This window comes from Adiantum capillus-veneris, chromosome 10 (assembly GCF_014529385.1).
Source record: "Adiantum capillus-veneris isolate H3 chromosome 10, ASM1452938v2, whole genome shotgun sequence".
Taxonomy (NCBI): Eukaryota; Viridiplantae; Streptophyta; class Polypodiopsida; order Polypodiales; family Pteridaceae; genus Adiantum; species Adiantum capillus-veneris.
In genome coordinates, this window is record NC_140940.1 from 59,595,609 (window position 1) to 59,667,697 (window position 72,089).

Sequence of the window (72,089 nt, forward strand, 5' to 3'; positions counted from 1 at the left end):
AAACATGAACGACTTTTGCAATAGGTAATGTTTGAATTGTCTGCACACATAAACCATACTGGTCATCACCATTTCGATTTCTGAGTAATCTCTGTCATGAGGAGTCTTCACCTTGTTGGTATGATGCACGGGTTTCATATACTGAGATTCCTTCCTCTTTGCAACAACATAGCCCCAATGGCATCATCTCCCACTGATGGGTTAACGTAAAACTCCTTTTCCTAATCAGCAGCTTGCATAATGGGTAGTGTACTCAAAACTTCTTTGACTCTATCAAATACATCTTCACAATCACATGTCCACTTCAATGCATCATTCTTAAACCGCTTTTGCTGCAATGGATACAATAACTATGATGCCAAAGGTATTGATAGCCGTTTTTCGGCTTTCCATAATTGCCATAGTAAGCTACCTCACCCTATTAAATCACTTAAACATTTTGGTTACCCCAACCATTTCACTGTACATAGGCGTGTGTGAGTTAGGGGACTTTCTCCATATTTTCTTAAAAACCCTCAATTAGCTAGTCATTGGGTTAGTTGAACCAAAAAAACAAAAAAAAATAAAAAATTATGAGTATATTATGGACCATATGTGTGTAAATATTTCATTGTATATAGGGCCTAAATATAAGGATTTTTCATAATTATTTTGGTATTTATTTAAATATTTCTACCTAGGGTGTGTTATTTATGCTATGTACATTGACTCACCATTACCATATTTTTTCTTACCATTTTGAATACTCTTTATTCCATATAAAAATAATTTCATGCAAGCTTCTCTTATTTTTGGTGTAACTTCATCCCAACAAAAATCCAAAAAAACTAGTTCTATTTATGTGTATATTTTTTCACTATTGTGATTTTTTCCTTCCTACATCTATTCTCTATTACTCTCATAAATTAGACCACAAAAAATATTCATCTTTTTATGGTAGACTTATAATGAGAGAGATTTATTTTGACCCCTTTATATTTTTTCCACCTATATTATTTATATTTGACATGTACATATTTTTTTAGACCCCTCAATATTTGATTTTCTTAGTTGTACTATTCACTTATATCATGATCTCAACAATATCTTCAATTATAGACCTATTAAATAAGGTCAAGGGTATGTGGCATGCATGCATGCACTATGGAGGGCTCACTCTTGGAGTTATTCAAAAGAATCATCCAAAGAAGGACCCCACAAGGACTTTGTGCAGTGGAAAAACACAATCGATTTTGCTAAATTTTTAAAGATCACTTGCTCTCTGAATTTGAAAAGGTGATACAAACAAAAGTTTTAGCTCGTGGGCTGAAATTTTGCATTAAATTGTTTCATATTTTTTGAGCTACGAGCTGTGAGCTATGATTTTATTGGTGGATCCCAGTTTGCCCATGCTATGCAGCCACACTCCTTCTTCCACTTTATCATTTTCCTCTTTCACACACACTTCTCCACTCATCATCCCCACCTCTCTCACCAATCCTCTTTGCACCCTACTCACCTTCTTCTCAACCTTGAAGAATAAGAGAAACCATGGTGAACTCATGTCTCCTACACACCCTTCCATTCCAAAATTGACCACCTAGTCTCATTTTTCCTCTTCCATATTACCCATATCTATCAAGAAAACCACAAAATTCAGCCTCTTCTCTTGAAAGATAGCATCATGGTGATTGATTACTCATGTTCAATTACCTTGGCTCTCAAGGAATGTCAAGAGTAGAAAAAAAACGTACCGTCAAAGCTAGTGGACCGTCAACAAACGTCAAAATTGACCCTACTCAAGACACTCGGAGCATCAACGTTGTAAAAAATCCATATTTTCTTACCTATTAAGAGTTTTTTCTTACTTATTTGTATCCTACTTGGATACTCCCATTGTAAATATCCAATTCCATTTGTAAATCAATAAAAATACTAACTCTACTAATTTACTAACACTAACCTACTATGAAAAGTCCTATCACCTCCACTTCTCTCCTCTGTCTCTTCTTCATCTATCCACACCAACTTCTTGATAATTCCAAGAAAAAGAAATTAGGTAAGTGCTGAAAATCTAACCCAACCATGGTTAGAGGAGTAACCCTAGCCCTCAAAATTGCTATAAAAGGAGGGTGTAGCTAACACAAAAGGGGGGAGCCATAAGCAAGAGCACTATGCTATAGCTTGAGAAGTCAAGCTCAACCTCTCTAGAAGGAGCTCTTGAGTGGAAGCTCATTGTCTTATGCATATGCATGTGTTGTATTAGGGGTGATTAGCAAGGGAACTCTATGCCATTGTAAGAGAGAGTGATCATTCTATTGAGAGTAGGAAATCTATCATTTCTCCTACTAGTGTAAGCCCAACATTTGCTGAATCAAGGAGGGTGGATTTGGACTAAGCTTGGATACTTTGTCTCTCTTCCAACATGAAGTAATGGACAACAATGATGTGTAAGTGTCTTGGTATTTTTTTTAAGTTCTTGATAGCTTGTCTCTGGGTGTTGTCGTGAATTTATCCATAAATCCCACATACTGTAAGAGGGCGACAGGGTGGAGAGGACTCCCTTGGCATTAAGACAGTGATTGGGGTGGCTTTTCTTGTGATGTGTTGTGGTGTAATTTACTCAAGCTATGTTGAACAAGTACTAATTTCACTTTGATTGGTCATGACAGATTTGTAAGAAGGCATTAATGCAACAAGCACCCCCCCCCCCCCCCCCCCCTTCTCTCTCTTTCTCACATATATAATTGTGTTTGCTTGATCACTGATGATACATTTCAAAGCAGCCCGATCTCTCTCTCTCTCTCTCTCTCTCTCTCTCTCTCTCTCTCTCTCTCTCTCTCTCTCTCTCTCTCTCTCTCTCTCTACACGTCCTAGTTTGCATCCAAAACTAGGTGGTGCCCCAAATTTGTGTAGGTTTAGGTTGCGGGTTTGTGTGTGTGTTTGTTGTTTTTTCCAACCCCAACCCAATTGAGTTGCACGGGAGCCTAGAAGGGTGCTTAGAGGCCACTCTTCTTGTTGCCCACCCCGGACCGCCTCAATATGAATCAAGATATATGCTTAACCTTCTTTACGAAAGTGGCCAACTGTCTTATATCCTTTGGAGATGACACCAATAACAAGGCTTCTACTTTCTCTAGATCTGCTTCAATCCCATTTTCTAAAATCACATGTCCAAGAAGCTTCACACTTGGCTATGCCAAATGACACTTCTTAGGGTTCAACTGACCCCCGCATTCATCGTACCTTACAAAAATCATTTCAAGCTTTTGAACACGCTCTTTTATTAAACTGTATACACAAAAATCATCTATGAACCCTTTGCCAAACTTCCCAAGGAATGGGGTAAGGACCCAATCCACTTTTCTTGCAAAAGCTCTAGGCCCATTTCTTAACCCAAAAGGAAGGCAGCAAAAGCAGAAACAACCCCATGGAGTGATAAAAGTAGTCTTTTTTTGGTCGTCTTAGGAGCAAGGATAAGTTGAAAATACCCCAGGAATAACCATCACAGACACTGCATCTTTCAAATCCAACCATGGCATCCAAAAGTTCATTAATGAAAGGTAAGGGATAAGGATCTTTCTTGGTCTCTCTATTTAACGGCTTATAATCAACACAAACTCTCCAACACCCATCTTTCTTTGGAGAGACCATTATAGGGCTCACCATTCAGCATTATCAACTGGCACAATGAACCCTACATCAAAAAGTTTATCCACTTCTTCCTTTAAAGCATTCATTTTCTCCTTACTTATCCTTCTTAATTTCTGTCTTATTGGCTTTGTCCCTTCAACTAGTTTGATCTTCATAGGATCTCCAACAAAACCCCTTATTTCTTGATATGAAGTGATGAAAATATTTGGAAACTTGACCAACATTGTCAAGTACTCCCTTCTTTCTCCTTGTGTCAAATCAGTACTCAACATGTTTTGAATCAACCCCGTCTTCATTGGCAATTCTTGTTTAGGCTGCATCAACTCCTCAAGTTTCTCTAAACGGCTCGAAGCATTTATATTCCTTGACACTTGCAATACTTCACCAATTTCTGTCTTCCCCTCATCCAACAACAAGAATGACACTTCACCCTCATCATTGGAACTAGAAGTAGTGCTACTTCCTTAATCGTTAGAACTGTCTTCACTGGTGACTTAGGATTCATCATTTTTACTCACATCTTCTAGTGTCAAAGGTTGCTTGGTAGTCATATCAAACACCCTCTTTTCACCCTTCTTGCCATACAAATCAATTGTGCCCTTGCCCCAATCTTACAAAACACCAACAGCTCTCAACCAAGGTCGCCCCAAAATGAGAGGAAAAGCTCCCAAGCTAGCTGGCATAACATGAAAGTTTAATATAATCTTCACGTAAAGAATTCAACTTCCAAATTCTAAATTAGCCCCAAACACTTAACTTTGTCATGGTTTGCTAGTCGAATCCTAAACCTAGAGCTTTTGCATGTAATGAGACCCAGTCTCTGGACACATAACTATGTAATCACACAAGCTTGAGCACCTCCATCAATGTAGGCCTCTCCCATTCCCACACCTTTGTGCCAAGCGTTCACCGCAGGACAAATGTCCGGTAACTCTCCCATATCCAACACTTTGACTTGTACATGCTTTGGCTCTTTATCTGGATTCACTAACGACTTCCACTGCCTCTTAAGTTTGGGTACCATATTCATCAACTGTCCAAAAGTATAATCTACTTTCCTCCCAATCAGGTCTTCCTTTAAACTGTAAGCTGTTTGGCCTTCTCCCAAAGGTAAATCTGCTACTTCAAACTGTCTACGAGGTCTTCTCTTCCTCTTAACTTTTGCATCTTCACCCTCTTTCGCTTTCCCCTTCTTCTTAGTGAGATCTGGAGCAGCATAGACTTCCCTCTCTCTTTTGCCTATAGGCATCATATCTGCTTCTTTCTTTTCAACTCGCACAATACCCACATGACCACCAGAGGTCGAGGCCTGATTATAACAGGTAGGGATGAACCTCCTTCGTGGATCCAAGACACCATGTCCATGACCCACATTAGCATTAGGCTAAGCTTCATATGGTTGGGCCATTCCTCTCCCACGACCATGATCACGACCACCTCCAAGAACACTTAGCTGCAATTCTTGCATCATGGTCATCATGTCTTGCATATTTTGTTGTAACTATTCAATGTTTGTAACCCTTTGATCAAGTTGGGCTTCAGCCTCTGCCTAATTTCCCTCATTTTGGCCACCATTATCTTGCACGTGGACCTCTTTCCCATACTCATTGAGTCTTTGAGCTTTCCATTCTTTCTCCCTGGAGATGGTGACTGCTTCCTTGAAAGTACCAGGCCTTTTCAGCTCAATTTTGAACTTCAGACTTTCCTTTGAATTTTCCACAAAGCGGTCCTTCTTTAACATGGATGGAGGGATTTCATTTCCTAAAGCTCGGGCCCATTGATCCCATCAATGGGTGAACTGCATGACAAAATCATCAACACTTTGATTAGCCTTCTGAGAGTACCCCAAAATTTCATGCCAAACTTCACAAGATACTTAAATGCTCTTGTATTGTGCTAAAAAATCTTGCTTCACATGATTATAGTCCAAAACCAACCTTGGAGTTTGTGCCTGCACCACCTCTTCATAATTTTGTAACCAAACTTTTGCCTCGTCCTGTAAACTATATTGCAGTAACTGCAACAATATAGCTTGATCTAGTATATTTTGCAGTAAGCAATTAACATCCAGTTTCTCAATAAAAATTTGTGCATTCTCATTAGGCAATCCATGAAACTGTGGAAACTTGTCCCGCCATGTTTGATTTCCATAAAAACACTAACATGTGATATCATAAGTTCAAGGGATGTCGATGGATCACTCTAGTACCTAATCCACCTCACACAAGGTAACTCGGCCCCTAGTGATTGGCTTCACAAAACCTCATGACCCAACAAAGGTTGCAATCCAATTACACAACTGTCTCAAGTGTTGTCCACAATTTGCACATACATAGGCGGTTGTCCATAAGGACCCACATCCCCTTTCCATTCTCTGCCTGCAAAATAGACATATTTCATAAGAATTAGATCACATGAGCACTTTCTCCTCCTTGGGGTCATCAAAATGATGTTAGCGTGCAAACGACAAGGAAAACAAGTGTCTCTATAGCCTTGCATGAGTCACACTGCCAGAAGGAATAAATATTGCACCGTCGAAACCACTTGTGATAAGCACCTATAAAGATTTATGAAGAACCCTTCTAGCATGAAGCACACTTGGAATTAGGAGAAACCAAGGACATAAAGACGTAGCGCGTCTTGAGTAGATTTCTATAGAGCATCCATAGGCTAAAAATAGATAAAAGATGAGAGAGATATTCCCACTCGAAGTCGGCAGGGGTGTACTCTCTCTTGCTAAAAAATGAGCTCTCTAGAAAGTTTGCAGGTGTTGCAGATAATTGTAGCTATAATAATGGAGGCTTTTCTTATCTTTTATCCCAAGAGATTTCTTCTTTGTCCTCAGTTGACAAGGCTTTCTTGCAAGGATCCATTCAATTGGTCCTTTTTTGGGCTCAATTTGGGTATGAAATGGGCAGTCGGTGACTTTTTGGCCAAGAGAAGGGGTGGGGTTAGTGTCCAGGGGACCAAAAATAGGGCCACGCGCATGGGTAGGCAGTTGGGAACCCAAAAAATGCACCCCCTTCTCCTCCAAGAGTCCACGAGCCCACATAGCCAAGCTCCTCTCAAGTGTTACACCCCAAATGGGCTCCCAATTTGCCTTATATACCCTTTGCTTTGAGCCCACTTTCCCCTATGTGGGATTATCACATTGCCACATGGCACATTCCTCCCACTCTTCTCCAAGCCCCTTCTCTCCCCACAAAAACTTTCCAGCTTGACCCCTTCTCAAGATCAACTTCCCGGGAGCATAGTGCACCGCTCCGGCCACCAAATGCAACGCCGTAAAGCACGGCTCGGAGCCCATTTCTTCAGCTATCTCCAAAAATTTAAAATCTCAGCATTTCTAATTTTAGATCATCAAGGTGTCCCAGTTGCCTTTGTCGCATGCATATGCAACCACTTTCTAAGTCGAGACCACTCACTTCGGATGCACATAACTCATGATGTACAAGTCCGATTCACAAGCTATAAAGCATGGCTGAAAATACTTATTGAAAACCATGTTTTGAGGACTCAAACAACCCAAAACACCTATAAATGAATTTTTACATGGTCACTCCCAAGACTCGAAGCACTATGTACACATATATACATGGGGCTAGTTAGTTAGCTTTTTGGCATGATCTACTGGCTTTATGTTCATCCAAAAAATGCCTGACAACACCTTGGCCCAAATAGCTTGAAATCCTAAAACATGCACCCGCATGTGGATTCAATCGGCCACCACGTGGGGTGCCAACTTCATCCCTTTGCCATGTTCTACCTAAAGCTCCAATTGCTGAGCTGTAAAAACCCATTCAAAAGTGCTTCTTCCCAACTCCAAACTCCCTTGCCTTGGACTCCTTCCAGCTTCTACGGCCCACCAATTGATGCAACCAAAAGACTAAAAAACCATCTGGCATTGCATTTTCGACAACTAGACCTTACTTCGACAAGTCATATGTCCCAATCCAGGCACCCGATTGATGAGTTGTCAATTCTAGTTGACTTCAATTGATGCATACCATCCTCAAGAATCTCATTGAGGCCAAAAATTTGCTAGATGGCACGTCTTCCAATGCAGTCAGGTGGGCACAAACCCATCCCTTGGCAAAAATTCATATGCTAATATCTTGACATCCGGGACTCAGACTACTGATTTGAAAAGACTAGTAGGATCCATAAATCAATCACTATGCACCTATCCACTAAAATTGGCTCGGACTACCTGGCACCACCTGCCCCATTCGTCTCAGATTTGCAATGCACTACACATTCAAACTCGAATATCTTGGACTCTGTAGCTCTGTTTGATGAGCCATATATACCTTCTCCTTTAGCAACTCAAAATCCACATTTATAGGAAAAAAGATTGCACCTTGAACCTCTTTCATTTGCCACCCAAATTAGCCCCATTTGGAGCCCTTATTAGCCTATAAACCGCATCATCCATACACATTTGTTGCTACTTGTCTGTCCAGGATCTTTGTATCTTCTCTAGCCCTTTTCCATGCATCTACAAGCCTGTGTATACTTGCCCATGCCATCTTCTATGGTCAACCAACTTTGGTTGAACCACCCTGCATTGACGAGTTGGTTGCCAACGAGGTTGAGCGTCCAATGTCATTTGCAGATAGCCCCCACTCCAAAACTTTCTCCGCAATAGATCCAAATAGAATGTATATGTGTATGCATGTGCTTTGACTGTAGTGTATTTGTGTGTGTGTGTGAGAGAGATAGATAGATTGATTTATCATCCACAGAGGTCAGATATGACCTATGGGATCAAAGCAAAAACAGTACAAGAATACCTTTCTAGTGAAGCTATGGGATACATATCAGTTAAGGTCTGAGGCACCATCAATAATATAAAAGAAGGTGAAAAAGAAAAACACAAATAGAGCCGCCCATTTACCTTGTTTGCGGGCTTCATGTATCTTCTTGAGCTCATTTGCTTTGAGTTTCAGCTGGTTGGTAGTCAATTCCTCTGCTATCCAGAACTTGGTTCCCTTAAGGAGGCGGGATTGGCACAATAGCTTCATCCACTCCTCCTTTGCCTTGAAGGTGATGATGAGTGCTCAAGTGGCACGCGTCTATTTGTGTCGTTGATCCAAGAGACTGTGCTGGGATTGATGGTGATTGATTGGAGGATGTTGTTGAGCTTGTTGATCGCATCCTCTAGTGTGTCCTTGTCAGTGCACCAAGGTGATAGAAGTCCTTGTGGCATACTCTACCCTTCTCTTCTCTGCCATTGTACCTACTTCTTTGCTCACCCTCCCTACTCTACCTCCCACACCCTCTACCTCTATCTCCCTTGTCCATCTCTCCCCTCCTTCTCCCTCTCTCCCTTGTCCATACCTCCCCTCCTTCGTACGAGCTCCCCACCAGGCTGCAAGGTAGCACTTGGCTAGGGGGCTAAGCTACAACCCTACCTCCCTTGCCAAGCACGATAAGGGCACTATTTACCTTCTGTCCATTGTAAGAGGGTATTGTGGTGAGAGGTCTACCACACACTAAGACAAAATGTGTGTGTGTGTGTGTTGGCAATGTTTAGCTTTTGCTACACGTTGGGTTAGGTTTGTACAAGCTCTATGGTAGCATTGTAATGAACCATCTCCATTTGCAAGTTACAAATGAGGTATTATGCAAGTTCCATTTCTCTCTCTCTTCCCTTTGCTTTATCTCTCTCTTGCTCCATTTGTTGTTGATCTTGGTGTGAGATGTTTGTGTGTGTTTTGTTGCACCTATTCTTGGTTGTGACAAAATCTTTGTTGCATCCTAGTTCGCATCCCATAACTAGGTGGTGCCCCTTTAGTTGTTTGGCTATGGGTTTGTTGTTACTTTTATTGCTTTTGGTTGCCCCAGCCAAATTGAGAAGCACAGAAGCCTTGAGGGGTGTTTAGAGGTCGCCTCTCTTGTTGCCTCCCTGGACCGCCTCAATTTTGCTGCCCCCATTGAGGACCGTTTGTGTATATTTTTGTGTGGCTTCAACCTTTAGAATAGTCAAGTAGTTTGCATGAATCATGACAGTTTGTATGATCCTTTCATTCACATTGCAAGGTAAAAGATGCATATCATTGTTAGCACTAAATTACAATTTCACCAGGTAATTCGTAAAATTTTGGGCCCTCTTAGGTTAGCCGAGATAAATGTTTCAATAAATCCTTCTATTTTGCCTCTCATTAGGTACGACCTTAGTTTGGACGTCTATATTTTTGTTTTGATTTAAACATAGGTCATGCAAAGGCCATGGATAATGGCCTAAGAATAGCAGTTTTTCCCTTCCATTTCACTCCACACATAAGAATAAAAATTGCAATTAGTAGAAAGATCCATTTTCAGTAGCATATGGTGTTCATTTTTGGTGCTCAAAGAGTAGGATAAATTCTCGCGTCACCAAACCCTGTCATCCTGCCTCTTGCTAATTATCATAGATTATGTGATGTGCATTTTTTTTGCTCTGTAGAATAGATTGCAATTTTGAAAAAAAATATTGTGTAAATCTTTTTAAGAAAGAAAAAAAAGAAATGTGTTGTCACTTTGAAATTGATTCAATGGAGGCCCAACGAAAAATATCAGGATATCCTCACTTTTTTGGAGAGCCTGACAAGAGTTTTGAGCTATTTATAGCAAATTTCAAAAAGGCTTGTCGCATAAAAAGAGTGATAGGAGATGAGGAATGCTTAGAAATGTTTGAGGTAGTTCTGAGGAAGAATGCTAGCACTTGGTTTGACTCTCTATCTCAAGAAGTTAAGGGAAACTATAAGGAGGTCATTGATCATTTCAAGTGATACTTCTTTGACTCCAAAAATGCTCAAAAGCTATGACAAGACATCATTTCTCACAAGCAAAAAGACTTAGAGGACTAATACATGTATACACAAGAGTTTCTACATTTTTGGGCTGTATGGGTGAGAAATGTTGCTAGCCCTGGGTGATGGCGTAGAGTTCCAAAAGAAGGAGAGGTTCATAGCCAATCATGGCCTTAGTTTCTTGAACTATGTCCACAAGTTAGGAGGGATTTAACAAAGGAAATTAGCACTAGGAGAAAGGTAAAAGAGAGTGTTCCTGTTGTACAAATGGCACAAGCTGAAATGAACGAGGATATTACACATGTGCTAGATTGTTATATCAAAGGGAGGTTGGATAGGAAAGGTCTAGTGGATGAGGGTGCACAAATTTGTACCATGATGGAGGGACTCATGCAAAGACTACGCATGCACATCCATGAGACACTTAAAAATCAAAGTGAAAATGGCAAACAATAGCAAGGCTAGGTGCATAGGCATTTGTAAAAATGTTTTTGTGGAGGCCTTTGGCATTAACAAGGCAGTGGAGTTTTATGTTCTGTTGACCAAAGGAAGTGGCTATCCATTTATCCTAAGGAGACCATGGCTAATGAAAATACAAGCTTTGGAGGATTGGGAAAGTGGAAAGTTGATTTGTAGGAATGAAAATCATAAGAAGGTTGTCTTTGACATGAAACAGCACGTCAAGAGGAGCTCCATGAAGAATCATCTTAGAGTGAGCCGGAGGAAGAGTGGACCAATAGCACTCCAGAAGAAGAAAGGAGTGGTAGTATTATTGAAGAGGATTCTTCCATCGACGTCATGAAGTCAAGGGGTTAAGGTTTAAGCCAAGCAACCAAGAGACCTCTTGTCAAGGCTTGGAAGAGTTAGTTCCTTAAGAGAACCAAGGTGTGGAAGATGAAGGAATGTTAGAAGGTGTGTTGTCTACAACACTTACAAAGGACAAAAGAAGGAGTTCAAATGTGTGCTAAGGAAGTTTCCTAGGCTTTTTGCGAAAGACTACACAGAAGTGCGTGGAGTAGATGTTGTTCAATACAAGATCAATTTAAAGCTAGAGGCCACACCTAAGGCTCAGAAGCCACAAAGGCTAGGATTCATCAAGAAGCAGGCTTTACTCAAGGAGGCTTTTAGCAACAGGTTTTATTCTTTTGTCACAAAGTTTCTTACAAAAGCATCAAGGTGGATCCTTCAAAATCAAAGGCTCTTATTGAGTTACCATCACCAAGAGTCTTAAGGAGGCCATCTCATTCATTCAAAAGGTGAAGTATATGTCACGCTTCATTCACATAGCCTCAAAGTTACTTTACCCCTTGCAGAAATTGACACAACAAGTAGAGTTTGTTTGGTCTGATGAGCTTGAAGAATATTTTTGTAACATTAAAGTCATTCTGTCATAACTACCAACACTTATGCCTCCTTGTTGGGAGTACACATTCTTTGTTGTCTCTAATGTTGTAAAAGAAACAATTGGTGCTATTTTTCTACAACAAGATCCCCACAATATCATGATGCGACCCATCTACTTTGCTAGTAGAGTCATGAATGCTTTGGAGAAAGGCTACATGGAAGCAAACTTCATGATGTTTTGTCTCGTGTTTGTAGTGAGAAAATTTAGAGCCTACATGTTACCAAAACCTTTTGTAATTCTCACTGCAAAAAATTGTTTCCTTGGGTGTCATCTCAAATTAACCTTAGGACTAGGATTTCAAAGTGGATTATGGAATTGCAAGAGTTTCAATACTCTTTCAAGGTAGAAGATAGTGTGTGCACAATTGGCAGGGATTCTCACTTATAGGGTGCATGAAAAGGAGATAAATGTGCCTGAAGTAAAGACCCTACCATTGCCACCACCTGAAAGTATTCCTAATGCTTTTACCTTGTTATTTGATGGATCTTTTTGACGAGTCATAGCTAAAGCAGTGGGATGGCTAGTGTTGATCAACCCAAGTGAAGAGGTAGTCATGAAAGAGAAGGTCAATCTACCAGGTTCAACTAGCAACAATGAAGCAAAGTACGACATACTACTTCATGGTTTGAAGGTGTGCATAAGACAAGGTATACAACGTCTCATGGTAAAGGGGGATGCACTTCTTATTGTGAAGCAGATTTTAGGCATTTGGGCATGCAAGAATGAAAGCCTAAGGACAAAAGTTCATGCCATCCATAGGTTGTTTAATCGGTTTGAAGAAGTGCAACTGTATCATATTCCTAGGAAACAAAATGAAGATACTAATTTACTTGCACAACAAGCAGTTACATGTGTCGAGAGAGAACTGCAGGTCATCATGGTGGTAGCAATTGTCAATCAAGCAATGAAGATACCAGGGATTGGAGTCATTGGCTGTCATTATTAGCTACGTTTTGGATACTGCATTTCCACAAGACTTTACAAAAGCTTAGAAGAGGAACTCGTGAAGAAGGCAAGTTTCTATCTCTTCCTAGAATGCTCCCTCTATAAAAGACGGAAGGATCAAGTGTGCAGAAGAGTACCAACTATCAAGGAAATTCTAGCCATTCTAGAAGGTTTGCATGAGGAAGCATGTGGTTGCTATTTTTTCCAAAGAGTTAATTGTGAAAAAGATATAAATTCTTGCAGGGTATGTTTGGCCAAGCCTACATGTGGATGAGTCAGCATTGATGCAAAAGCTATCCCAATTGTCAAGTTAATGGAAACAGAAGTTTGGTGCATGGTCCAAGGAAAGTTGTACTCGCAAATGGACCCTTTCAAAGTGAGGCATTGATGCTATGGATCCTCTGCGTAGAACAAAAAATGGTAAACTCTACATTCTAGTGGATGTAGATTACATGACTAGGTGGGTAGAGGCTCACAGTGTGGCAAGGGTAAATGGGAAAACAATGAGCAAGTTTGTCTACACAAACATTTGTTGCACATTTGGCACACCTTTGGAGATTGTTTCTGATAATGGTCCAGGGTTCAGGAAGGGTTTACTCACGGAAGTTTGTGAAGATCTTCACATTTTACATTATCATAACACACCCTACTACCCACAATCAAATGGTTTGGTGGACAAGGCTAATGGTGTCATTGCAGGCATCATTAGAAAGATGGTGCAAAACAATAAAAAGTTGTGGGATGACTTCTTGGATGGTGCCTTGTGGGCGTACCGAACCACATATAGGGAAGCCACAGACTATACACCATTTCACTCAGTCTATGGTCAAGAGGCCTTGCAGCCTATTGAGCTTAACATTCCAACCATGCGGCTTCACCGAAAAGGGGCACAAAATGACCAAGAAACATGGGTAGATCGACTTCTTACCTTAGTCAAACTTGAGTGGAAGAGAGAAGCGGCTTATGAGTGCGATAAGAGGAAAGCTATACAAGAAAAAAAAAAGCTCGACAAGAAACTAAACAATAAAGGCATCAAGGAAGGAGATCTTGTGCTAAGATATGACAATCGCTTGATAATTGTTTTGATGCCAAGTTTGAGACTAGATGCCAGGGACCATACATTGTCAAGAAAGATTTCCGTTCAAGTCACTACTAGCTCATGGAGTTGAATGGTAAAGAGCACTCCAAGAAGATAAATGGGTATTGACTAAAGCCATATTTGAGTTTCCTTCTACCAAAGGATCTACCAAAGAGATGTCAAACAACAAATATCTCAAATACCAACTATCCCGGAGGACTCAAAACCACTCTCTTTGGAAATAATTCTTTATGATGGTACATGAATGTACCATCATTTTGGGGGAAGGCTAATGATAGCCATTTTTTTGGCTATCCAGAATTGCCATGTTGAGCTACCTCATCCTATCAAAATCACTCAAACACTGTGGCCATCCTCACACTTTCACTGTACATAGGTGTGTGTGAGTTAGGGGACTTTTCCCATATCTCCTTAAAATCCTTAGCTAGCTAGTCATTGGGCTAGTTGAGCCAGAATATATATATATATATATATATATATATATATATATATATATATATATATATATATATATATATATATATATATATATATATATATATATATATACATATATATATATTATGGCCCCATATGTGTGTAAATAATTCATTGTAGATAGTGCTTAAATATAAGGATTTTTATTATAAGTATTTTGATATTTATTTAAATATTTTTACTTAGGTGTGCATTATTTACCTAAGTATGTTATTCTACATAGACTATTACCATAATTTTTCTTACCATTTTGCATACTCTTTATTCCATATAGAAATATTTACATCCAAGCCTCTCTAAATTTTCATGTGAATCCACTCCAAGAAACAATCACAAAATACCTTTCACTTAGTCATTCTTTTTTACTTAATTACCATTTTTCTACATGCATTTTTCCTTACTTCTTGTAAATATCTCTTCATCAATAAAAAAATGAGGGCCCCCTCATTTGATCCCCTATATTTTTATATATTTCCTTTTTTCATTTTAAATTTATATACAGTTCTAAATTTCACAAATTGTTTATATACTAACCTGTTTTTTTCCATCATATCCATATATCACATTTGTGAATAATCATAATCCATGCATATTTTCAAACCCTCAAAAATTTATTAGGTCATGCTCTCATGCAAGGACAGGCTCACTCTTGGAGGATTATGCAAATTCAACAAAAGGGGGGCCATTGAAGACTTTTGTAGAAGGAAAAACATGCATTTTGGTGGGATTTTTTGTGTCCAACTCCACTCCAAATTTGAGGAAGTGATCAAAAGAAAAAAATTAGCTCACAAGCTTCACAACTTTTCATGATTTTTTGAGCTGCCACCAATGAGATATGAATTTTTTTGGTGGATCCCAATCTGCCCACTTTTTCTCACAAGTCACCCTAGTCTTCTCTCACCTCCATTCACTTCCACACACCAAACACACACACACATTCCTCTACATCCCTCACTCAAACCTGAACCTTCCATGGTTTCTCTCACTCTCCTCACCATTAACCTCCCCTCTCACCTCCATAGCTCTCGTATGAACTCTACAAGTATATGCACCATCTCTATGCCTCTCTCTATTACCTCTAAATTACCATTCATTTTTGCCTCCCCTCTATATACATAAAATTCAGCATGTAAAACCATGCTTAATCCTTGCTAATTGGGTATTGTCATCAACCAACATTGGCATTTTCATCATGGTGTTCAACCTTTACGGCGACAACGTAAGAAGAGAAAAAGAAGAAGACGATCGGTAGTCATTTTTTAGAACCTACACAAGTAAGTTTAAAACCTCTTCAAGCTTCAGCATCACAAGATTCCCTCACTTTAGTCAAACATCCACCTCATTATATCCATTGTAAATATATCATTAACGTTTTAGTGATTACTAACACTAACCACTAACATACTAATACAAAATAGCCATTGACCTAACCATAAAAGGCCCCTCATCTGAAGACATGTGCATAGTTCTCTAACACTATACTTTCACCCTATCTACCATTATATTCAAAAGAGATTTTAATCTTGATTTGATTAGCGTGTAAATAAGTTTATCAATAACCTTAATAAGGGCTCTCCAACTTTTAAATAGGTATCTCTCCTTCTTGTAAATTATCTCCAACATATTACAAAGCACCCCAACGCTCTATACACGAGGAGAGATTTAGATGTAGTCACCACTTTGTGAGCTTCACATTTGGTGTGAGAGAAACTTTGATGCTACACATTGCAAAGTGAGAGAATGTGAGTAACATATCTCAAATGACTATTGTACATGCTCTTCTTTATCAACAATTAAGGTTTGGTGCTTCAAAGGAGTGTTTTGCTTCAGGATCTTTGTCGTTCCACTTGTGTAAAGTTCTTCGACAAATGCAAGGTGACTTGTGTCTTTTAAGTTCATTTGAGCTTGTTTGAGAAAGTGCTTAGTATGTTTTCATTGCCAAATTTGTGTCCATTGTAAGAGGGTATTGTGGTGAGGGGTCTCCCACACCCTTAGGCAGTGTGTGTGTGTGTGTGTTGGCAATGTTTATCATTTACTACACATTGGGTTAAGTTTTGTATAATTTCTATGGTAGTGTTTTAACGAACCATCTCAGTTTGCAAGTTACAAACAAGGTATTATGCAAGTTCCATTTCTCTCTTTCTTTCCTTTGCTCTAGCTCTCTCTTGCTCCATTGTTGTTGGTCTTGGTGTGAGTTGCTTGTGTGTGAGTTTCTTGTGTGTGTTTTGCTGCACCTTTTCTTGGTTGTGACAAACTCTCTGTTGCGTCCTAGTTTGCATCCCATAGCTAGGTGGTGTCCCTTCACTTGTTTGGTTGTGGGTTTGTAGCTACTTTTCTTCCTTATGGTTGCCCCAACCCAATTGAGCATCATGGGAGACTTGAGGGGTGTTTAGAGGTCGCCTCTCTTGAGCCCGGGCGGAACCGCCTCAATATGAGACCACTAACATGGTCTCCACATGGGTATCACCTCGAACATGCTCTGAGAGCATAGATCTGGTGCACCTTCTCTTGGCTAGATCTAGATCTGGATTTGGATCCCAGATGAGAAACCCTACCACTGCATGATCACAAGGCCTATAAGAGGCCATCTTGAGGAGATGATGCATGTGGAGATGATCTCTGAGCACTACACTTGTTGCCCATAAAAAACTATTGGGCTGATCTATTGAGAAAAAACTTTGGCTGATCTCAAGCCAAAAACACTGATGATTTGTAAAAAAACTCTAGCTGAATTGTTAAGCACTTGAACATTGGAAGAACAAGTTCCTCTACCATACAAAAACATAGTGCCACCAATAATATATTTCTATGATTGCAATAAAAATGGTGGCATCTTCTAGAAGATTGTCCTTAGAATCCTAGCAATAAGAGTAAGTTTGTTATCAATATGGTGAGATTAATCCACGAACTTATTCAGATAGTGAAGTGAGTGTACTAGTGAAAGTCAAAATGAGAGTGTTTTTAACACTAGGTTGGTAATGGGACACTTTTATGTCCTGTTAAGTGACCATTTTCCTTGAATTATGTCAAGAGTTTCAAAATGGATTTTGAGATGCCATCTATCTAGAAAGTTGTCTCATGAGCTGAAAAAAACTTGACATTTTTTTGAAATGCCAATTCCATCTTTAACCTTGTCCTTGCACAACATTCACAACCTAACCTGTGTGAAAAAACTGTTACCATATACATGTGGTAGTGATGTGTGTGAACACACTAGGACCACCGGGGCATTTTTTCCCTCTTTAGGAGGTTTTTTCCCCCGTGCATTGTATATATGCCCATCACTCTAGGGCTATCTATCTTTCCATTGCACACTAAGTAACACACTCTCTATTGTGTGCCTTGAGCTTCCTTTGTCTTCTCCAAGCTGTGTGTGTTTCTCTGCAACCCTAATTCAACAATTGGTATCAGAGCAGGTCACGTCCTCCCGGGCTTAGTCGCCAGCTTCTCCAGCACACGCCTGTTCACTTTCTCCGATTTCAGTGAGCTTTGGCGAGCGTTCACAGGTCAAAAAATATTTTGGGAAGACTCGAAGAGCTTGGTCTGCTCAGAATTTTGATTTGGGCTCATTTCAGCCTTCGTTTCCACTACAGGCAGTACTGCACAGGCTATTTCGTCATTTTGTGCAGAATTTCTGTCAGTGCCAATTTCTTCGTAACAGGTGTCTTATAGTCTTCTACGGTTTGTGCTATATAGCACAGGTTGTTCCCGCTCCATTTCTCCTATTTTCGGGTAGTTTTCACATCAGGTGCAGCATTTACCATGGCTGACAACAACAACACAGATGTGTTCAAGATGTTTGCTGCTGAGGAAAGGTTGGATGGGGACAACTACCCTATGTGGGCTTATATGATGCAACATGTTCTTGTGTCAAAAGGTGTCTGGAACATTGTGCAGGGCATTGATGTACGTCCTGGTTCTGACGATGTAGGCGATGTTGAGGATGTTGCAAGTCTTGCTGCAAGGATTGCAGCTGTTAGAGTTGTTTTGCCTATGGCAGAACAAGCTCGTTGGGATGTTAAGGATACGCAGGCTCATGCATTGATTGCTTTGTCTGTGAAGCACACCATTGTTCCTCACATCCGTTCAGCAAAATCTGCAAAACAGGCTTGGGATATTCTAGCAGGTCTTTATGCAAGCCGCAATGAGGCTAAAATTGCTTTGCTGTGTAAAGAGCTGGAGTCAAAGATTATGCATGAGGAAGATGATATGGCACTTTCCTTGCTAGTGTCAAGGATATCAATGAGCAGCTTATTTTTGCAGGTGAAGTCATTTCAGACAGTTCCCTTGTGCAGACGGTTCTTGATGCCTTACCAGATTCCTACCAGACATTTGCTAGTACTTGGAGACTGATGACCCAAGGAAATCCTGAAGTTGTCAAGTTTGATGCATTATGCACATTGTTGTTGCAAGAGTCACTTTCTAGAAAAAACAGGACTAGGCAGCGTGCAGTTGAACAGGCCTTTATTGTTTCTCAAAGAAAGGGTGGTAATAGTAATGCAGCCACTTCTTAAGGTTCTGCTGCGAGTGGAAAAAATTATGTTTCTAATGCTTCTGCTGGCAATACTTCGTCTGGAAATTCTGGTGATAAGGGCAAGAAGAAGATGCGTTGCCATTATTGTAAAGCCAATGATCACTTGATCAAGTCGTGTCCTAAGTTAAAGGCCAAAGAGGCTAAGAAGAAAGAGGGTGGTTCCACTGCAAATGCTGGTTCCCTTACAAATGCAACCATTGTTGATTCTTCTGTGAAAGGAGACCGTGTTGCTGATGTTGATGCAGAATGCGATTTTAGCGTAGAGTGCACTTACAATCCTGCTGTCCACGATGCATGCTTGTCAGTTGCTGCAGATTCACATGTGTGGTATTTTGACAGTGGTGCTACAAAGCACATTACCTCACATCGTGAATTGTTTACCTCTCTCTCGTGTGTCCCTCATGGGAATTCAGTCACTTGTGCCAACAACGCCTCTTATCCAGTTCAGGGAGTTGGAAAGACTATGCTCACTGCTGCTAATGGCAGTTCCTTCACACTTGTTGATTCACTTTATGTACCTGGGATCAAGAAGAATCTCTTGTCTGTATCCGCACTTGCTAGACTTGGACTTGTAGTCAAATTTGTGGATGACAGATGCACAGTTCATGATCTCAGTTTTGGTGATGAAATTTTTACATCTGGCCTTTTGTGCCGTGGGCAAGCGAAGTCCGAAGTTTTTATGTGCTTCAAAAAATTTCTGGCTATGGCTGAAAATGTCTCGAAATGTACTATGGGCACCCTCCATTCCGATCGAGGGGGGGAGTATATGTCTCATGAATTTAATGCATTTGTGGCTAGTCGTGGGATAAAACACCAATGTACAGTGCCTTCTACGCCTCAGGAAAATGGTGTTGCTGAGAGGAAAAACAGGTCACTGACGGAAATGTCACGATGTATGGTCAAAAGTCAAGCTTTACCGCATTCTTTTTGGCTTGAGGCCATCATGTGTGCCACTTATGTACTAAACAGGTGTCCTACAAAAGCTTTGCAGTCTATTACTCCATATGAAGCATGGCATGATAGAAAGCCTTCTATTGAGCACATGCGTGTTTTTGGCTGTTTGGCATATGCTTTGGTGCCACAAGTGCAGCGCAGAAAATTGGATGAAAAGGCTGTCAAATGTATTTTTGTTGGTTATAGTGCTGAAAGCAAAGGTTTGTGGAAGATTCCGTTCAGCCCTTGCTGTCATGTACTAGAGACAGTAATGTAAGCTCACAGGACATTTCTGACACTTTGTTGCCTCTTTTTAGTGGTGGAAATACGAATGTAAGTTCCAATGAGGCAAATGTACAGCCTATGGGGGTTTTTGAAGATGTTTTAGATTAGCCTATTAGTGATGCAGATGTACATGATGTACTTGATGAGGAAAGGGCTGAAAATGAGCAGGCTAGAGGTATGCCAAAATGGCTGGTGCACACTTTGCGTGACAGTAAATTGGATGCACCTTTGTCTAGTCGTACTCGTTCAGGCTCTCGCCATGCATCTTATGCATCAGATTGTTATGCTTTGGTTGTGTCTAGTTTACATGATGTTGAGGAGCCTCTGTCTTTTGATGAAGCACAGCATTCAGAAAATTGGATGGCTGCCATGCAATCAAAATATGATGCACTTATAGAAAATGACACATGGACTTTATGTGATTTGCCTCCTGGCAAAAAGGCCATTGGTACAAAGTGGGTTTACAAGTTGAAACGCAAACCGGATGGTGAAATCGATCGCCATAAGGCTCGACTTGTTGCAAAGGGTTATGCACAACGAAAAGGCATAGATTATGAAGAGACTTTTGCTCCCACTTGTCGTATGACTACTGTGCATTTTCTATGTGCATTGGCAGCTCATTTTGGTTGGGATGTACATCAATCAGACATTGTTACTGCTTTCTTGAATGGTGACATATTTGAGGAAGTTTATGTAACGTAGCATCGCGGTTTTGTCATAAAAGGACAAGAGGACAAAGTGTGCAAATGTAACAAGGCTTTGTATGGGTTGAAGCAATCTCCTCGTGCTTGGTATGAGAAAGCTGACACTCATTTGGTCAAACAAGGCTTTCGTAACAGTCCAACAGAAAGCACATTGTATGTAAAGCGTGAGGGTGATGTATTTCTCATCGTGGTTCTTTATGCTGATGATTTGCTGATCACTGGACCAAATGAGAGACATATTGCTGAATTTAAGGCTGATTTGAATGCTACTTTCAAGATGAAAGATTTGGGGATGTTGCATCATTACTTGGGTATACAGTTTAAGCAGTGTGATGGTGGTATTGCCTTGTGTCAGAAAAGTTACATAGAGACATTGCTATGTAAGTTTGGACTTGAGGATTGCAAACCTATTGCCACTCCCATGGAAACAGGTTTGAAGTTGAGTCTACATGATGCTGGCGATCCTGCTGATGTCACTCTTTACCAAACTGCTTTTGGCTGCCTCATTTATGTATGCAACACGAGGCAGGATATTCAGTTTGCAGTCTCACAGGTCATCAAATTTATGCATAGCCCATGGTCTAAGCATTGGTAGGCTGTCAAGAGGATTTTCCGTTACCTTAGTCGCACTTTACATCTTGGCTTGTTTTATCCCAAGGGGGGATCATTGCCGCCAGACTTACATGCTTTTTCGGACTCAGATTGGGCTGGTTGTTTTGACACGCGAGTGTCCACAAGTGGTTTTTGTTTCATGCTTGGCAGTTCATGTATATCATGGTTGAGCAAAAAGAAACCTACTGTGGCCACTTCGAGTTGTGAGGCTGAGTACAGGGTAGTCTTCACAGCTACGGTTGAGTGTGTATGGCTCAGATGCCTTATGGATGATTTGGGTGTTGGACAGGACAGTGCCAACACTATCTACACTGACAATCAGAGCGCATTGGCAGTTGCGAGGAACCCAGTTTTTCATGCTCGCACAAAGCGCATTGAGGTGCATTACTACTATGTCAGGGAGAGGCTCTCAGCAGGAGAGATCAGCTTGGCTTATGTGCAAACACAGGACAACCTTGCAGATCTTTTCACAAAGGCATTGTCTCGTGAGAAGCTTGAAGCTTTCCGCAAAGCTTTGGGCTTACTCCCCTTTGTGGACTGATCCTGTCCTCAGGGCATGGCAGTTCCCTTTACTCATGTGCTAGCTCTCGTTCACCGCATCACTCCAGGGGGGATTTGTTACCATATACATGTGGTAGTGATGTGTGTGAACACACTAGGACCGCCAGGGCATTTTTTCCCTCTTTAGGAGGTTTTTCCCCCCGTGCATTGTATATACGCCCATCACTCTAGGGCTATCTATCTTTCCATTGCACACTAAGTAACACACTCTCTATTGTGTGCCTTGAGCTTCCTTTGTCTTCTCCAAGCTGTGTGTGTTTCTCTACAACCCTAATTCCAACAAAAACGGGTCCTATTTTTGGCTTTTTTCAACTCTTTGCAACTATACCACTCTAGAATTCATGTTTGTGAGTTCTATAATGCTAGAAAACTATCTTTAGTAGTCCTCAACATGTCCTGGTGCTTCTAGGGAGAAATAAATGTTAAAGTTGTAAGTTATGACCAAATACAAAAATTATCAAATCCTGTTTTTTAGTCAATTTTAGCTCTTCTATGATTTTTTTTGGTGGCTTTCATGATATCCAAATGCAGTTTTGGTTTTGTATGTCGCATATTGTAACATAAAACAATTATTCCTTGAGTTTTGGGGCACCTAATACCCTATTTTGCATAGTACACAACGGTGGTTGATTTTTTCAATTATAAAAGAAAACGAAACATTCTAGTATATCAAGTATAGCTTTTTCAATATTACTAGTTTCTTGTGAGAACTATATGCATTTTGTAGGTAGTAACCATATCTAGTCATAAGCATCAAATTTGGCTAGATATTGAATAATTTCAATGGGATTCTACAACTCATAATGTTGAACCCAGTTTTTTCATGTTTTCTATATTTAGCACTTCATCTTTGTCCCCAAGATTCCCCTTGGTAAGAGATGTATTATTCTTTTGACATGCTCCATGGCTCCTTATGAACCTAAAGGACAACAGGGAACTAAGAAAACATGCATATATTCTTTGTATTGAGCGTGGCTATAGAAACTTTGATGATATGTTTGCAGAATGGAAAAAATTCAACTTTTTTGTACCTATTTCTTTTGGCAAAACAAAAAATAGTGAGTGAGAAGCAATCATATGTTCTGATCACCAACCACCGAAGCTAACCAGGGAATTTATCTCAAGTCCTATAAAAATCCCTAATCTTATTTTTATGCAACAAAACTTAAGAAATGGCTGTTTTGATGAAAATGTACTGGTCCATCAACTTTGGAGGCTTGGTGTGACCAAAAGATGAGAAATTTTACAAGTTTCTTATTTTTTCCATGCATAGTAGGCCTTGAACTATAACCTCATGAAAGGATTTTACAAAATGAGTGGATCTACTATGGTTTTGGAGGTTTTTTTCGATGACGAAGTGCGAGCTCTCCTTACACTATCATCTCTACCGGATAGTTGGGACAGCCTTGTGATGGCTGTAAGTAATTCTATCTCTGGCACAAATACTCTTAAGTTTGATGATGTTGTGGGTGTTCTCCTAAGCAAGGAAATGCGAAGGAGAAGCACAGGAGAATCATCAAGTGCTGCACTATCAGTGGAAACAAGAGGAAGGCTTAAGGAGAGGTTCAAAAACCAAAAGGGTCGTGATCGCTCAAGGCGGAGCAAGTCACACACAAAGTCAGTTCTTGAATGTTGGAGCTGCGGCAAGAAGGGCCACGTCAAGAAGGATTGCTGGTCCAAGAAGAAGAAGGAGACAGAGTCTCAAGACAACAAGCCAACATCGGAGGCCAATGTGGCACGCAAAGTAGAGCAAGATGCTCTAATTCTCTCATTAGACAATGTGTCTAATTCCTGGATAGTGATGCATGGTTTTTAGGACCCCTTCTGAAGATGCAATAAAGGCACAGTCAGTTGTTGGGGAGATGAGGATACTCTAGTCCAAGGGATCTCGAAAGAGAAGAAAAATCTACTTCACAAGCACCAAAGAGTAAAAAGTGCCATGGACAGAAGATACGTGGGAACGAGCTCTTATGCATGCCTACAACCTATATCTTACAGAATAGCCCATTCTAGGTGTGAATTTCTAGTGAAATTTACACGAGGATGTTCGTGTGGACTCACAGCACAGCATACTCCGTTTTCACTTTTTTACCGACAGTAAATATTTTTTACCACAGTAAATATTTTTTACCTACAGTAAATATTTTTCACCTACATGGTAAATACAAATCACTTTTTACCTACAGTAACTTTTTTTACCCATGGTAAATATTTTTTATTGCACCATAAGTATTTGGTACGTAACAGTTTACTGTTACTAGAAGCAGTGATTGGGCATCAACAATGCAGTTACAGGAGGAGAAAAGGGGAAAATCTTATGGTAAAGGTGAGTCAACAGGGATAAAGACTTTTGAGTTGAAAAGAGACATGCTGATTTTTTCAAAGAACACATGTCAAAAGAAGCCATGGTTGAGGATTTTTTGAGAATTTGATATTCAGGAGGACCCAGCTGCCACCTCCCCCCCGCAGGTCCCCCCCTGACATGTGCAGAACCTCCAGTTTCAACAGCCACCTACCTGCTCTTAAATGCTGGTCAAGGCCTTATCCCCATGCGTCACAATCAGAAAAATCAGCATTTACCCTCCCCTCTCAGATCACTCTAGAGAATATCTTGATGGTGACATATCAGGTGACCTCAATCTGTTGACCACCCTAAGCAAAAAGTAACCCCAATTAGCGGATTTAAGCATGTTTATCCCTAATCCTAAACCCTCTCATAAACCTATATAAGGAGGCCTTCTCTCACTCAAAACCAACACTTCACCCCCTTCACCAAGCAATGAAGCTATGACGACATTGCTCACAACGAGGAGCTATGGATGGAGCTCTACTCTCTCTCCCTCTCTCTCTCCCTCTAGTATGCTACATTACTAGCCCTAAAACCTAAATAAGGAGTCTTCTCTCATGCTCCATGGCCACCATCCTCGCCATCATTCTCTAAGGTATTGATGTGTTGCTAGTAGGATCATACCTACTTGCTGGGTTGATTGTTTTTGACAAGGGATTATGCCATCCTTGGCTTGCTTCTCCATATCCTTGTTATGTATGATCACATGTCGTTGTATTGTTAAGCTGATGTCTTGTGTATATATATGCTACGTAAGGTCCCTAAGATTCGTTTCTATGTGTTTTGCCATATGTTTTGATGCCATCATAATGCCAGAAGTCTCACTTGCCTATGTGCACTATGTGTGAGGTCCCTAAACCTCTTAATTTAGGGTGGTGCCCCCTTTGTTTTGTTCTTTGCTTGTTTGCATGAGGCGTGGTTTGTGGAGTGTGCACGAGTACAGAGGCCACCCGATTGCACTGCTCTTTTTCCCGCTATCATTTTGGTGCCCCCACGGAGGAGGGCTACACAGACCTTCAGTCCACAAGCAATGAAGATGTGCAATCTACAACATGGACGAAGGGCGTGAGGAGTTTGCAAATTGGAGAACAGAAGAGGAGGAGGCTTTAGAGGCCTTCAAAGCTTTCATCGAGGTCTTGTTACCAGGTTGCAGTGTCATTGAAATTCAAGAAGTAAGTTCTTCTACATGCCTTGTTCGTGATCGTCACCAACGAAGGAGAGTAAGAAGAAGAGATTGATATACCTCTCCTCTCAACCTATGAGTGCTCCAGAAACCTCCAACGCACACGAGCTTGAAATATTCTACATCAACATACACGAAGGTACTATGACACACATTAAGGGAAGAGAAAGCATCACCAGACCTCTCTTTCCTAAGGAGCCGACTAAGAGGAGGAAGATCACCTCTACACCTAAGTGGCCCAAGGCCGCAGTGCGTGCTCAAGCGTAAGGTAACATTTGGCTTAATCTCATTAATAAGGGATAATTTACATGACCACTACAGGCAAGAAAAAGGCTAGTGAGCAACCAACTTTAACCTCCAACTTGCAACCACGACTCTCACCCCTAAATCCTCCTGAAGCAAAGAGGCGAAGGCTTGCCTACAAGATTGCCGCCCGTCTGCGAGTGCTCCCAGTGCACTTTGTGAATCCAGACACCACCAATCCCAAGCCAACCTCCTGTCCGCATGAAGATCACTTTGAATATTGTCCAAAGTGCTTTGGAGACCGGGTGAAAAGCCTCCCTGCCCTACCTTTGCTGCTAATTTTCAAGAAGTTATCTCAATCCAAGGAAACTATCTTAGTTGATGATGTGCTGCACAGTAATGGTGTCACTTTCATTCGTCATGCTGATTATGGTAATAGCATCCAATTGTTGCTTGCTAAAAGGCTCAGCATTGTACAAAGTGTTGCCATCACGCCTTACGTCTTCAAAGATGCATCAGGAAGAGTCGAAGTGATCCGAGGTGCTGACCTTCTGTGGCTGATCAGGCTCATTGGTCCCAAGGTGGTGCAACTAAGCTAGGCTCTTGTGTGTAAGTATGGATGCCAATAATGAGAATGATGATCCCCGCATGTTTCCTTTCCATTTTGTGCGTCATATCCGTGTGAATATTTGTATTGATAGAAAAATCTTTTATCAGCAAAGAATAGCCCTGTTGTTTGGAGCCGAGAGACTTGGGGAAATCTTGCGCTCTCCTCATCCTGTCTTTCTACCCTTACTAGACTATTACCATTCCTTTGATGTGTCGATCTTCATCCTATTTTGAGCTAAGTTGTGCTAAAGCTCCAAATTGTAATTACCATACTCTATTTTAAAATAAATTGGAACTGTTTGTGTAATTGTTTACTCTCTCACTTATGGCCTTCCCTAATTTTTATGGTAAGCCTGGGGAGGTTTCTCCAGACTTTTTGGATAATTTGGAAATGGCCTTTCTGGTATCGGGAAGGGATGACGAAGCTACTAAGTTAAGGGCCTTTCCTTTGGTCTTGCGGGAAGGTGCAAAATTATGGTATCAAACTTTGGCACCTGAAGAAAGAAGAGACTGGGAGTCCTTAAAGATGGCCTTCATCGAAGAATTTTTCCTCCATGAGTCTCCAGAGGAGATATGGAGACAACTCTTAGAGCTACGCCAAACATCACCCAATGACTATAGAAGCTATGAAGGAAAGTTTTCCAACCTGTGGGAGAAATGGTGTGCATCACTAGGTGAAGGAGAAAGGGCGCCAGAATGCCTAAAGAAGGACTGTTTCCTGGCAGGGCTTTACCCCGTCCTTCAAGAAAAGGTAAAAGGTAAATTCCCAGATACCTTTGATAAAGCTATGACTTATGCAAGGGAGAAGGATAGGAAGTTAAAATTCCAAGCTCAACTACAAAGGGGGAATGGAGCCTCCACCGCTAGCTCAACCTACGGCAAGGGTAGTAGCAGGGATAGGAGCAACAGACCAAGAGTCCTCTCAACAAGAATTACTTCAACAAATCACCAATCAACTAGAGAGCCTGTCCATCAATCTGGTGCAAGGTGTAAGGGCTCCCCAGCTAGGAAATGAACGAAATAGACAAGAAGGACAAAGGCAAGCACGTGAGTACATTTGCTACAACTGTGGAGAGGTAGGTCACGGCATGTATTATTGTCCCCATCCATGACGCTATCAAGGAAATGGTAATCAAAGACGGCCTGCTCGCTAGCAAGTCACTCCTCCTCGAGCTAGGCCACTAAATGGACAAAATGCACACGTGGCTCCACCAATCCAAATATTGAGACCCCCTCCTCCACCACCACAAGCACCAGCAGAGATCCCTCCACTACCATCGGGAGGGGAAGACAGGGCTGTCTCTGTCATAAGTCTTGACAATGGTAAGGATAAAGGGAAAGAAAAAATGGAGGAAGCTGTTGCCATGCCAATAAAGAGAGTTAGGAGACAAAGAACTGATGAAATGGAAGCTTCAGAGCCGGATAAAGGGAATGAGGGTTCCTCCCAAGTGATAGGAGACAAACAAAAGGAAGAGTAGGTCAAGGAGGCACATAGGAGTAGAAGACTTTCCACTTGGGGTAGGATCCATACCTTACGACCTGGTAGCAGATGTGAGTAAGCAAGGACCAAAGATTTCATGGCAGCAACTCCTCCACCTTTCCCCAAAGATGCATAGAACCTGGTCTAAGATGGTCAGCACCAGGAGGGCTAAGGCAAAGTCAGTTGGGTCTATTAGTGCAAGAGGCATGAAGGATATCGTGCCAGTCATTGATGCAGAGATTAAGAGTCAGCGAGTCTCCAATGTGTACGTAGATGGTGGAGCCAAGATTTGTGTTATGACAGAGAAATTAATGCACAGGTTGGGTTTGGAAGTAAACGAGCAAACTTCCTTACAAGCTAAGATGGCAAATAATGTAAGGGTGGATTGTGTGGGAAAGGTTAATGGAGTGAAGATTTCAGCTTTTGGTGTGGCAATCTCAATTGATGCTTATGTGATCCCAACTAAGGGGGAGGGCTATCCGCTAATCCTTGGAAGACCTTGGCTTATGGCTATGAAAGCTAGGCAAGATTGGGAGACAGGTTCCCTTGAGTTGCGACCAAATCATAAGGTAGGTGGCAAGCAACAAAAAAATTGTGTATGACATGAAGCAGGGTAGACAACAAGACCTAGAGATGGAGACTTCTATGGATGAATGGAGCACAAGCAGCTGCTCTTCATCTGAGGATGAGTCATTTGAGGAGGATGCTAGCTCTTTGGAAGTCATGGGTATAATACTGAGAAACCCAGAAGGAGAAGGTGGTCAAGACTCTCTAAACAAGGAAGAAGCCACAGGCTTAGAGGAGATGCTAGCTAAGGACCTACTAGAAGAAGAGAGAGAACCCTATTTGCAGGTACTAAAGAAGCATGCTGGCCTCTTTATAACTGATTACGAGCACATTAAAGGAGTGACGATAACCCAACACCATATCCAATTAAAGGAAGGTGCCAAACCAGTGGTGCAAAGGCTAAGGAGATTAGGGCTAGTGCAACAAGATGCACTCTTAAAAGAAGTAAAAAGATTACTCAAGGCAGGATTTATCTACCCAGTGGAAGATTCTGAGTGGGTGTCTCCAGTTGTGGTAGCACCAAAGAAAAATGGAAGTGGAGGGTATGTGTGGATTACAAGCCTCTAAACGCAGCCACAAAAAGGGACCATTTTCCTTTGCCTTTTCAAGATGAAATACTAAATGAAGTGGCTGAGTACCCATCACACAGTGTGTGATGGGTACTCAGGCTACTTCCAAATCAGAATTGCAGATGAAGACCAAAGAAAGACTACCTTCATAACACCTTGGGGGTGTTTTGCTTATAGAGTTATGCCTTTTGGTTTAACTAATGCCCCAGCTACTTTCCAGAGGTTTATGAACTTGGTGTTTCAACCTTACTTTGGTAAGTCCATACGAGTCTTCATTGATGATTTTTGCATTTACAGCTCTAGGGAAGTACATCTGTCCAAGGTTGATGAAGGTTTCACCCGTCTGGCCCAATTGGGTGGGCAATTGAATAAAGACAAGTGCCACATAGGTGAGAGCAAGGTCACTCTACTAGGCCATGTTGTGTCTCAAGATGGTATTGAGGCTGACCCTGAAAAGGTAAAGACATTGTTAGCTTTACCTACTCCTTCAAACGTGAAGCAACTAGTCTCCTTCATTCAAAAGGTTCACTACATGGGACGATTCATACATCTCCTTTCTCAGGAAATCTATCCTTTGCAGCAGCTCACTAAACACACTACATTGACATGGAGTGAGGAGGGTGAAAGGTGCTTTCAAGAAGTTAAAACCATTTTGAGCTCATTGCCTGTCGTCCTACAACCCACATGGGGTGAATTATTCTATGTAAATCCTAGTGTAGGTCCAGAAGCTCTAGGAGCTGTCTTGATGCAAAAAGACCCAAAGACATCTCTCATGAGACCAGTCTACTTCTCTAGTAGAGTGATGACAGCTGCTGAAAAGGGTTTCAGCGCAACTGAGCAATTGGTGCTAGCTCTTAAGTTTGTAGTGGAGAAGTTTCGGGCTTACTTACTTCCGAGACAATTTGTGGTGATCACAACTGAGGAGGTTTTTCCATATGCCCTACAACACATGGAATTGTCTCAAAGAATAGCAAAGTGGGTGGTGCAGCTTCAAGAGTTTGACTACACACTACAAGTAGAGGATTCCACCCGTGCTTGTTTGGCAGATGTCCTCACACAAAGGTGTTATGAGAAGGCCAAGAAAGAGGCACCTAGTAAGGTACCGCTGTCCTCACACAAAGGTGTTATGAGAAGGCCAAGAAAGAGGCACCTAGTAAGGTACCGCCTATCCCGGAGCCTGAAGTTCTACTGGGAGCACACAGTCTGTATTTTGATGGGGCTTACAAGAGGACCAAAGACAAGGCATCAGCAGGCATAGTAATATTAGGTCCAGAGAAGGAGAAGATCTTTGCAAAAGGGTTTCATCTAAAAGAGGTTCATTCTAACAATGAAGCAGAGTACCATGCCCTTGTTTTAGGGTTGCAATGTTGTCTTTCTCAGGGCATCACAAAGCTAAATGTTTTTGGTGACTCCATGTTGATTGTTAAGCAAATGGTTGGTGTATGGGCCTGTAAAAATGACAAATTTTCTGTTAAGATGAGGGAAGCAAAGGCCTTGTTGAAGGGTTTTAAAGAAGTTCGAGTCATTAGAAAATTTCGTAGGTCATTTGGAGGGCCTTGTAAGAAATTGTATTTCTCTCTTTAGAAACTTTTTATAAAATGCACTTCCACCTTGTGAGTACGTCCAAAAGGACAACCAGACACTCTAAAAAGTAGATTTATATTCCCAATCATCCTTGAAAATGGTCACTTTTTTATTTATTGCGAGTGTCTTTTTCAGGAGGCAGGTGCGGCGCATTCAATACAGCTTACGTCATCACTAAAAGTTGAAAAGTCACAAACTGTCAAATAGTGATAGATTTTGAGGCTTTTGACACCACCAATGCGTCCGGAATGCCAAAGTACCCTAAAAACGAATGTCTACTTGCCTCATTCCGACAACCGGAGAGGCAAAAAATGTCAAAAAACCCCAAAAAATGGGCTTTTTACTTAAGGCGCGCGAGGAGGCATTTCTAAATGCTAGAATGCCCCTCTGCGCGCCATTAGTACAAAGCTTCTTTTAGTGATTTTTGGACACTTATCTTTCCAGAAAGCCCCTTTTTAGAGATTTTTGGACATTTTCCTCTCAAAAAGCTCCCTAAAAAGAGAAAAAAGGGGCTTTTTACTAACGGCGCGCGAGGAGGCATTACAAAATTTTGGAATGGCCCCTCGCGCGTCGTTAGTAAAATGTTCCTTTAGGGCTTTTTGACATTTTTTTGCCTCTTTGGATGTCTGAGCGAGGCAATTGGACATTCATTTCTATGAGATATGTGCGTTCCGGATGCATTGACAATATCAAAAGTTTCAAAATCTTCCACCACTTGATAGTTTCGTGACTTTTTGAGTTCTAGTGATGACGTAGCCCGTATCAAATGCACCGCATCTACCTTCTGAAAAAGGTGCTCGCATTAAATGAAAGAGAGTGCTCGTCTTCAAGGACCACTAGATTATTAAATGAGGAGAGGGACACCTTTTATATTTTTGTTAATATCAATCTATTTTTCTACGTAACGTAGGCTCTTCTCTCATTGGAGGAGCTTATTTTCCTCTCTCTTCCAAAAGGCCCTCCAAAAGACCTCCGAAATCTCCTAATGGCACTTTGTACCTAGAGATCAAAATCGAGAAGCAGATGCCTTAGCAGGTGAAGAACTACAAACTCTCATAGTAGGTGCTATCCTTGTGAAAAGTCCTTTATACCAGGGAAAGGAGGAGCTGCATGATTTACTTTAATTTCTTGAGCATTGTGAAGCACCCTCTGGTATGAGTAAAAGTGAACGTAGGTGGTTGGCAAAAAAGGCTACCAGCTATAGCTTAGTGAATGAGGACTTGTATTGTAGAGGGAAAGATGCTGTCTTAAGGAGAGTTCCTGCATCCCAAGAGATAAAGGATATTTTGTTTAGTTGTCATGAAGGTGTGTGTGGTGGGCACTTTGCACAAGAGATTACTAGCAGAAAGATTTTACAAGCAGGGTTCATGTGGCCAAGCCTTCATCGAGATCTACAACATTGGTGCCGCACATGTGAGGTTTGCCAAAAAGCTGGACCAAGGCGTCTTACCCATGAAAATCAGCATCCAATCAAAACCTATGGGCCATTTGAAAAATGGGGGATAGATGCAATAGGGCCACTACCTTGCACTCAATCAGGGAAGGAATACATCATTATGGGGGTGGAGTACATGACCAGATGGGTAGAAGCTCGTCCCACAAAGCGCATCACAGCCAAGGACGTGAGTGATTTCATTTTTGAATGCCTTTGTTGCCGTTTTGGCACACCTTTGGAGATTCTCTCGGATAGGGGACCGGGATTTTGAGCTGATTTAGTCGGGCAATTGATGAGTAAGTTAAAAATCAAGCGCAGGCACTCTACACCATACTACCCTCAGTGCAATGGTCTTGTGGAAAAGGTAAATGGTCTTATATGTAAAATCATCACTAAGCAAGTGCATTTACATCCTAAGGCATGGGACAAATACCTAGATGCAGCACTTTGGGCCTACAGAAGATCCTTTAAAACATCCTTGGGGTATACACCTTTTCACTTGGTTTACGGGCAAGAGGCACTATTGCCTATAGAAGTGGAGCTAGCGAGCCTCCGATATCTAAAAGCACATCAAGAGGATAGTCAAGAGAAGCAGGTGGAAGGAAGAATCATCGATTTGGAGAGGTTAGGTCTAGATCGAGAGTCAGCAGTGAAGTACTATGCAGCCCAGGCAAAGACAAAACGAAAGAAGTTCAATCGCAACCTTGTCAAGAAAGGTATCAATGTCGGTTCTTTAGTGCTCAGATACGACAATCGCTTTGATCGCAGGAAGGATGGTAAGTTCTTGCTTAAGTGGGAAGGCCCTTTTGTAGTGATACAGAGGTTCTCAAATGGTAGTTACCAACTAGGTGACCTAGATGGTAAGGTACATCAGACCCCGGTAAATGGTTGGCGATTGAAGGCCTACCAATGTCGTCTTTCACAACCATATGCTGGTGAAATAAATGCTAAAGATGGTTCAGAGGAGAGCTCATCATATTCGAGCTCCAACTAAGGTAACAATCATGTACATAGTCGTTTCAAAAAAAAAAAAAAAAAAAAAGGAAAAAAAGAGAAGAAAAAAGAAAAAAAGAGAATGCTACTAGTGAAAGCGGATGTTGACAATGGATGGGGTATGGCTTTCAAGGGTCTAGGAGGCCAGTTGTTAGTCATGGATGGATACAATTATTCATCAAAAAGGGCTAAACAGGGTGCATCAGCCAAGAAAGCAGTAACATGGCAAATTCAATTGGTACCAGGTGGGTAAGTATTCAAGAGAACCCTATTGTAGCACAACCTACAGCTAGAGGCATCAAATACCTCTAGCTTAAGGGGGAGGGCTATATGATGCATGGTTTTTAGGACCCCTTCTGAAGATGCAATAAAGGCACAGTCAATTGTTGGGGAGATGAGGATACTCTAGTCCAAGGGATCTCGAAAGAGAAGAAAAACCTACTTCACAAGCACCAAAGAGTAAAAAGTGCCATGGACAGAAGATACGTGGGAACGAGCTCTTATGCATGTCTACAACCTATATCTTACAGAATAGCCCATTCTAGGTGTGAATTTCTAGTGAAATTTACACGAGGATGTTCGTGTGGACTCACAGCACAGCATACTCCGTTTTCACTTTTTTACCGACAGTAAATATTTTTTACCTACAGTAAATATTTTTCACGTACATGGTAAATACAAATCACTTTTTACCTACATTAACTTTTTTTACCCATGGTAAATATTTTTTATTGCACCATAAGTATTTGGTACGTAACAGTTCACTGTTACTAGAAGCAGTGATTGGGCATCAACAATGCAGTTACAGGAGGAGAAAAGGGGAAAATCTTATGGTGAAGGTGAGTCAACAGGGATAAAGACTTTTGAGTTGAAAAGAGACATGCTGATTTTTTCAAAGAACACATGTCAAAAGAAGCCATGGTTGAGGATTTTTTGAGAATTTGATATTCAGGAGGACCCAGGTGCCACCTCCCCCCCGCAGGTCCCCCCCTGACATGTGCAGAACCTCCAGTTTCAACAGCCACCTACCTGCTCTTAAATGCTGGTCAAGGCCTTATCCCCATGCGTCACAATCAGAAAAATCAGCATTTACCCTCCCCTCTCACATCACTCTAGAGAATATCTTGATGGTGACATATCAGGTGACCTCAATCTGTTGACCACCCTAAGCAAAAAGTAACCCCAATTAGCGGATTTAAGCATGTTTATCCCTAATCCTAAACCCTCTCATAAACCTATATAAGGAGGCCTTCTCTCACTCAAAACCAACACTTCACCCCCTTCACCAAGCAATGAAGCTATGACGACATTGCTCACAACGAGGAGCTATGGATGGAGCTCTACTCTCTCTCCCTCTCTCTCTCCCTCTAGTATGCTACATTACTAGCCCTAAAACCTAAATAAGGAGTCTTCTCTCATGCTCCATGGCCACCATCCTCGCCATCATTCTCTAAGGTATTGATGTGTTGCTAGTAGGATCATACCTACTTGCTGGGTTGATTGTTTTTGACAAGGGATTATGCCATCCTTGGCTTGCTTCTCTATATCCTTGTTATGTATGATCAGATGCCGTTGTATTTTTAAGATGATGTCTTGTGTATATATATGCTACATAAGGTCCCTAAGCTTTGTTTCTATGTGTTTTGCCATATGTTTTGATGCCATCATAATGCCAGAAGTCTCACTTGCCTATGTGCACTATGTGTGAGGTCCCTAAACCTCTTAATTTAGGGTGGTGCCCCCTTTGTTTTGTTCTTTGCTTGTTTGCATGAGGCGTGGTTTGTGGAGTGTGCACGAGTACAAAGGCCACCCGATTGCACTGCTCTTTTTTCCGCTATCAGATAGTAGATTCCGGGGCTTCATTCCATGCAACACCACACAAGCAACATTTCCAAGACTACACCAAAGGTAATTTTGGGTATGTATACTTGGGAGATGATGAAGCTTGTGAGATTGTCGGCAAAGGTACAGTTTCTGTCAAAACTGCTAACGGAAATGAATGGAAGCTTAAAGATGTTAGGCATGTTCCTTCTCTTCGCAAAAATTTGATCTCTACAGGACAATTGGATGATGAAGGTCACAACATTGCATTCGGAAACAAACGGTGGAAGATCTCAAAGGGATCTTTGGTGGTTGCCAAGGGTGAAAAAGTCGGTACACTTTACTTGTGTACTGTTAGCACGCAACCTTCAGCTTGTGCAGCAACTACAAAAGTTGACAGTGCGGTGTGGCACTACCGACTTGGGCATATGAGTGCCAAAGGAATGCAAATCCTTCAAACAAAGAAGCTTCTACCAGGTTTGAAAGAAGTGGACTTAGAGTTCTGTGAAGATTGTGTTTATGGTAAACAAAAGAGGGTAAAATTTCAAAAATCAGGAAATGAAAGAAAAACTAAAAAACTTGAGTTGGTTCATTCTGATGTTTGGGGTCCTGCAAGTACACCATCACTTGGTGGCTCATTGTACTACGTAACATTCATAGACGATGCGACTAGAAAAACATGGGTTTATGTCATGAAGAATAAATCCGATGTATTTTCCATATTTCAAAGGTGGAAAGCCTTTGTGGAGAATGGAACAGGTACCAAGGTTAAATGCCTCAGATCCGACAATGGAGGCGAATATTGCAGCCAAGCTTTTGAAAGCTTTTGTGCTAGCAATGGAATTCGGAGGCAAAGGACAACCCCAAGGACACCTCAACAAAATGGGATTTCGGAAAGGATGAACAGGACAATCATGGAACGAGCACGAAGCATGCGGCTACATGCAAGCCTACCGCTTGAGCTTTGGGCGGAAGCTTTAAGTACGTCTGTGTACTTAATCAATCAGTCACCCTCAACGGCATTGGATGGGGGAGTTCCAAAAGAGGCATGGACACGTAAACCGGTGAATTATGCATTTCTCAAAGTGTTTGGGTGTGAGGCTTTCATGCACATAGATAGAAGCCTAAGATCAAAGTTAGATGCAAAGTCCAAAAAGTGTTTCTTCATTGGCTATGGAGAAGGAGACTTTGGGTATCGCCTATGGAATCCTGAAGATGGTAAAATCTTAAGGAGTAGGGATGTAATTTTTAACGAACAAAATATGTACAAAGATTACTTGGAAAGAAAAAAAACAAAAGAAACAGGTGATGAGTACATGGAGCTTGAGGATGGTGAAGACGCAAGGACTGCAAACGGTGACAATGTGCAACAACGTCAACCAAATGAGGAGCCTCAACCTATTCCCCGAAGATCTACAAGAGCAAGTAGACCTCCAGAAAGGTTTGTTCCTTCCTTCAACCATCTCTTGATCTCAGATTCTGGAGAGCCGGAATCATATGAAGAAGCTATGCAACATGAATCCAAAGAAGAATGGACGAAGAGCATGCAAGTGGAGATGGACTCACTACATCGCAACCGAACATGGGAGTTGGTTGAGTTGCCTAAAGGTAAGCGGGCACTTCAAAACAAATGGGTGTACAAGCTGAAGGAAGAAGAAGGTGGGAAGAAAAGGTACAAGTCTAGGCTTGTGGTAAAAGGTTTTTCTCAAAAGAAAGGTATTGACTTCAATGAAATATTTTCTCCTGTTGTAAAAATGAACTCAATTAGGCTTGTCTTAAGCCTTGTGGCTGCTCATGATCTAAATCTCGAGCAAATGGACGAAAATACGGCATTCCCTCACGGTGACTTAGAGGAGCAAATCTACATGCTTCAACCAAAGGGGTATGAAGTAAAAGGTAAGGAGAAAATGGTTTGCAGATTAAAGAAGAGCTTGTATGGTTTAAAGCAAGCATCAAGACAATGGTACTTGAAGTTTGATCGATGGATGTTGGATCATGTATTCACAAGATGCAACTCCGATCACTGCGTCTACACGAAGAATTTGGGAGATGGGAAATTCATCATCCTAATGTTGTATGTTGATGACATGTTGATTGCAAGTGCTAACATGCAAGACATCAAAGACCTAAAAGAGGAGCTGTCTAAATCTTTTTCAATGAAAGATTTAGGTGCTGCAAAGAGGATACTTGGTATGAAAATATCAAGGGACAGGACGAAGAAGACAATAAAGCTATCTCAAGAAGATTACATCAAGAAGGTACTAGAAAGGTTTGCAATGCAAAATGCAAAACCAGTTTCTACACCTTTGGCTGGTCATTTTAAACTAACAAAGGATATGTGTCCAAAGACACAAGAGGAGATAGCCTATATGTCTAAAGTTCCATATGCTGCAGCGGTAGGTTCTCTAATGTATGCTATGGTCTGGACAAGGCCAGACATTGCACATGCAGTGGGAGTTGTGAGTAGATTCATGGACAACCCAGGTAAAGAGCATTGGCAAGCTGTGAAGTGGATACTTAGGTATCTAAAAGGGACAACAACAAATGCTTTGTATTTTGGAGGAACTGATATTTTTCTAGAAGGGTATGCTGATGCAGATATGGCAGGTGACAAAGATACTCGAAGGAGCACTACTGGATATGTGTTCACGGTCGGAGGCACAGCAGTAAGCTGGGCTTCAAAGCTGCAGAAAGTGGTTTCACTTTCTACCACGTAAGCAGAGTATGTAGCAATGACGGAGGCAAGCAAAGCAATTCTGTGGCTCCACAGATTCTTAGAAGAGCTTGGATTCAAACAAGACAATTGTGTGTTGTACAGTGATAGCCAAAGCGCTATCCATCTTGCAAAGAACTCAGCCTTTCATTCAAGGACAAAGCACATTGAGGTGAGATATCACTTCATACGCACTCTTTTGGAAGAGGGACAACTAAAGCTAGGAAAGGTGCATACAAGTGAAAATCCTGCAGACATGTTTACAAAGGTGGTCAACAAGGAGAAGTTGAGCTTTTGCTCATCTTCAATCGGCATTCAAGGATAAGAAGCCAGAATGGAAAGCAATCACAGGTTTGGTTTGGAGATCAGTCTCCAAGTGGGAGATTGTTAAGTATGGAGCCTGATTTACCCTTGTAATTTTCTGTGGTAAAAGCGCACATTTGTAAGGCCCCCATTATGAGGAGAAGCCATCGTGCGTGAAGGAAAATCACTCACCGGAAACCAAAATTTTCACGGACAAGAATCAGGGGCAACTTTAAAGGCCTCCGGGGCGGAGGCCCCCGAGACTTTTTTCGCCGGAATATTATGGCCGGACGGCGGTCGGAAAGTGGTCGGAAAACAACTGGTCGGTTGGCCGGTGGCCAGTAGTCAATGGCCGGTGTCCTGTGGTCGGAAGTCAATGGCTGGTGGCCGAATTCAAAAGCGGACTTGTCTTCTCAAGGGCGGCCACACATGGGCGGATTGGAGTGTCCGATTTGGACTTATTCGCACAAGGGCGGCTACACATGGCTGTCTCTCATAAGAGAGGGCAGCTCTTTTGGCCTATAAAAGGAGGCCATTTCTACACACATTTCATAGTGTGAAGTTGATGCAACAAGGTGAGTGTGAGGTGGTGAGAGTGAAGCAAGGCGGGAGCTCTATCAAGGGTTTAATCCCTTTGTAAACTACTTCTTCTTTTGAAGTGCTAAAGCCATTGAGTGGCTGCTTTCCCGTGGACGTAGCCCACATTGGGTGAACCACGTATATCGTGTGTACTCTCTCTCTCTCTCTACTCTATAATCTCTTGTGTGTGAAATCTATCTCTCTCCATTAAGTAATCTACTCAAAAATCTATATAGCTACGTCTTATTTCCTAACATAAGATACCCTCTATAATGAGTTCTAATTAGCGCACTTTTTGTCTTGTGGACTCAAGTTTGTAGGGTTATGATACCATATGGTATGGATATATTGGCTTTATATGGACCTATGATCATAGGGTTATTTGATTCCAAATGGCATAAATGCTCTATAAAATTCTCAAATATTTTCTTTTTTTTGAAGTCTAGGTACTCCTTTATAGCTATCAATAGATGGATACTAAGTGTGACCTAAGAGAGTTAGGCTTTTCTTAGTAGCTTGTAATTAGGAGTCTTGTTCCTTATGTAGCCTAGAGCTAGCCTCCCATGATATTAAGGCTCTAAAGGGCTCTAATTCCAAGCCACACATGGTAAGTGTTTTTTGGAATAACATATGTCACCTTATGGCCTTGTGATCATAGGGTGTTGATGCCATATGTGCAAATTACGTCACTTCCTTACTACAATAAATAAAAGTCTTATAGAAGATGAGATACTAGTCTCTGGCCTTAGGGTCATAGAGTTTTTTATGGAGAGACTAGTGTGGCCCATATGTAGGATCATACACTCCCAATATTCTGGCTTCATATGGCCACACTTTGTTAAAGTGTGGCCAGAGACCAAATAGATCCCTATGGCCCAAAGGCCACAAGGTGCCATTTCTAAATAACATGAAGGCACTTTAAGAATGTAAAAAAGAATGTTATTTGTCATGAAAGGCCCATGCTTATTGAAGCTATTTATATAGGCATCTTAAGTGCCTTGTTGAAAACCTTAGGATCTTGGGACATTTATTCTTGGCCACCATTAGTAAGTATCTTGTGGAAGAACATAAGCCAATGTATTACGTTAGGTTCGTAGGCTAAGCTCATAGAGTAACATGTGGCCTTATGGTCATGTAGATTGTCCTTGATGGTGCAATGGACACAAATTGTAAAACAACAAACATTTGAATCTTTTGATAAACTAAAATTCAGCAAAGTGCACATCAAAGTCAAAAGATACATATAGAATTGAAAGACAAACTTGCATAAGCACTCTAAAAAATACATAAAGAGCTTTTGTAGATTCCATAATATTACAAAAATCTGCTTGATCATCAATTTCAATGGAGATCCATATGATATTATATTGAATCTTTACCTATTTTATATAATTCTTGGCCTCATGTACTTTGATAGCAGGCTCCTTGTATCGCAATGTTTGGGCAATCATAATTGCTTCGATACCTCTTAAGACTAATAAAGGTTTCATACTCTTTAAAAGCCTCACTTTTTCTTGATCAACTATTAGGAGTTTCTTGTCCTGACTTCAAGTGGACACTCCACTATTACACCTTTTTCATCATCACGAGGATGGCAATCTTCTGGTAGTCTACATGTGGAGTAAGTTTTCCCTAGATAGACCAAATTTCTATCCTCCCACTCTACAACAACCATGTGAACATGATTTTAAAGTTCACTTCCTTGCACTATGGGTGCTTGTCCATACAAATAAGAGCTTTTAATTGTACAAATGTTGTTGACATGTGTTTTGGTGGATACGACGATTTGACACATAACAAGCGGATGTACACCAAACCGTGTAGCACTCACTCAATTTTTTGAACAAAGCCATGTAATTCAGCTAATGAAGGTTTGTAATTCTAGAATACTTTGACATACCCTCTCAGCCTCTCTGAGTCTACACACTTGTAAGTGGCCGAATGGCCGTAGGAAAGTTCCCTTAACCTTTAAGTCAAAACCCTTAGTTTTAGACAAAAGGATATCACTAGCTAAGGAGAGTTTTGAACGTGCACTGTGAGAAGCTTCTTGCTACTACAAGTTGTAACTCACTTTTCTCCTGGATTGGTAATCAGAATTCATTTTCGAATAGCACATTGTGCTCCTTGTCTCTTGCTCTACAATTTAAGTATAACCATTCTCAAATTTTTTGTGGTTTGTGACACATTGCTTGTGAGCTAAATGCATTGGTTTGAAGGTTAAAATTGTGTTTTTTTAATGTTTTGATCATGGATAAGTGTTTCTATGCTTAAGGGGGACCTTTTCGTATAGTTTTGTTTCAGTTTTTTTCACATTTTTTGTCATGGGTCGTGATTTATGTACCTTCCTAGATGGTTGCAAAACTTGGTAGGATTGTGCCCCTAGGTGTTGTAATAAGTATTCTTAAGTTTTATTGCATTCTGAATTCGTTTGGATGCCAAAAAGGCGTGATGACCTAGAGTGGTGAGATTGGAGGCATAGTGAGTTTTTGACTAGGAAGTGGTTGATTTGATTTTCTCGTAGTATGAGTATCTCTCTGAGTTCACTTTGGTGAGATCGAAACTCTCATTAAGTCTCCGTGCCCCATCCCGAGTCGGTTCTTTACATATTGACATTATGTTAGTACAAAAAGCTATGCTGCCAACAGCGACCCGCTAACATTGGCACCGCTGCCGAGGAAACCGATCCTTAGGTGGTGATTGATTGAGTGTACGAAAAAATCATTTCCAAATCTTTTGACACCCATTTCGGTTACACATAGACAGTAAAGCAGCTAGACGTAGGTTTAGTGCTGGAGTCTGAGACTAACCAGTGCTACTCCTTATGAGCAAAGAAAGCTGTGAGTGAAGTACAAGAGAGTATTTCGTTCTTTGATTTTTCCATGCTTGGAAAGAACTATTCCACCACATGCTTTGTATCATTTTTATACTATTAAATTCATTTATGTTTGCGGATTTATTTTAGTTTATAGGAGTAGGTTAGGTAACAATTTACACCATCATTTGGGGCCAAAAGGATCGAGGAAAAAATGCTCAAAAACCTTATTTTGGTGTTGAAGACCATAACTCTGAAAAGTTGAAAAATTGATTGTCAGAGCTTCAAAATTGAACAGAACTCAGTAAAACCTTCAGAAAGGGGATAGAAATACTTGATAAAAACAAACTGTGCAAAAAATTTTCCATTTTCCTATCCAACATGGATCGCGATCCATGTACCTTTCTGGCAAAATGGGCTAAAACTGTTTTCTTTGCCTAGAATAGGCTCTCAGGCACCGAAACCTTGATTTCGGTTAGAAATAGACTGCTAAAAGATCAATTAAATCAAGAAATTGGGTTGAGCAGAGCAAAACCTTGAAAATTGAGGAAAATAGGAAAAAATTAAACTTTTACTTGTCCAAATTCAAAAAGGAAAGAGAATTGGGATCAACTAGAATCAGGGAACCAGCAGAACCAAAAATCATGACCAGATGCTTCCCAACATGGATCACGATCCATGTACCAGGTAGACATGTAACAATGAAATTCTACAAGTACATCCTTGATTACTAAGGGAACAACTTTTCCAAAAGGAGCCATAGACAAAAAGTAAAAAAACCTGATCAAAATACTAAAAAGGAGTTGTTTGCAAAAAACCATAAAACAGACACAAAATCTTGACTTTGACTTGGAAAAAGTTGATCAAATCCAAAAAGATTTGGGGAATAGCATCATCAAACCTTTTCTCACAAGCTCACAAAGTATTAGTCCAAAATCTTGCCAAACATGGATTGTGATCCATGTACCTTTTTGGAATTTTGAGATGATATTGGGAAAGTAGAAAAGTGATAACATTTGAAGTACTTCCTCCCAAGGGACCCTTATCAAAAAAGTTCAAAAAGAGGGCAAAAGGGGCAAAAATCAGATTAAGGGAGAAACCACTGGAATAGACCCTAAAACTGACTTTTGGATGACCTAAAAAACCATATAGCCAGCATCAGTAAGCCAAGGACTAGCTGTAGGTCAAGTCTCAGTACATTCTGACAATAAGATACATGAATCACGATCCATGTTCCTCTGACACAGGTTGATACAAAAGTTGCACCATAGCTAGAGGGCATCACAAAGAATCTAGTGTTCCTTTCAATATTGAATTTGAATACAAAAAACCATACCAAAAGGCCAAAAACTAGCAAAAACTCTGGCAAAGTGACAGAATTGACCTGGCTTCCAATCCAAAGGTTCATTTCTAAAAAAATTGATACCATAAGACCTCCTAATCATGTTGAACATGGGGATATTAAGAAAAGTTCATCTGGCTTCCCAACATGGATTACGATCCATGTTCCTCTAAGTCAGAACAAAAGCAAAATTTCACACACAAAGACCTAGTCTATAGTACCCTGGTGGCTTTTTCAAAATTGAAATTGGACCTAAATTGTTTATATTGTGTGAGGAATTGTGAGCTATTGAATAAACTAGCTAAATTTTGTCGATTAAAATCTAGAACTAATAGGAATGGCTATAAGCTCACAGCTATCAAGTATTTTTGACAGATTGCAGGTACTAGAGGATACTACCAACAAGTAAGATCAGTCAGAGAATTCAATTAGCCAATGAGGTAACTTGGTTTGGATTCTGCATTATCAATTCTTCATGAATTTGTGATCAGGAAGATTGTACCAGAATAGGAATCCCAGCGTCTTGGACCAAGGGAGCAATCCCTCAACTGAGGGAAGCGTGAATCAAAGACCACAGCAGCCCTTAAAACCCATTTTAGAGGAGCTTCTTTGACACTTCGTCAAAAAGATCATACAGCCTCATGGATTTCTAACAAGTTGAACCCTAAGGTAGCATCTTCAATGGGGGCAAGTCCTTCTCAACCTACATTTGATGTAAAACTGCTGTATTTGAAGTTTCAAATTGAAAATGTGCTTAAGACCAAAATCTATAAGGATGGAATGGACTGCTACTGTGTTAAGTTGGAAAATAAGCCAAGTAATTTTAGACCTTAAATATATGTTGATTATGACGAGGATAGATATTTCGACGGAGAGGGAATGATGTACCTAGTGGTTTATAACCCCTTTATTGTGGATAAATGGGAATTGACTAGCACCAAGGACAAAGTAGATCACGAGCTGGCAGATGAGCCACCCAAGATGGATAAGCAAAATGCAGTGCTCAGACACACCAATGAGACAGAGAATCTTAATATAGACAACACGTATATGTGGCTATATAAGTTTATTAATGGAGAACAAACACTCTATTATAGATGTGATGAACCCCACATCAAGGAATTGACTGACCATAAAAAATATATGTTTTTACGTACACGGAAGGGAGAAGTATCCAAGTGGTCATAATAGACAAGTATAGCCAAAAGTACTCTCCTATGGACCGTAAGGAGTTAGACAAATATACATATTTTGGGGGACCACTCCACCAATATTGTGTAAATCTGGAAGAGGTAAAAACCACGACTACTCACATGAGACCGGAGACTGCACATGTGAGTCCAGTGAGAACCAGGGTGGAATATTCTTTTGGACCTGAACGAGTCCCACAACACAAGGCCCTTAGGATCAGTGGGGTCTAGAGCTTCCATGAACACACATAGGGGCATTACTACTCCTGACGTGACCTACACCACTAGAATCCATTTGACTATTATATGAGATTGACTTGACGAACGTATAGCAGATAGGATACCACTGGTAGTGCCAAGAGGAGATTATGAACCTAGAGAAACCACACTAGGAGGACCGGGTGTTGTAAAAATGGTTGCAGAGGCCAAACATATGTGACCATCTCAAGTGGCAAAATGCGTACCCAAAAAGTATAATGGATCAGAAGATCCGTATGCTCATGTTTCAATCTTCAAACAAGTGTTGAGCTCAGAACAGGTAACTGATTTCCATATTCAATATGAAGGATTTGGGTTGATGTTAGAAGGGACTGCTTTGACCTGGTTCCAACCATTAAACATCTTGGAATTCCCAAGTATTGAGAAACTTCTTTGAGAGTTCGCCGAGGAATTCTCAAAGAGAGGAATCAAGCATAACACTGTCTCCCAGATCTATGCATTTAGACAAAAGGAGAAAGAAAAGTTGAAGGAAGCATAGCTTTGTTTCAATATATAGAAAGATTCCCTACTCAAGAACTACCTTAGGATGAGAGACTGTCAGTCCTTTTCATAGAAGGATTGCAAAATGACACGCTCAAAAAGGACTTGCACTTAAAGGCATGTGTAACTTTTGAGCAAGTCACAAAAGAGGCGTTGTATCTAGTAGATAATTGCAAGGCATATGGAGAGGTGACTCAAGACATAGATCAGGGAATGAGTAGTGCCTCTTCAACCACTAGTGAATCCATGATGAAATTGGGTGGGAAAAACCCAACTGTGCTGGACATAGATCAAATGATCAAGGAAGTGATCAGAAAAGAATAAACCAAGGAAACAACATGAACCCAAACACGACAACAGCCTACCCAAAAATGCAACACTTATGGAGGAGATCATCCAACTCAATGGTGCAACCTTCAACAAAGGCCAGGAATAAATGCACCATGAGTATGCAAATGGTGTGCTACCAAACAAAAATGGAAAAACCATGAAACCCACAAATGTTTCTATAATCAGAACTATGTTAGAGAGAGATAATATGGACCACATGGAGGGAAACAATTTTCACCCACTCCAAGATACCAAGTAGGGCCAAATAATGCAATCGAAGGGCACAAAAAACCTCGATCTGAACCTCATTTACCCCAAGAAAATAGGGCCATGGTAAGGATTTCTCAGCCCATAGAAACACATTTTGATCAGAGTATGGTCCAGGTAGTCTCATATCAGGAAGATTTAGATAATACCTACAAGAGGATATTTTATGGGAATGCATATGCTTCAGAGGGACAAATTACATGGATAATTCTTGAAGAGATGCTCGAGCCCTCATACATAGCACAGCCAACTAAAAACCATTACTTGGTCGATGAAAATATTCTTTTGTTCATGGAAAACCAGAACTACAAACCTAGGGGGTATCCTTCTAGAGCAGGACAATTGATGGGAGCTCCACAAGCTTCTCCACCACCTATAGGACCATTCTATGAATGCGGTGATGATCATTGGGCAAGGATTTGTCCAAACAAAGGAGAACGGATTAAACTTTTTGGGTTCTATGAAGGATGTACAACTGACCATCTCATTCCACACTATCCAAAAAACCCTAACAACAAAGGGAAAGAAACCATGAACAAGATTGGGATTGTGCCAAGCTGAAGTGGATCACAAATAGAACCAACCATTCCAATAAATGCGGTAACAAGAGCCCAAGCACATGAGGCTGCAAGGAATGCCCCAGCCAGTCAAACCAAGATAGAAAATTTGTATGTCCGAACCCCTAGGAAATCCTGGAAGGCAAAACAAGACAAGATAAAAGCCAAAAGAGAGAAAGAAAAAACAGCTTTGGAAACCAAATTAATGCAAATAGAGGAACAATTGAGAAGAGAATGATATCTTAAGGAAAGGAGAAAGGTAGAAAAACCGTCGGCTTTACCATCGAGAGGATCTGTCTTGGTGGACAAGGTTTTTAAACCTTTGGATGCGATTTTAAAAACTTACAATGCAAGGCTAAAGCCTAACCAAACCCAAGAGGATAGGTGGTTAACGTATCCTCATCCAGGCTATGAAAAAGACAGGCTAAAGATATCCAAGGAACTCATCCAAGCCGCTCAAGGGCTTATGGAACCACCATTTTCGACTATTCCAAAAACTGAGGTATTAATCCGTGAAAAAATTCAAGAGTTAGAGGAGCGGAAAATTGAAAAGGAAGACCAACCAGATTCTGTAAATGAAACACCATTGGATGCGAGAATGGTAGCCAATGCGACAGATGAAATGTACTCACAATCACCTCTGCCAATTCCGAAAGTGGAAGAACAATGGCCTCAAGAGCCATGGGGAGAGATCAGGAATAGAAAATACGGAAGTGCTACACTTTTGTCAGCTCCTATCTCAGAGACCAACCTAGAACATGAGCTCTACCCAAATGATATCCAATCACTATATGGTGATGTAGGTACGACGATATTGGAAGACAGCAAACCACAGTCATTGAAGACTTTACCTTCATTTAATGGCAACCATGAAACCTGATCGGAGGTGAAGAAAGTACCATCTTAGTGGAAGGCTCATCCTAAGATGATGGATACCAAAACTCTTCAAGAGTTGATGTCATCCCCTATGCGTTGTACGCTAACTCTGTTAGAGCTACTACAGATAAGACCGCATCTTTGGGAGGAGTTTGGAAAATTTTTGGAAAAAATAGGGCTGGTAATTCCACCACCCAATGCTTCTCCAAAAACAATGAAGACACAACCCTCAAAAAAAACTAAACATGAGCTAGTACCAGTGAGGTAGGAGACGGTGAAGAAGGAAATACTACCTTGCCGGTGGAGTACAAAGTGGTTAAATCGGTAGCAATACTGGATAGTGGGGCCAAAATAGCCATAGCCACCAAAGCAATGTGGGAAAAATGGGAGAAACCATCTCTCCAAAAGACTAGAATGAAACTTCAATTAGCAGATGGGTATCTGGAAAGACCAATTGGCATCCTAGAGTAGATTGTGGTAACCTCTTGCGGAATTGCATATGAACACACGTTTGCAATTATGGATTTTGATCAGAGCAGTAATTTTGATATCATATTGGGCAGACCATTCATGCGCCAGCTCAAAATGGTACAAGATTGGGGATATGACTATATCTATCTAAGGAACAAGGAAATCACTACGAAAATTAGTATCACAGATCATAGTTATAGAGATGTAGAACAAACCCCAGGAGAAGAACTAAAGTCCACAACTGACCAAGAAGGGGTAATACTGGCTTGCCAGTAGAACAAAGCTCACCATTGGACAAGAGAAGCTTCCGAGGTTGGTAGTTTAAAAAAGGAATATTTCATTCTTGATAGGACTACACAAGACGAGGCATATGTAGCAGAGCCTTTTCCAGAGGAGATGTTTGAACCTTTTAGATGGCAATAGATACTAGCCACTCTTGATGTTTGTGTAAACGAGGTGACCCTCACCAAATTTCTCAATGAGGAAGGATATGCAATCATTCCCTTCCATATGTTGGGTGTCAGTCTAGATCCAAAATTAGAATTGGAAGTCCCTGACAAGGAGGGGTTGACGATTGCTGATGCATAGTGGATAAAATCTCAGTAAGAGACCTTGCCAAAGAGTCAAAAAATCTTTCCATGACTCGATGGATAAGTTGTTAGAGAACAACGCAGACGATGAGCTTTCTAGTAGCTCAAGTCAGAACATCAAACGGAAGGATCGAAGGGTGATCTAATATGATTTTCCAAACCAAAATCCTCGAAGACAGCGTAGATATCGGACTAAATGCATAAACAAACAAAACAAGATAAGAGAAGACTCAGTACCTCTGTTAACCGACAAAATGTAGTACTTAAGGATAGTAGCAGAAACTAATTGCCTCAAAGATGGGATATCAAAGAGGTACATGAAACCTGACTCAACCAAAACAAAAATGAAAACGAAGAACACAAAAAAAACAAAAAAGGATAGCAATTCCGAGAAATCAATGAAGTTTTCCAAAATGGAGTGCAAAAACAAATACAATGAACTGAAACAATCTTTGGAGGAAGTTTGGAAAATAGAAATGGAAATTGATGAGGAATCACATGATGATAAATTCGATGCACCTTCCCACCATAAGAAGTATACTATTCAAGATAGGAAAATCATGGTGCAAAAACCCAAACAAGATCTCAAAGAACCAGGAACTTCATACGATGGGCTTGAAAAAGCCAAATGCATCAACTTAGCAGAACCAGGCGAGGAGCCTAAACCGGCATACATTGCCACAGACCTCATTGACGAAGAAGAACAACTTCTGGTCAATACACTTAGACAATACAAAGCTGTCTTTTCATGGTCATACAAATATCTAAAAGGGATAGATCATGAGATCTATTAGCACACAATATCCCTTAAAAGTGATGCCAGACCACGGAGACAACGTCCTTACACATACAATAAGACTTTTTCCAAGAAAATTAAGGAAGAGATAGAAAAACTAAAAGATGCAGAGTTTATCTACAAGATTGAATACACCGATTGGGTGTCCCCTATTGTGGTAGTACCCAAAAAGAATGAAAAATTGAGTGTCTGTGTAAACCTCAAAGAGGTAAATGCTGCCACCATCAAAGACAACTATCCACTACCAATAACGGATCATGTTATTGAGAGGGTAGCAGGGAAAAAAGCCTATAGTTTTTTGGATGGGTTCTCAGGCTACAACCAATTGACAATTAAAGCAGAAGATCATCATAAGACAACTTTTGCAACATAGTGGGGCATATTTGCATACATGGTAATGCCTTTCAGCCGTGACCAATGCCCCTGCTACTTTCTAGAGACTAATGAGTCATGCATTCAAGGAATATCTCGGACAATTTCTAGAGATATACATGGATGATATTTGTGGCCATTCTCATCGGAGAAGTGACCACATAGCGCATCTAGGAAAAGTCTTTGAAAAGTGCAGAACATATAGTATTTTCTTAAACCCTCAAAAATGCATCTTCATGGTAAGACAAGGTGGAGTTTTGGGCCACATTGTGTCCAAAACGGAATTTCCACTGATCAAGAAAAGGTACAAATAATTGTTGCACTACCGAGACCAACGAAAATGAAGGAAGTGCAAGCATTTATGGGCATTGTGGGTACTACAGGAATTTCATATATATGTATGCTATAATAGCTAAGCCGTTGTACGCCCTCATTGCTAAGTTTAAATGGATAGAAGAATGCAAGTAGGATTTTCATAAATTGAAGCAACAACTATTTTTTGTTCCAAGTTTGCAAGCACCTGACTGGAGAAAAATCTTTCATGTTCATGTTGATGCATCAGCCTATGTCATAGGATGCATACTAACCCAGTCAGGAGAGAAGAAAATGGAATACCCCATTTGCTACTCTAGCCAACAACTAAACAACACAAAGAAAAATTATACCACTATGGAAAGAGAAGGTCTAGGAATGATATATGATGTCAAAAAATTTAGACACTGCCTTCTTGCAAACAAGTTTGTTTTCTTCGTGGATCACCAAGCAGTGCTATATCTAGGAAACAAACCTTGCAACATTGGAAGAATTGTTTGTTGGTTTATACTATTGCTTGAGTTTGACTTCAGGTAGTCGTAAAAAAGGGAAATACACACACACACACATACACACACACACACACACACACACACGAGCAGATCATCTTTCATGATTGTTCCATGGGGAAGCACCTAAGGATATCGATGATGATCTTCCCAATTTATATCTGTTTAAAATTGAGATAGTTCCAAGGTGGAGAAAAGAGGTCATTCCTCTACTTACAATCGGGGAATTACAGGTAGAAAGGCAACGATCAATTATACATCGAACACGAAATCTCCTGCTTTAAGCAGGATGTTGTACAAGCATGGTAAGGATGGGATTTTGAGACTATGTGTATAGCCCAAAGAATCCAACTACTACCTCAAACATGCTCATATACAAATTACGGGGTTTCACAATGGATAAATGCAAACATGCTTATGGCTTAATAGACTAGGAGTCTACTGGAGAAATATGGAACAGAGCATCCATACATATGTAAAATCATGTGATATCTATACAAAACAACCTCCAGTGAAACATGCCACCTTGTTTTGAGTAGTACAAGCACCCAAATGGAGTACTCACATAGCTGAGTACTTAAGAAATAAGACCTTCCCTGAGGGATGGGGCAAGGCAAGAATGAAAACTATAGAAGAAGAGGCCAAGCACTATTTGCACATTGCCAACCAACTGTATAGGCGGAGAAAAGACAACAACTATGACTGTGTGCTACAGAAAGAGAATATTACGTTATCCTAGAACAAGCATACTCAGGATAGCCAGGGGGACATTTCTCTACTGATAAAATGACAAAGCTCATGCTACACTCAGGCATATGGTGTCCAACCCTGTTTATGGATGCAGAGACCTATGTCAAATGATGTGATGAATGTCAATGCACAAAACCACACCTACGGAGAGATGAAATTCCATTAAGGCCAATGATGGGGGTGTGTGCTTTTCCCAAATGGGGCATTGACTTTATTGGTCCCATCATACCTCCGGCAATGGGTGGAAGCAAAAGCAACCCAAAAAAATGATGCATGAACTACAGCTTAGTTTCTATTCTAACACATCTTTACGAGATATGGTCTACCGATAGAAATAATGAGCAATAGGGGAACACACTTTCTAAACAACTTCATTGAAAGACTCCTTGGAGAATTCATGGTGGTCCATCGCAAATTAGCACCCTATCATCCGCAAGCTAACGGGCAAGCAGAGAGTGCCAACAAAATCTTATGCATTGTACTCACCAAAATAGTCAGTGACTCACGAAATGATTGGAATCAAAAGCTACACATAGCAATATGGGCTTACAGAGTAGCTTTTAAAACTTCCATTGGGACAACTCTGGTGCTCGGGATTAATGCAATCCTACCCATGTAATTCTTAATCAAAACCATATAAGTGGAAACACAATTAGGATGGACGGTAGGCCATGAGCTATCGGAGAGACTAGACACCCTGGAACAATTAGATGAAACCCGAATTAGAGTGATAGCTGGGATATATGCTCAAAAAACAAATAAAGTCTTTTCATGATCAACATGTGATTAGCAAGGAGTTCCAAAAAGGGATTACATTTTAATGTATACCCTCAAACAACACTCCAAAAACTCAAAAAGCGAGTGATGGGGCCTTTTGTAATACATGATATATCACAAAGTGGCGCCATCAAGCTTGCAACATTAGCTGGTGAGGAGATGCCAAATTGGACGAGTGGCTGTAGATTAAAGAAATATCTTCTTCCGCTGACATCAGAAGAACTCAAAACGATACATGCAGCAGCTCAACGCAGAAGTCAAGCACATGACATTCGAGAACATGCACAACAGGAAGACAAAATTAGAATATTGAAGCGCAAGGAGCAAGCAAACTTTTAGAGAAAATCACAACAAAACAATTGTATCGATACTACTTGGATAGCATCCATACAAATGGTAGCTACATGGTTAGGTGGAATGGATCTACGCATTAATGTACAACTTGCTGATGGCACCACCGAGCAAGCATTAGTGGACATTGGGGCAAGATCTGATGTTGTTACACTACAAGAGGTTGTGTGCTCTTGTGACGCTGTTAGCGACGGAAATACACTGGGTTTTTATAACCCCCGGCGTCGCTAAAACCGTCGCTAAGAGCGTCGCTACGAGAGCGTCGCTATAGGCGTCGCTATATGCGTCGCTATAAGCGTCGCTATATAGCGACGCTCATAGCGACGGTTATAGCGACGTTTACACAGAAGACTATAGCGACGCTCATAGCGACGCTACAGAGCCATAAATAGCGACGCCCGAGAGAATTTTTTTTTGGTGGCAGGGCATTGAATGCCCTGCCACCCATCAACCATATTGTACTTGATTCACTTTTTAAAAAAAGTGCAAGGGTAGATAATAGACCCAAAATAGTCACCCACAAGACGCATTGTTTGCAAAATTGACAATTGTACACATCATAGGCAAAATGAATTGATTGGCAAATGTAATAATGACAATTGTACAACATCATAGGCATAAAGAATTGATTGGCAAAAGGAACTGATGTGACAAATGTAATAATATACATGGTTCAAAAAGACGTATAAAATCCGTCTCATGATACATAAGCTATGAGAAACCCTAAACTAATGCTATCTAGCTACGGCTAAACTGACGTCGTCTAGTCAGACGTCTCATCGCATCCAAGCGGCGTATCTGTCGGATTCTGCAAAAAAAGACAATAAGACAGCTTTCAGTAAGTATAAACATATAACGAAATTTATAAAACAATACAAAAAATAAAAAAGAGTAAACCCTAATACTAACCATGCTGCCGTGAGAACTGAGAATGTCCATCAGGGCGTTTAAGCCCTTCCTGCCTGCGTACTCGCGCTCGTACGGTGTGGGATCACGTCGTGTCATCGACCACTGTCAAAACATACAAAGATTTCATTATGTTAGAATTAAAAAACTCATAAACCCTAAACTATCGAACATAAAGAGCAATGTGAAAACACTTACAAAATCGGCCTCAAATGATGCCCATCCACCGCTCCCCAAGTGGTGCGAGCTCCCTGCCTCTACTCGCGCTCTAGCTGCATCCTTTTGTTGCTTCCACTTGTCGGGATTCTCGCGCGCTGCTTTCTTCGCATTCTTCCAATCTTCTTTGGCCAGCCAATCTGGCCTGTTCCACCCATTCTTGATTGCTTTTTGCACTTCGGAACGCTTGTGTTTGCAGTATTCGCGCATTCGAATCTTCATCATGTCTTCATTGAAGCGTTGATCCCGTGTTGGAACGGGAAACTCATCATGAAGTATGCTGATGACTCTGTTTTTTAAATCACTTGGTACTTCACTCCATTTGTTTAGTATGTAGTGTCTAAATAGCTGAGAGCAAAGACCACGCATGCGTGAGATCACCTTCTTGCCGTCATCATCCATGATGATGCCGCCGCTGATGTCGACGGAGTAAGGCAAGCCCTCTGGCCGGTGACGCGTGAACCTGGGTGTCCCGGCAGGGGTCTCTAGCGGCGTGTCGATGGGGGTACGGACGTCAAGTGTCTCCACCGGCGTCTGAGCCCCGAAGCGAGGAGTGTCGAGTGGGGTGGCTCCTGGCGGAGTAGGTAGAGATGTATAGCTTCTAGGAACAGTCAGCCGTGCAAAACCTGGCGTAGATGGCGATGCTGTGGCTGGTGTGGGGGCGGGCAAAGAAGGGGAGGGTAAAGAGCCTCGTCGAACACGAGGCGGTGTGGAGGCATCGGTGGCGGAATCCCCACAACAACCGCCACCGCCACCACTAGAGCGCCGGTTTTTAGACGAGTGTGAAGCTCGTCTCGTCGACGCCGAAGCTTCGGAGCGCGCCGAATGCTCCAAAAGAGAGGGAGATGCGGATGGAGTAGGAACGCGCGATGATGCGCCAGAGCGATGACGCTCCACGTACCACTGTCTCTGCTGCGGTGACAAAGAAGAAAGAAACTCCTCATCATCCATACCTGCATTAAATACACGAATATTTAAACTTAATATTGAATGAATAGAGTAGACAATGACGCAAAGACCGTTAAATACAATGACGTAATGACGCATATAAATACAATGACGCAATGAATTGAGTGATAGAAGAGGCAAATCGAAAACTCAGAATTTTCAATCAAAAGATGTGAGCGCGAGTAGAAAAGAGCGTTATACACCATGGAAGGTACTTAGAGAGCCAGAGCTTTTACAACACGGAGCAAAATTGTTCAAATACAATATTTGTGGCTTTAAGAGATCTCTCTCTCATCCTCGCATAACTCAGCATAACTTCCTATATCTATATAGAGCTCTCCGTTTAAACACATATCCTCTATTTCATTTTGTAGCTCCTCTGCATGCACCCCATATAGAATAGTAGCATCTTGATGCTCGTCTAGCACCACCGCAGCGGCTTCTGATTGAGCATCTTCTCTGATCTCCTCCATTGATGTCGTTGTGATTGGCACATGGTAGCCTTCATACATCCTTGCACTACGAGGGGCTACCTCTATGATGTACCACCAGTTTGATGTAGACTTTGTAGGATGAAATATTACCTGCCAGAGCCACATAACTTACATGAGAGCTTTCAAGCACATAACTTGTAAAAGGGGGATGTTAACTATTTACATACTTACTTGTTCACAATGCTCGGGTAGTACGAAAGTGTCTCTTAGGTCAGTCCATTTCTTAGTAGAATCCACCTCAAGAAAACCAGACTCTCCTCTACGCACAGTAGCGTTGCGACCCTCCATGATTATCTTGAACCATTGCACGTTGAACAAGTCGACAAAAAATCCTCTGTAATCGATCCTCAAAATCTCTTGCAGCGTGCCGAAGTAAGTGAGTTCCGCCACCACAGGATCTGCATCAGAGGAACGTCGTCGACTAGACTGTTCAAATTTTGCCATGATTCCACAATCTTGAGTAAAACGCTTTTTGTCGATTCGTTCCACCCTAAAATGTCGACCTTTACACCATGCTGTTGTGTATGACTTATACTACAACGAACAAAGATTATGAGTGGCCGTTCAAACGTTTATAAATAAAGTCACTTGCTAGTCGTACATTGCAAACTTACCTTGGTCGCGCAACCCCGAGAGTACTCCCACTCTTCTTCAGTCACTTCGTCACCGCATTGTTGTGCACTTTTCAAATTGGTTGTGCAACCATCTTAAGCTCATGAAGGTTGGTAGGCTCTCCAGAACCGCTGGATAGTGCATCGGTGGTCGTCTTCCCCGTCTCCACTCGATTCGTGCCCTTTGTCGCTCTTGCTTTGCATCCTCATATTGTGAAATCCACTTTTGCATCACTGGATTGTGAAGCATGAAAAATCGGTTGATTTTAGCCTCTAGATCTTCCGTCATCTTCTTCTCAACACCGAGATTGCACATGACAATCCCAGATATGCGCTCATCATCTATGGTTCGCCATAGCGTGTCCCGGGATTTATCAAATCCGTCTAGCCACTCTCCAATGTACACTAGGGACTCTGATACCAACCAACCTTCTGCCATGCTACCCTCTGGACGTGCCTTTTGACGCACATATCCCTTAAGCGTTTTCATGAAACGCTCTAAGAAGAACATCCATCTGGAATGAACTGTGCCAGCTATTTCCACCTCATCAACTATATGAACAAGAAGATGCACCTGAATGGTTAGCATTGTAGTAGGAAAATGTTTCTCAAACATGCACACAAGCTCCGCAGCATTTAGTTTGGCGAATGGTATGGAGTCTACGTTGATCTCCTTTTGTGAGATCCATTGCACCAGCTTTGCAAGTTTGTAGATAGTGTTACGGATGTCGAGAGACAAACATCCCTCAATGGCAACCGGTAAAATAAACTGTAAAGTATGTGCAGCAATGATATTAAAGTCCACATTTTATGCAATGATATTAAAGTCCACTATGAACGTACCTGACACATTTTATGCTAATCGTGTGACTTCAAACCGGTAAGCTTTCCTTCTTTAGTAAAACACGTTCGGAGCGAGTGCATTACGCCAGTGGGGGTCCGCAAAGATCGAATGGTCTCTTTTACTTTGCGTTCTTGGGCTCCTGTGAAAATCCATGGTGCTTTAGGGAGTTTTATCGATCCATCAGACGCTGTTTGCGGCCAATATTTCTCCATACGATCCACATTTCTAAGGTCAACTCTGGCTCCCAAAGTATCTTTCTTGCCGGTCAGATGGTCCCATAGTAGATTACCCACATTCTTGAATATGTGCATTGGATCGAGCAAGTGATTGATCATGAGTCGGGGCCAGTATGGTAACTCGTACCATAGAGATAGTCTCTTCATCCCTGGAGTCAATCCGTCTTCGCACATCTCCTTCTACTCTAACCATGCTTGTGCAGACATCCTTGGTGGCTCTCTTCCCAAAAAGCCGTCGCGTAACACATGATTCTCTGGAAGATACGCTTGATGACCTTCGTAGATTTGCTTCTTCAGTGAGGGTGCCCTACGTGCATTCAGTCTAGGTCCACATGTGACACATGCTCTGTATCCGCTTGTTTGAAGCCCTGCATGTATACACATGATAATAGATCAACTATGGGAAAAAACAAGATTTACAGTGTCTGAGTGAGGAGTGTCAATAGATCACCTGAGCATTCTGTTAGCCCGGGATAGTCATGCATGGTCCACATTAGAATGCCTCTGATCAAAGCATTCCGTCGTCCTGTGTGTTGGCTCATATCCACCACCTCTATGCCAATCCACAATTGTTATAGCTCTTCCAATAGTGGACGAAGATACACATCTATATTCTCCACTTTATATCGCCCTGGCACAATCAAGCTTAGCCATAGGTGCCCCTTCTTCGTAGTCAACCACGGGGGAATGTTGTAGTTGACGATGAAAACGGGCCATACACTGTAAGATGTTGATCTTTGACCAAATGGATTTACGCCATCCATAGCCAGGCCTAAGCGCAAATTTCGAGCTTCCCTGGCAAAATCCGACCATGTTCCATCTATATGTTTCCACGCTACGCAATCTGCAGGAATTCGTAGCACACCATCCGAAGATTTATTCTCCTCGTGCCATGATGCTAGGGCGGCCATGGACTTACATTCGAAGAAATGCTTGATGCGAGGAAGCAGAGGGAAATGTCGCAAAACCTTTTGTGGAATTTTTGTCCCATGGAGATCTACTCGATATCTTTCGGAATCACATTTCGGACACTTCTCCATGTTTATGTATTCCCCTCTGAAAAGAATGCAGTCATTAGGACAAGCGTGGATAGAATTGTAATCCATCCCCAAGTTTCGCAAAATCTTTCTTGCTTCATCTCGGGAATCTGGCATCACATTGTCAGCTGGTAGTATGTGCTCTTTCAGCAATCTACACAACATAAAAATATGATACAGTCGTGTAAAAATCTATCAGATCATTATACATTTAGAGTTTTATTAAAGTAAACTAATTGTAATAGATCACCTGAAAAGCGCTGTGACGCTAGTGTCACTCCATCCAAACTTTTCCTGCATGTTGAGAAGAACTAGGAGTGCTTTCAATCTAGACATACGTGCTCCATTATACAATGGCGTATCGGCTTCACTTTTCATATCATCATAGATAAGCCTTTCTGAATCCATGATCGTCTCGATCATTTCATCAATCTCGGGCTCAAACATTGCCTCGTTGGGAATGTGCTGTGCATGATCATCCCCCGAGCTGTCAAAGGCTACATCTTGTGGCCTCACATATGCTGCTTGACCAAAGCGCCTGCGAACACGTCTATTGGGTTGCAAGATTGCTGCTTGTTGGCCAGCGTCAGAGTCCGACAAGTTATAATTGGCAACAACTCGATCTATAATAGATGGATCGAACTTGACAAATTCGCGAACGTGCTGTAAAGAAACACGTGTTGTCCGTCGCACAGCATGCTTGCATTGATTACAAGGACATAAGACCCTCGTTGAGAGATAGGTGTTTCGGTTGGACGGTCCCACATCCTCGTCGCTACTCATAATTGGGATAAAAAACTTATAACCTAGACAACAAATTTAATATTCTATTGGCATTCTCCGTCTTATCTCTCTCTCTCTCTCTCTCTCTCTCTCTCTCTCTCTCTCTCTCTCTCTCTCTCTTTACCTCACATTCTCTAGTCATGTCCAATCCCCGCACACCTCGGTCTAGAGGTGCACGGAGATCAGAACCACCGGGTTATAATCTCGTCTTTATTGGTCAATACCTATATTTGTGGGTACAAGAAATCTACACACCCACGTCTACATGATACTGCATGTAGTGGACAAAACCCCTTTGCCTCTTCTCTAGCTGTAGCACTTCACAGCATCTTAACATCTTTTCACAGTAGATCTTTTCACTGTTCGTCTAACTCTAAACCCTAAACCGTAAGTAATTCTTGCGTGGACTCGATCTAACGTAAATAAGCGTAAATCTAACTAAAAATAAAGCTAAATCTAATTTAACGTAAGTCTAATGACTAGAGGTTGTCTAGATGGTCATTGTGTCGGGGATGTAGTGACTCTTGCCGCCCTGAAGATCCACCTTCTTCCCTATCTTCTGAAGACATTTCACCAGTACTTTTGGATCGACGGAGCCCACCATGAGTGAAGGCAGCAATACCCTATATTCCATTGAGGGCTTTCTTCACCCGCTTCATGCAGGCATCGCAGTCTATGGAGACCTAAATCTAATCTAATATAACGTAAATCTAAATCTAGCGTAAATAAACATAAATCTAGTTAAAAATAAACCTAAATCTAATTTAATGTAAGTCTACATATAACCTAATCTTTAACGTCTTTTAAGATAGTTTCCTACGACGTTATAACTCTCTTCTTCTTGTGTGTGTGCGCGTGTGTGGATGTGTGTGTCAATAAAAAGAGATAAATGGTATAACCTTTCTATCACCCATGCCAAGTATGATAGATTGATTATGCCATTTCCCTCTTGAATAATAGGTCTTGAGTTCAACTCCTCGTTGGCTAGATCTTTAGGTCTTTTAATTTTAATTAGTTTCCTACGACGTTAAATTAGTTTCTCTCTCTTTCTCTCTCAATGTGTGTGCGTTTTTTTGGATCGTATGCATGTTTTCTCTCTCTTTTCCTCTCTCAATGTGTGCGTTTTTTGTTTATGCATGTTCTCTCTCTCTTTTCCTCTCTCAATGCGTGCGTTTTTTGTTTATGCATGCTCTCTCTCTCTTTTTCTCTCTCAATGTGTGTGTGCATTCTTTGTTTATGTATGTGTGTGTGCTTTTTTTTTTTTTTGTACTCTCTCTCTCTCTCTCTCTCTCTCTCTCTCTCTCTCTCTCTCTCAAAAACACTATGTGTGTGTGTGTATGTGTGTGTGTGAGAGAGAGAGAGAGAGGGAGAGAGAAAGAGGGGAAGGGAACATGAGAATGAGGAGAGGGAAGGAGCATACCTGGCTCTCCTTCCTCTCCTCGTGTGTGTGTGTGTGTGGAGAAGAAAAAGAGATAGAGAGAGAGAGAGAGAGAGAGAGAGAGAGGGAGAGCGTTACCTGCTCCTTGCTTGAGGGCGCCGAAAAACTCAGATCTGAGATCTGAGTTTTTGGGCGCGATCGGTTATTTTTTTAGCCCAGCTGGCGTTGCTATGAGCGTCGCAAATTTACAAAGAAATTTGCGACGCTTATAGCGACGCCGGGAAATTTTTTTTTGAGCGTCGCTGTGTGAGCATCGCTAATATGAATAGCCTCTTGTAGTGTTAACTACTCCACTTTCAAAAAACTCACAAGGGAACCTCTAATGCCAAACACGATGGGGTTCAAAGTAGCAAACAAAGGCACAATGGATAGTTCGGGACACATAAATTTACCAATCATTATTGATGGAACAATTTATCCGCATTAATTTCATGTGGTCAAAGATCGGGATCTTAACAAAGCAGTTATTATGGGAGTGTCGTGGATGTGCACTTATCAGGCCATGCCAAACTGGTAGGACAATACCTTGCAGCTTAGACAAGAGGACCAATCTTTTGCCACACCCTTTGTACCAATAGACCATGTATCATGGAACCTCTATAGACACCACCTACTCCAATTCAACGCTATTCTCCAACCGTGGTAAGGAAAGTATGGATTAAGAAATCCATCATGCGAACCAATTTGAAGACATTGTGGATACCCAAAAGACAAAGCAATACAAGTCAGTCTACATTGCCTCAATAGAAATCTGACCTCGCCAAACCGCCCATGGCTTTTGTCGGACGACCTAGGCCAATCCAACAGAAATCTCCACAACCAAAAGACGTCAAGTGGGTATGGAAACCAAAACAAATTCTCTCATAAGATGCCTCTTCAAGTGAATCCACAAGCAAGCAATTTCAGTGGCGACCCAAACAAAGCCCTCAATCAAAACAACAAGCAACATCACAACTTCTGTAGGTCACTATCAAACACAGGGCATGTCTTCTCCAGTTGCTATTGTTTGGACCACGCAGCTTCAATGTGACCTCACCACTAGCAGCCACTGAACATATTGTTCAGCACCCGTCTCTTGCACATCATTTTGCTTCCCCATGCATATTCTCCATTGTCATCATAGAGCCACACTTTATGGCTATGCATGGACACATAATTTGTTCCCATGCACTCTAACACATGTTCGTCTGGGACGACTCACTCTAGGAAGGGGAGAAAATGCAGCAAGATTATCATTTTGTATATAGCAGGATTATCATTTTGTAGATATTATTATCATATATTTTTCTTTTGTTTTGTTTGTTTTTCTTTCCTTTTTCTATAAAACAAGCTTTTGAGAGCCTTATAAACTCTTAGCCGGCATAATCATGATCCATACCAACACCATCTAATGTCGGGTTAAGAATATGTATGTATGAGAGGTTACACTAAATTTGGCTAGTTAATAATAATTTTAAATCAATTTCTTTTACTAAAAATAAAAAAACGACAGATAATCAACAAAAATTGATAAGTCGAGCCAGAAAAGTCAGAATTGGCTTTTGAAAGCAAATGCCAAAACTTCAAAGCAAGGACTTCGAGCATAGTAAATATGAAAAGATTCGGCACAAGATGGATTTTGAGCCAACTTCAAAAGGATGAAAATTGCAGATCGAACGTCATTTGTCGACCAAATATCAGAATGAAGAACAGTTCAAACTGCAGGTGATATGAACAACAAGATATGATCAATGGAGGTAAGTATGAATGGGGCATTCCTGGTAGACTAGGAACATATAGTCAAATGGGGCAGCATAAGCTCATTTGCCGAGAGAGAGAGAGAGAGAGAGAGAGAGAGAGAGAGAGAGAGAGAGAGAGAGAGAGAGAGAGAAGCATACGGTTTTTGGCCTTGTTTCTACCTGCTGCGACTACCTCGGTAGCTCTTACTACACCAGATTCGACATGGATGATCATTAACCCTACAAGAACATGTATGTATATCCCATACTGCATCAACATTGACAAAACAACATATCAGAGCAGTACAAAGTCAAAAAATCTGCAAACTAATAGGGCAAATGGGGGACTTCAAAACCTTTCATCAGTAGACCCCAAGTAGCTAGCAAAATCAGTCAGGGAAAAAACAGTTGCAAAAGGTGGTGGAACATGGATCGCGATCCATGTGCCTCAAACCCTAAAACCAAAAACATTTGTACATAAGCATTCACAGGTGGCTAGGAACAACCTCCCCTAGCTGGAATTGCAAAATGCTTCCCAACATGGATCGCGATCCATGTACCTTTTTGCCAAATCAGGGCAGGACTGGTTCACTAGCTGGGAAATGCAACAATATGACTAATGCTAGAAAAAAAATCACAAAAATTTCTCTTATACTCATAAAACCCTCCTGGCTGGGCTACCTTCACTCTGCAAATGTTCTTTTGGCCATTTTTCATAGGAAAAATGATAGGAGTCCAACAAAAACTCAGGGAAAGGACAAATGGTAGGATGCCAGTAAAAATCATGGAGTAGGGCTAAAAAAAGAGTTCTTGAGGAGTTTTCAATTGCTGCTTAAGCGAGTTGGGAAGCTTCACACTCTCCTCAAAGCCTATCACAAGGAATTGTAACTTAAGGATGTTTGTAGGATCAAAACCAAGCAAAACATTACCTGCAAAGTGGTGAAATTTTCTGAGATCAAATTGTCTCCTCAAATGGATTCAGAGTCTGGTGGAATTTGACAGTGAGCTAGGCAAAGTTGTGAATTACAAGAACAAATCATTGGGAATCAAGGCAATAACAGATATCAGGCAAAGCATGTGCCCAAAAATGGTTCCAAGAAACAGATATGGTCAAGACAAAAAAAACATGGCCATAAACTAGAAAATGGGACAAACTATGGAAAAACATGTCCAAATCTGAAAAAATTTCACCATTGTACTAGGAATACCTTTAGGAACATATGTGCAAAGAAATTGTATCAAAATTCTTCTAAACATGGATCGCGATCCATGTACCTTTTTGCCCAATCAAAGAAAAACCCATGCCATCTGACCCACTATGTTCAAAAAGCCAATCCATGAAGTTTCAAGCCATTTGAATTCCAAAACCCACTTCAAAATGCCAAAATTCTCTAACTCTCCAGAGAACTTCCAAAAATTAGCCTAAGTGCCAGACCAATGATCCAGATCCCAAAAACTTTGGACCAATAAGGCACAATCTAAATGAACCCTACCAGATGGTATCATCAGATTCTCAAAATGTTGTCCAACATGCATCGCAATCCATGTACCTCAAACCCTAAATCCAGAGAAATTTGCACAATAGCATCTCAATATGCCCAAGAACAACCTCCCCTAGTTGGATTTTCAAAATTCCTCCCAACATGGATCACGATCCATGTACCTTTTTACCAAAATTCATATGTTACATTATGCTCTTGTGCCTACAGTAATCCTAGATGCACTTGTGAAATTTGGGATAGTTTTAACAAAGTTTTCATTTTATGGTCAAATTTTGCAACTTTTGAACAATTCTGATCAATTGCTAAACTGTGTCTTCAATGCTCAAGTTAACCACAAGATGCCTCAAAGGAAAGCACAAAGGGAGTGGGAAGTGGCACCTTATGAGATAAAAGATATCTCCTCAAATGAGAAGGCTCATATCACCGAACAGGTTCTCGAAGCAATTCCAACTAACATATTCATTGGAAGATTTCAAGCCACGGACGGAGAAATAGTTTAAGACCACTATCTTGCCAAGGGAAATGTGGACACTACACCAAAAAGTGAGAAGTCCAAGCAGGGGGCAGATGCCTGCAATTGGACAGCTTCTTGCGATTACCGCTCGGGGGAATAGATTTCAGACGAGCTCATGAACTCATAAGCTCTATTCAGTACAATGGGGAAGCCACTCTTATTGACAAAGATGGGGCAACAGTCAAGGTTAAGATCACAACAGAGATAATCAATAAAGCTCTCCATCTATAGAAAGGGACGCACAATCTATTGCAAAAGACAAAAGCAATAGACCACGACAAAGATTTCCTAAAGCAAAGAGGTCACAAGTTGACATATCAGGATTTGATCTACTCAAAAACTGTATTGCTGTTGCGCCTCATATTGCAACACGTCAAAGTGCAGAATCCGCCAAGATATAGAGAACCACTATTGCACATGGCAGTAGTAATGGAAATGGGCTTGGCAGAGAGAAGAGTGGTCAGCTGCCGTGACTTCAAAAATTACCTTCTCAACAACATCACCGAAGCAAACCTAAAGTGGAGCCAAAAAAGTAAGACCTACATGAAAGCAGGGCCAATGCTGACATGGAGCCGAGGGGATTACAGGGATGTTCCTTTCACTGCAATTCAGATTCAGACCATCATTGACAATCAACCCCTCTGGCAAAAGAAGTGGTTTGAGTAAATACCAATAGATAAACCTACTACAGGAACGCTCCACAGCACCTCAGGATTGACCCAACTTACTATCCCATCAACAGACGACGATCCTAGGACAACTTTTAAGCAAAAGGCCGGTGGTGCTGAACTACCCGTTATCACAAAGCCAATCAATAACAACCCACCGTCCAAGAAGTATATAGTTTAGACTCTCAAAGGGGTCATTAACATGATGAAGGAGATCTCGGATCTTGCATGCCAAGATGCTAATCACCTGCATAACGGCTTTCAATGATATAGAGGCAGCAGAGCATCCCTGGCAGATTTTTGTGTAAGGGACAAGAGGGCTTTGCTGGAATATGGAGATATAAATCCCAAGCAAGAAATTTATCATGGGATTGTATGAAAGAGTCATGTTCCTACCCTCCCACTACATGTAGACTTTTGAGGAGGCATTCATGACCGGATTCTTTGAGGTGGACTCCTCCCTATTCAATCCCATGACAAAAGATCTGACAGCACGCCATATAGCATATCAAAGCAATAACCCTTTCACAGAGCTAGCAACAAAAGTTGAGATCGAGGAAAGAGCGCAGAAATTCAGGCACATCACTGCAACACTAGAGAAAAGACTGTAGATTACTTTCAGAGACAAATTGCACGAGGACGTGCAATGAATAGGAAGGGGGTAATGTTTTGGTGGATACAGCGATCTGACACATGACAAGCGGATGTACACCAAACCCTGTAACAGTCATTAAATTTTTTGAACAAAGCCGTGTAATTCAGCTAATGAAGATTTGTAATTGTAATATATTTTGACTTACCCTCTCAACCTCGATCTCTGAATCTACACCCTTATAAGTGGCCGAATGGCCGTGGGAAAGTTCCCTTAACCTTTAAGTCAAAACCCTTAGTTTTAGATAAAAGGATATCATTAGCTAAGAAGAGTTTTGAACTTGCACTGTGAGAAACTCCTTGCTGCTACAAGCTGTAATCCACTTTTCTCCTGGACTGGAAATCAAAATTCATTTCCAAATAGCACATTGTGTTCCTTGTCTCTTGCTCTACAGTTTAAGTATAACCATTCTTAATTCTGTTGTGGATCGTGGCGCATTGCTTGTGAGCTAAATGCATTTATTTGAAGGTTAAAATGGTTGTTTTTTGATGTTTTGATCATGGATAAGTGTTTCTATGCTTAAGGGGGACCTTTTCATATTGTTCTGTTTCAGTTTTTTGCACATTTTTGTGATGGATCGTGATTTATGTACATTCCCAGATGGTTGCAGAACTTGGTAGGATTGTACCCCTAGGTGTTGTAATACTTCTCCTTAAGTTTTTTTGCATTCCAAATTCTTTTGGATGCCAAAAAGGCGTGATAACCTAGAGCGGTGAGATTGGACGCATACTAATTTTTTGACTAGGAAGTGGTTGATTTTCTTTTGTTGTAGTATGAGTAGCTCACTGATTTTACTTTGGTGAGATTGAAACTCTCATTAAGTCTGCGTGCCCCATCTTGAGTTGCTTCCTTGCATATTGACAATATGTTAGTACAAAAAGCCATGATGTAGACGTCCGTCGCGGTGACCCGCTAACAACATGATGAACAACTTGAATATATGGCATCAAATCCCCAAGGAGGATATTATTCTCCTCATCAACATTGAATGATGGCATAAAAATACACTTTAATACAGGATTAATACATCCCTTTAATGGTGTATCATCTACTAGAAGCATTCTCTTTGCATTGATCCCAAATTTTGTTGATGTAATTAGCCAATGGTTTGAAAAGTGCTTCTACTCTTGGATTATCTGGGTGTGATTCTTGATTCTTCACATGGTTGACATTGGCTTTTTCCCCAAATCATAATGAATGGAATATTTTCTCCAATCTCCTCTCTAAAATCTTGATGATATCCATAACATGTGTATCATTAACAACTTATCATATCCCAATATTGAGATTGCTAAGTAGAGTCTTTAAAACTCAATGCATCTTGGTTGTAGAACAATATTCTCATGTTGAAACTTTAAGCTCTTCATTTTTTTGGACTTGTGCCAACATCGTCTCAAAACCAATCCACTCAAGCTCACTATTATAGTTAGCATTGGCCTGTTAGTTTCCTCAAGATTTATTTTACAGCAATGTGCACATGGTCTACACTTTTGTTATCAATTAAATTAATTACCACTTGATTAACATAATTTAGCATGCTTCACAAAATTAGAGAGAGAAAGAGGGAGGAGAGAGATGAATGGATGACACGACAAACAAATTTCATAACTTAAAGTATGCAAAATGTTTATGAATCATCTTCCAAAAGATCCCTACAAGAACTGTCATCCAATTCTAAGCCCATGGATCCTAAATCAATAAAGAGAGAAATAGAATTGTTGTTTGTGGATGCATTGGCTTCATCATCTTTGAATTCATCATCCTCCATTTCATCATCATCATCATCATGGAAATCATCCTTGCTAAGACTTGCGGCCGCTAGACTTGAATCTTCAATCTCCTTCTTCTGTGTCTCCCCCTTATCGAAAGTAGGAGGTGGAAGAGGGTCAAAGATGGCCTTTAGTGGCAAAAATGGTTCTCCCTCGAGGTGTTATGGGAATTATGAACCAAAGTTTTGGTTGGTGGATTGTTGGGATATATATGACCTATAGAAGAGAAGCTCAAAGTGAATAACATTGGTATAATCAATGCTACAAGCAAATAAGAATAAAAAAGGTAGTCACTCACCTGCTCACAATTGCATGGAAAAACTAGATTTCCATACCTCCCTGTGTGATGCACACTAGAGTCCACCATGTAGAGGCCATTCTCATGCCCTCTAGACACGTTTGAAAACCATTTGTACTCGAAGATGAAGGTATGAAAGTTTCTAAAATTAACCTTTAGTAACCTTTCAATAGTTTCACAATACATGTCTTCATCACCATCTATGTCAAAGTTGCCCATGATTCCATAGTCCATGGTGGTTCTACGCTCATCAATGTGGCGCATACAAAAGTGAAAATCCTTTGACCACATAGAGTTAAAAGAAAGGCACTACAAAATCAGAAAATATCTTTTATCATTTACAAAGATAAAATCAAGAAAAAACTATACAATATGGTTTAGGTATAAGAGTACTCTACCTTTAGTACGCAACCTCATGCATACTCCCATTCCTCGTTGGTAATGTCTTCTCCTCACGCTTTTTCTTTAGTCATTCTCTCATGAATCCACTCCACACTAATGAGATCTGGAAAAAATGCAAGATGTCTAGGTACTGAGGGTGCCCTCCTTCCACCATGTACTTGTTTTCATGCTTCTCTCTCCAACAAATGCCTTGCATTTGCCATTTTCCACAACTCCACCCACTTGGTCATAACCTTTGCATTGAGAATACAAAAGCTATTGACCACTCGGGAAAGATTCATATCCATGTTAAATAATTTCTCCTCCTTGCATGCTCCTCATCTAACCACATGTGAGGCATTGAGGAATCAACTTGTGCCAAATACTCTGAGATGTAAACAAATGCCTCTTGCACGATCCACTTTTCGACCAGAAATGCCTCTGGTTGAGACCGTAGCCACACAAAATCTTTGAGAGTCTTTAAAAAACTCTCTAAAAAGAACATCCATTGTGCTTGCACTACTCTGCATATAGCGATCTCCTCAACCACGTGAACCAAGAAGTGGATTTGACTAAGAAGAATTAATCGAGGAAATGCATTCTCAATGGCACACACAGTTTTTGTTGCAAGTGTTTGAGCAAAGGTAGCATCTATTTTAGTTTCCTTAGAGCTCACAAATCTACAAGAATACACTACGTGCTAGTTGAAATTATTGTGTACATAAAAAATGTATTTGAATGGAGTCTTGTGGTGTACCTTACTAGCTCTCCAAGTTTAAAAAATCATCCCTCACTTTCTTGTCCCGACATATGCACATACTCACCGGAAAAATGAACTACAATGTAAATTAAAGGAAGGGAAAGTGAGAGAAAGTCATACACACAAATCATATGTGTCCTAAAAAACAAAAAATAGAGAGAATAGAGAGAGGGAGTAACCTGAAGCATCTTGTGCCAATCATTGTACTCAACCCATACAATTGAGCGCTTCCACCTTTATTGCTTTTTGTGAAAGCTCCCTTTAGCGACCTCATGTATCCTGTTGGTGTGCAAATAGACGCAATGGTACCCTTCACTTGGTCCAACTCTTCTTTGGCTAGCATCCATGGCGCTTTAGGGAGCACAATCTTCCCATTAGGGACACAACATTGAGTAGCAAAGATGGGGAGACATTTCAAGACCCTCAAATCCTCCCTCACCTCCAATGTGTCCTTCTTTCCAATATTGTGGTCCCATAGGGTGTGGTCTACATTCTTGAATATGTGCATTGGATCCAAGAGGTGTTGCATTTTTAAGTCCTTCCAATATGAAAGCCTTAAAAATATGGAATACCTTGACATACCTTTTGGTGGAGTGCTTGGAGCCGGATTGTTGTTGTAGTTCTCTTCCCAAATAGTATTCCAATTTGCCATCATGAGATTTAGAGGTGTCTTTCCATTTGTTGGTGGCTTGTACTTGCAATGACCTTGGGGTAAGAAATGATGGTTGTTTGGATATATTACCTTGTGCAAGGCATCCGGTCTCTCCATCACTAATGATGGCTTGCAAGTAGGACATGCATTGTGGCCCGATGTGGACAACCCTGCATACATATCATATCGTTTGATAGAAGCTTCAAACTAGAGGGAGAGAAATAGAGAGAGAAGGGAAAGGGAGATACCAAAAATCTCTCCAAGACTAGGATAGTGGTGCATAATACGCATAAGGATTCCCCTCACAATGGCTTCTTCCCCTTTGGAAGTGAGACATCTACAAAATGGATACCTCTCCATAACTCCTCCAACTCCTTGATGAGGGGCTCCGTGTAGAAATAAATATTTGCCACTTTATATTCCCCTGGCACAAGAAGGAAAGAAGTATATTTCCCTTCTTGGTTGTCTCCCATGGTGGAATATTGTAGTTGACGATCATCACATGGGCTTGAGGTAGACATCAATATTTTCCACTTTATACTTCCCTGCCACAAGCAAGGAAAGAAGTATATTGCCTTTCTTGGTTGTTTCCCATGGTGGAATATTGTAGTTGACAATCACCACAGGCTGAGTGCTCCATGACATAGACTTAGTGCCAAAGGGGTTGACACCATCACTTGCTAACCCAAGCCTCAAGTGTCAAGGCTCCAACCCAAACTCTGGCAACTGAGTTTCGATGTGCCTCCATGGAGGTGAATCAGTTGCGACATGCATCATTCCATCATTTGACCAGTGGTTGGCGTACCACGTGAGAAACTCCACGGTAGACCTACTTTTAAACATGTGTTGAATGTGAGGGATTAATGAAAAATGTCTCAATACCTTGCGGGGTAGGTGTACCCCGCTCACTTTGTTCTTGTAGCATGCTTCCTTGCATATGGAACATGAGGTAGCATGTGCGTGCTCATTGTGGTATAGTATGCAATCATTGATGCACTCATACTCCATGCCAAGTGCAGTGACATACGATCTAGCGTGTCGTCAATTCGGAGCCATGTTGTGATCTTTTGGCAACAATTTGCCCATCAAACTACAACAAAAAAGCATATTAATACAATTGCAAGCAGACACCATGAAGCAAGAGAGATGTATAAAAATCCATATAATGAACTTACCCAAGGAGTGCATCTACATTTGCATTGCTCCAACCAATTTTTACTTGCAAGTTGAGGACTTCCAACGATGCCTGGAGCACCAAGTACTGTGCACCATCGTAAAAAGAGATGTTTGGGCACTCGTCAGCATTCTGTCTTCCGTTGTCGTTGTCCCTTGAGTTCATGGCTGACAATCCTCCTTGCATACGTCACGTTCATGAGCCAGTAACTCATTACACATGTCAAACATGTGCTCATCCTCTAGCTCAAAGTTCTCCTAAGATTCCAGAGGAGGAGCTGTCGAAGTAAATCTAGTGGGATGGTCACTATGCGCCACGCCTAATTCGCCCAATATCTCTTGTCTTTTTTGTTTGGCCTTGCACACTGGTGCACCACCATTGAACACAGACCAATGGGACACCTCCTTAAGTAAGGGGTGAGTAGTGCTCTCATCTCTCCGAGCGCTTTTTTAAGGACACGAAAGCCCTTCGTTCTCCATGTTCTCTAAAGCAATGCACCTCAAGCGAGGGATTGCCCTTTTGCATTCGCTGCAAGGACAAGGGAGTTTGTCCTTGAGCCATTGATCATGTTCAGGGTTGTTTGAAGGGCCACAATCATCCCAGTTGTCCTGCACACAGGCGAGAGAGAGAATATATTTTTAAAAAAAAAAGAAGCCATATGTGTCATAAAGAATAAACAATTAATTAGAGAAAATAGTGTCAATTATATTTTTCAATAAAAAGAGAGAAATGACTAAAGATATAGAGAGAATAAAGTACAATGAGTGCTACGCTTTTTGAAAATTAAAGTGCAATCAGTTATTATACTAAATAACTTAATTTTTAATCGCAAATAGTACAAAATGAATAAACATTTCATATGTTAGTATAAAATTTTCAATACTATCAATTCAAAAAAAGCAAAGATTTATAAAAAAACAAAAGGTTATGTATGAAATTATGGCGATCTAAGGGTAGAGGGGGGGGCTTTGTATCCCCCCCCCCGTCTCCCTGCTACCTCGGATACATTTGTATCCATTTGAAATGACACAACACGGTATATTTGGCAATGAAAACATACTAAGCACTTTATCAAACAAGCTCAAATGATAGAACTTAAAACACACAAGTCACCTTGCATTTGACAAAGAACTTTACACAAGTGGAAGGATGAAGATCGTGAAGCCAAACACGCCTTTGAAGCACCAAACCTCAATTGTTGATAAAGAAGAGCATGTACAATAGTGGTTTAAAATATGGAACTCACACTCTCTCACTTTGCAATGTGTAGCATTAAAATTTTTATATTTAGCCATATGTGTCCTAAAGAATAAATAATTATTTAGAGAAAATAGTGTCAATTACATTTTTCAATAAAAAGAGAGAAATGAGTAAAGATACAGAGAGAATAAAGTACAATGAGTGCTACATTTTTTAAAAAGTAAAGTGCAATCAGTACTTATACTAAATGGCTTAATTTTTAATCGCAAATAGTACAAAATGAATAAACATTTCATATAAAAAAACCTTTAAAAGTGTCATAAATAAACACATGCTAATTATTTAAGTGCATGTTAGTATAAAATTTTCAATACGATCAATTCAAAAAAAGAAAAGATTTGTACAAAAAAAACAAAAGGCTATGTATGAAATTATGGTGATCTAAGGGTAGAGGGGGGTGCTTTGTATCCCCCCCCCCCCCCCCCGCTACCTCTGATACATTTGTATCCATTTGAAATGACACAACACGGTATATTTGGCAATGAAAACATACTAAGCACTTTATCAAACAAGCTCAAATGATATAACTTAAAACAAACAAGTCACCTTGCATTTGCCAAAGAGCTTTACACAAGTGGAAGGATCAAGATCGTGAAGCCAAACACGCCTTTGAAGCACCAAACCTCAATTGTGTGAGCATGTACAACAGTGGTTTAAAATATGGAACTCACACTCTCTCACTTTGCAATGTGTAGCATTAAAAAAATTTATATTTAGTCATATGTGTCCTAAACAATAAACAATTAATTAGTGAAAATAGTGTCAATTACATTTTTCAATAAAAAGAGAGAAATGACTAAAAATACAGAGAGAATAAAGTACAATGAGTGCTGCATTTTTTTAAAATAAAGTGCAATCAATACTTATACTAAATTGCTTAATTTTTAATCGCAAATAGTACAAAATGAATAAACATTTCATATAAAAAAACCTTTAAAAATGTCATAAATAAACACATGCTAATTATTTAAGTGCATGTTAGTATAAAATATTCAATATTATCAATTCAAAAAAAGAAAAGATTTATAAAAAAACAAAAGGCTATGTATGAAATTATGGTGATCTACGGGTAGAGGAGGGTGCTTTGTACCCCCCCCCCCCCCCTTTGCTACCTCTGATACATTTGTATCCATTTGAAATGGCACAACGCGGTATATTTGGCAATGAAAACATACTAAGAACTTTTTCAAACAAGCTCAAATGATAGAACTTAAAAGACACAAGTCACCTTGCATTTGCCAAAGAGCTTTACACAATTGGAAGGATGAAGATAGTGAAGCCAAACACGCCTTTGAAGCACCAAACCTCAATTGTTGATAAAGAAGAGCATGTACAATAGTGGTTTAATATATGGAACTCACACTCTCTCACTTTGCAATGTGTAGCATCAAAGCTTGTCTCACACCAAGTGTGAAGCTCATAAAGTGGTGACTACACCTAAATCTCTCATGACATATAGAGCGTTGGAGTGCTTTGTGAGATGTTGGAGATAATTTACAAAAAGGAGAGGGGCCTATTTAAAATTTGGAGACCCCTTATTAAGGTTATTGATAACCTTATTTACACGCTAACCAAATCAAGATTAGGATTTCTTTTGAATATAGTGGTAGATAGGGTGAAATTATCGAGTTAAGGAGGGAGAGAGAGAGAGAGAGAGAGAGAGAGAGAGAGAGAGAGTTAGTTTACTATGGACATGTCTTCTGCTCAGGTGCCTTTTATGGTTAGGTTAATGGCTATTTTGTGTTAGTATGTTAGAGGT